Here is a 72089-nt window from a genome sequence, read left to right as displayed (position 1 = left end):
CCTCAATCATCTAGGGGAGAACTAGAAGCTGGCTATCATTCAGCAGGCTTATGCCCCGAGAGCTCAGAAGCAGCTCAGGAGCAATAGGGCAATCTTCCTTTAGGATATCAGACCCTGAGACTCTCTCCTTGCACAGGACAAGGATGTGAACTTTCCAGCAATCCCTGGGTACGGCCTATGGGAGGAAAATCCCCTGGCTCCTTGAATGTAAAGCTCAACTTAGGAATTCAACAAGGTTTTGGAATTGTCTGGATGGATGGCCAAAAACCAACAATTTAAATGAAAATGCGACCAAGTCCCCAAATGAGAGGTGTCACTTCATTTTCTTTGAGCCCAGAAATAAGGAGAGCTCCTTCTAAATACCCATGGCAGAGCCCATATATAAACACCGTCCGTTGGGGAACTTCAAGTGCATCGGGACTCCAAATGTTAACAGATTTCTTCCAAGAAAAAGAATTTAAATACGACCAATTTAACCTAGAGCGCGTTACTAGGATCAGGGTTAGAATTTAGCGATCCATCTGTTGTGTATAGCACCCAGTGCTAATTACAAGTACTCTCCTTAATGCCCATTCCCCACTTTCCCCATTCCTCACCCACCTTGCTTCCAGCAACCCTCACTTTGTTAGCTGGAGTTAGGATACTCTTACGGTTTGTCTTCCTCTCTGGTCTTGTCTTATTTGATTTTTCCTTCCATTTCCCTTAGGTTCATCGGTTTACTTTTTATTTTTTATTGTATTTTTTCATTTAGACAGCATATAGAACAGCCGAGAATTCTGTCGTAGTGCTCAACAATGATTCCTAAGTTGCCGATAATACTCAGTGATCATGCCAACACCTGCCCTTCTTACTACCCAACACCTGTGTCGGGCTGTTTAGCTTCCCTTTCAACAGGTGTGAGCCCTAGACCACAACTGCTGGTTCCTGTTCCAGTGAGATTTCGAAGAGATCACACGAGATTTGGAGGGAAATCTCACCCGACGTCCATAACATCTCCCGAGTTTTGGAGTGAATTCGCGCCCGATGTCCATGAGATCTCACGGGATTTGGGATGAGATCTCACCCGACATCCAGGAAATCTCAAGAGATTGCAAGTAAAATCTCGACCGCGGTCCATGAGATCTCACGAGATTTACAGTGAAAACTTTTGCAATATCCATGACATCTCACGAGATTTGGACTGAGCTCTCCAAGTTGTGATGAGATCTCACGAGATGTGCAGGAATATCTCGCCCGATGGCCATGAGATCTCATGAGAATTGGTGTGAAATCTCACCCGATATCATTGAGACCACACGAGATTTGGATTTGAATCTCGCCCAATGTCCAGGAGATCTCACGAGATTGGGACTGAAGTCTCCAAGGCTTGGATTGGATCTCACGAGACTTGGAATCAAATCTCGCCCGAACTCCAAGAGATCTCACGAGATTGAGAGTGAAATCTCGCCCAAGGTCCCTGCTATCTCACGAGATTAGGAGTGAAACCTTGCCCAAGGTCCCTGATATCTCTCGAGTTTTGTAGTGAAATCTCGCCCGATGTCATTGTGACCTCAGGACCTATGGAGTGCAATCTGGCCCAAGGTCCATTGTCTCACGAGTTTTGGAGACATATCTCACCCGATGTCCATGACAGCTCCCAAGATTTGGAGTAAAACCTCGCCTGATGTCCTTGAGATCTCACGAGATTTAGATTAAATCTCCATCCATAGCCATGAGATCTCAGGAGATTGGCACTGACGTCTCCAAGGTTTGAAGGAGCTCTCACAAGACTTGGAGTGAAATCTCGCCAAAGACCAAGAGACCTCATGAGGGTTGGAGTGCAATCTCGCCCATGGTCCCTGATATCTCCCGAGATTTGTCATGAACTCTCACCCAATGTCATTGAGACCTCACGAGATTTGGACCGAAATCTCGACCAAGGGCCTTGATATCTCACGAGATTTCTTGAAACCTCGCGCCATGTCATTAGAACCCCAGGAGATTTGGAGTGAGTCTCGCCCAATATCCATGAGATCTCGTGAGATTGGGACTGAAATCGCACCCGATGTCCATGGGATCTCACGAGATTTGGTGTCAAAACTCGCCGGATATCCATGAGATCTCACGATATTTCGATTGAATACTCACTCAATATCCATGAGATCTCATTCGATTGGCACTGACGTCTCCATGTTTTGGATGAGATCTCACGAGACCTGGAGTCAAAGCTCACCCACAGTCCAAGAGATCTCGCGACAGTTGGAGACAAATCTCACCCAAAGTCCATGATATCTCAGGAGATTTGAGGTGAAATCTCGCCCGATGTCCCTGTGACCTCAAGGAGATTTGGAGTGAAATCTCACCCGATGTCCATGAGATCCCAAGATATTTGGAGTGAAATCTCAGCCGATGTCCATGCGATTTCACGAGATTTGGAGTAAATTCTCGCCTGATGTCCATGAGGTCTCACGAGATAAAGATTGAAATCTCGCTCAATATCCACGAGATCTCACGAGATTTGTACTGATGTCTCCAAGGTCTGGAGGAGCTCTCGCGAGACTTGGAGGAAAATACCCCGAATTCCAAGAGAGCTCACCAGAGTTGGACTAAAATCTCAACCAAGGTTCCAGATATCTCAAGAGATTTCTGCGGAAATCTCGCCCGATGTCATTGGTACCTCACGAGATTTGGAGTGAAATATCGCGCAAGGTCCCTGATGTCTCACGAGATTTGTAGTGAAATCTTGCCCAAGACCCCTGATAGTTCAAGAGAAGTATAGTGAAATCTCGCCCCATGTCATTGTGACCTCAAGAGATTTGGCGTGAAATCTCACCCAATGCCCATGATCTCACGAGATTTGCAGAGAAATCTCACCCGATATCCGTGAGATCTCACGAGATTTGGAGTCAAATCTCTCCTGATGTCATGAGATCTCACGAGGTTGAGATTGAAATTTCGCTCCATATCCATGAGATCTCATGAGATTTGGACTGAATTCTCCAAGGTTTGGATGAGATCTCCGAGACGTGGAGTCAAGTCTCGCTCAACGTCCAAGAGTCTTGGTGAGAGTTGGAGGTAAATCTCGCCCAAACTCCCTGATATCTCACGAGATTTGTAGTGAAATCTCACGCGATGTCATTGAGACCTCGCGAGATTTGGATTGAAATCTCGCCCGAGGTCCCTGAATATTACGAGATATGTAGTGAAATCTCGCCCGAAGTCATCGGGAACTCAGGAGTTGGGAGTGAAATCTCGCCCAATGTCCACGAGATCTCACGAGATTTGGAGGGATATCTCGCCCGATATCCATGAGATCACACGAGATTCAGATGGAAAACTCGCTCGTATCCATGAGAATTCACGAGGTTGGCATTGACGTCTCCAAGGTTTGGAGGACATTTAACGGGATGGGAGTCAAATCTCGCCCACAGACCAGGAGACCTCACGAGAGTTGGGGTGAAATCTCGCCCAAGGTCCTTGATATCTCACGAGATTTGGAAGGAATCTCCCCCGATGTCATTGAGATCTCACGAGATTTGGATAGAAATCTCGCCCAAGGTTGCTGCTATCTCACGAGATCTGTAGTGAAATCTCGCCTGGACTCATTGGGACCTCAGGAGATTTGGAGTGAAGTCGAGCCCAACATCCATGAGCTCTCATGAGATTCGGAGTGAAATCTCAATCGATGTCCCTGCGATCTCAGGAGATTTGGTGTCACATCTCGCCCGATTTCCATGAGATCTCACGACATTTAGATTGAAACCTCGCCCCGCGTCCCTGATAACTCACGAGATTTGGAGTGAAATCTGCCCGAGCTCATTGAGACCTCAGGAGATTTGGAGTGGAATCTCACCCGATATTCGTGAGTACTCACAAGATTTGCAGTCATCTCGCCTGATGTCCCTCAGTGCTCACAAGATATAGATTGAATTCTCGCTCCCTATCCTGAGATCTCACGGGTTTTGGACTGAAGTCTCCAAGGATTGGATGAGATCTCACGAGACTTGGAGTAAACTATCCGCGAATTCCCAGAGATCTCACGAGAGGTGGAGTGAAATCTCGCCCTAGGGCCCTTTTATCTCACGAGAGTTTAGTGAACTGTCGCCCAATGTCATTGAGACGTCCCGATATTTGGATTGAAATCTCGCCTGAGGTCGCTGATATCTCACGAGATTTGTGGTGAAATCTCGCCCAACGTGATTGTGACCTCAGGCTATTCGGAGTGAAATCTCACCTGATGTCCATGAGATCTCACGAGATTTAGATGGAATCCTCACTCAATATCCATGAGATCTCACGAGAATGGCACTGACCTCTCCAAGTGTTGGACGAGTGCTCATGAGACCTGGAGTAAAATCTCGCCCAAAGTCCAAGAGATCTCACGAGATTTGGAGAGAAATCTCACCCAAAGTCCGTGACATCTCACGAGATTTGGAGGGAATTCTCGCCCGGTGTCCATGACATCTCACGAGATTTGGAGGAACATCTCGCCCAATGACCATGCGATATCTCAAAAGTTAGAGTGAAATCTCACCTATTTTCCATGAGATCTCCAGAGATTTGGACTGAGGTCTCCAAATGAGGAAGAGAGCACACGAGAGATGGAGTAAAATCTCAGCTGAATTCCAAGAGATCTCACGGGATTTGGAGTGAAATCTCGCCCAAGTTCCCTGATATCTCACGACATTTGTCGTGAAATCTCGCCCGATGTCATTGGGACCTCAGGATATTCGGAGTGAAATCTCACCCGAATGTCTCTGAGATCTCTCGAGATATGCAATAAAATCTCACCTGATGCCCATCAGTCTCACGATATTGAGATTGAAATCTCGCTCAATACCCAGGAGATCTCACGAGATTGACAGTGACGTCGCCAAGGTTTGGAGGAGATCTCACAAGACTGGGAGTAAAATCGCGCCCAAATTCCAGAGATCTCACGAGAGCGGGAGGGAAATCTCGCCCAAGGTCCCTAGATCTCATGAGATTTGTAGTGACATCTCGCCCAATCTCCTTGTGAGCTCAGGAGGTTTGCAGTGAAATCTCGCCTAAATTCCATGAGATCTCATGAGATTTGGAGTGAAATCTGAACCGAGGTCCATGAGATCTCAGGAGATTTGGTGGCAAATCTCGCCCGATGTCCATGAGATCTCGCGAGGTTTAGGTTGAAAGCTCGCCCACGGTCGTCCCTGATATCTCCCGAGATTTGGAGTGAAATCTGCCCGAGGTCATTGAGACCACACGACATTTGGAGTGAAATCAGGTCCAAGGTCCATGACATATCACGGGATTTGGAAAGAATTCTCACCCGATGTCCATAGGATCTCACGAGTGTTGGAATTATCTCGCCTGATATCCATGATTTCTCACGAGAGATAGAGTGAATTCTCCCTCACTATCCTGAGATCTCATGAGATTTGGACTGAAGTCTCCAAGGATCGGATGAGATCTCTCAACACCTGGAGGAATTGATCCCCGAATTCCAAAGGATCTCACGAGAGCTGGAGTGAAATCTCGCCCGATGTCCATGAGATCTCACGAGATTGAGATTGAAATCTCGCTCAATATGCATGAGATCTCATGAGATGGGCACTGACGTGTCCACGTTTTGGATGAGACCTCACCAGACTGGGAGTAAAAGCTCACCCAAACTCAAGAGATATGACCAGCGTTGCAGGGAAATCTCGCCCAAGGTCCCTGCTATCTCACGAGAATTGTAGTGAAATCTCGCCCGATCTCATTGTGACCTCAGGTGATGTGGAGTGAAATCTGGCCCCAGTTCCATGAGATCTCATGAGATTTGGAGTGAAATCTCAATCTTGTGAGATGATCCCAAGGCTCACGTGAGGTCGGGATAGGACAGAGATATCTTTCCTTTAGTTACACTGGGGTTGTGAGTTTAGTAGACACACTTCGTGGTTTGAAATCCTTTTTTTTTTTTTTTTTTCATGAAGCATTCTCGTTCCAGGAAGAGAGGATGCTTACAAATGTATGCGTGGAAGCCAAAGGAAGGTGCCAACTACTTAACTCTCAGATATCACACTGTGAGGGAATGCATATTTCAACTACCATCTTGTTTCATGAAGAGAGAAGCGCTTTCTTGGTCTTTTAATAAATTGTACTTTTACTCACCATACAGTACATCATTCGTTTTGGATCTGGGATCCCTGGTTCATTGTTTTCCTAGAACACCCAATGGTCCATTCGATACCTGCCGTCCTTATACCCACCACTGGGTTAACTCATCCATCCACCCGTCCCCTCTAAAACCCTCCATTTCTTGGAGTCCGTACCGTCTCATGGTTCGTCTCCCGCTCCGATTTGCCCCCCTTCATTTTTCCCTTCCTTCTCCTCACGCCCTCCATGCTATTCCTTATGTTCCACAAATCCGTGAAGCCCTATGATATTGGCTTTCTCTGCTCGGCCAATTTCATTGAGCATGCTCTCCCCCAGCCCCATCGATGTTGATGACAAAGTTGGGTATTCATCCTTTCTGATGGGTGAGTATTATTCCCTTGTAGAGATGGACCACATCATCTCTCTCCATTCATCTGTTGAAGGGAATGTCGGCTCTTTCCACGGGTTCGCTCGTGTGGACCTTGCTGCTATGAACATTGGGGTGCATGTGGCCCTTCTTTTCACCCCACCTGTGTCTTGGGGCAAATACCCAGGCGAGCAATTGCTGGGTCAAAAGCTAGCTCTGTTTTGAATTTTCTGAGGAAGCTCCACTCTGTTTCCCAAAACGGCTGTTCCAACGTGCATTTCCAATGCAGGGTTCGATCCCAGGACCTTGTGGTCATGAGCTGAGCCGGAGGCAGACGCTTAATCGACTGAGCCATGCAGGCGTCCCCTTTGCCCTTTGTTCGAACAAGATCTTGAGTCGCCATCAGAGGCCATCGTGCTGTCCCACACGCAGTCAGCACCCAGGGACGGGTGGCCAGTTCCAAGCGTGATCCCGTGCTAAGCAAGAGCTGACGTCCTAAGGGAAGTATGGCTCTCCTGTTCCTGAGCACTTGGACTTTGGCCAGCTAAGTGCCGTGATTCCTAGCCGGCTTCCCCACATCCGCTGGATGATTGAGATGTCTTCATTTTGAAGAACAGACCATCACCACAAGGGCATCGTGTTCCTGGACCTGGTCAGTGCAGACACAAAATTTTTCAAGGAATATGGCACCAAGAATCAGTTCCCAATACTTGGTCGTCAGGTGGCAGAACCAACAGGCTACCCCTGAATCACTGCTACCTCTAACCACTGATGGAAAAGGGCAAATAACAGCCAGCACCAGGAGCATCCCTTCCCTTTATGGAGGAGGAAGACAGGCCTCGAGCTAAAGCTTACCTGGGGTGGCACATGGCACTTTCCCTGAAGCCAAGTCCACAGCTGATTCTTATTCCCAAAAGTGCCAACCTGTTAGGAGAGTGAGCTAGTCACTTTGTGTCCCATTTGCGGTTGACATGGGACTCTGGCACTCTTTGTGCTGTTTCCCATGGCCGTGCCTGTTTGTTGAACAAAGGCTACGGGCACCTTCATGGGCCAAGGTGTTGTGACTCACCTTTAGAGCACCCAGGGATTGGTGGTGAGTTCCCACTCTGGACCTCTCCTAAGCTAAGACAACCAGAGTCTCCTCTTTGAAAGAAATGTTTGCCCTTCTGGCCCTGAGGACTTGGTACTTGGCCGGCTGAAGACGCACAGAGATGGGGGTCTAGCTTGCCATACTGGCTCCTGGGTGGTCGAGATGCCTTCATTCTCAAGAACAGATGGGATGTGGACGGCCTACTATGCTCTAGGGCCTGTTGAGGGCAGAAATAGCTTTCTTCAAGGAATAATGCTCCAAACACCCATTCCAAACATTGGATCCGCAGCTGGGAGTTGCAGCCTGCCACCTCTGAATCACGGCTGCCTCAAGACACTGATGGAAATGGCGGAAAACCTCCAATGTCAGAAACTTTCCTCTCCTTGGAGAAAGCTCAAGAGATTGGGTGTAGGCATGGCCAGAGGGTTTGGGAGGGAGCTTGCCTCCATTTCTGGGGCAAGGGGAGCTGAAGTTAGACACCTCACTCTCAGATAACTTTCATTCCCATTGGAAGAGTTGAACTTTGGTTTTCCTTGAAGCCATCCCATCCTCTTGCTGATTTGGTAGCTACGTTGTTTCACATGGAGGAATACTCTGGGTGGCATCTCACAACCCGTGTGTCCACCATACACACACGGTTGGTGCAGGTTCCCATTGAGATCCTGTGCTAGGGGAGAGCAATGTGTCTGAGAGCCGAAAGGAACGTTTCCCCTTCTGCCTCGGAGTGCTTGGTTCTTGTCCCGATCTTTGAAATGCTCTGTTTGGCAGCCAGCTGTTCTCCCTCCCCTGGCTGCCAGAGATGCCTTCGTTCGGAAGAGCAGACAGTTGACACATGCGCGGTGTGCTCCGGGACCTCCTCAGTGGAAAAAGAGCTCGTGCCAGGAATGCTCCTCCAATGGCTACTTCCAAACGCATCATCAGCTGGGAGAACCAGTCTGCTAACACTAAAGCGTTTCTGGTTTTGTTGTGTCCCCCCTCGCCGCCACAGACGGAAAGGCAGCAGGAGTGACATCCGATTCCAGGAGATTTCCCACTCTTTACCAAGGAAGAATGAAGGCCTCTTGTTTCTGTGGCTCCCAGGGGGAGGCCCTGGAGTTTTCCCATTGCCAAAGCCAACAGGCCTTTCTGATCCCAGAGACTAACAGGTTTTGCTAGGTATTTTCGTCTCAACATTGGTTTATTCTCAACTCTAGGAAAGTCCGCATTGCCTCTCTGTCCGTTTCCATTCTTTGAACGCTATTTCGAACTAGGTTGTCCAGAACGGAGGCATCTCACCGAGCTAGGGAGGCAGGTGCCTTTCCTACCTGTCTACACACTTACCCAAGGGAGCCACACCACAAGCTCAGGGATAAGAGGGCCAGGGAACTCCCCAGGAATCCTAGGCGCTGCTGTGAGGAAAAGCACCTTCCAGTTGGAATGTGTACCAGGAGCGACATCAACAATCTGCGAGACTACAGGAATGTATATAAGCAGGGCCATTTTAAGTGAGATAAAACTGTAATGAGACATCTAATTTTTTCCCCTCCCGCAAGAAATGAGTCTTCTGGCCATGCCTACGCACAGACATTCACTGCTTGCAGGCTTCCAATGCCTTAGGCCTCCTCAGGCCAACATAGTTCTGAACAGCATTCCCATGGGGCTCTGTGGCCAACACGTCCCCACAGTGACAAAAAATCTTCCAGATCCTCTAGCTGCATGAACAGGATATTGCTCTGAGACACTGGAGCACAAGGCCCACAAGGGGAACCTCGGCAGAAAAACAGCAAGAGGGTGGAAGTGGGTAAATCCTGGGCCAAATGTGTTGATTAGAGATGCGATGAGACACCATGTTTAGATTGAGGTGACTAGGCCCATCTCCTCGCCACCCAATTTTCATTCCCAGGAATGAGAAACCACTGCGGCCTTGGGGAAAGGGAAACCGTGGTCTAGGCCTGGGAGCCCTGTCACCAGGAACTCTGCGTTCTTCTCTTAAAATGAGAGGGACATTTGGCAGTAGTGTTGTGGTGGTGCTGGTGGTGGTTGTGGGTGTGTTTGTTTTGCCCTTCCCATGAATGGATAGAGGCTGCAGTCATTCAGCTATACTAATGGGACTCCCAGGTGATGCTCAAGGTTTCAGATGCAAGCATTGGTGCTATAGTCCTGGAAAGGGCACCTCCTGAACGTACCAGATGCTCCAGCATGCAGCATATGGGTGAACTTCTCTTCCTCAAAAGGAGGGCATCTCAAGGTCAAGGAGAGAAGAGCCACCTTTCCTTTCCTTTGGGCTATCACATAAGGAGAGGCTGACTGAGCACAGGACTGAAGTAGGAACTCACGACCAATCGTTGGGTCCTGGCTGCTTGGGTAGAATCCCCTCCTCGCCGTGCGTAAACCAGCTCTAAATTTTAAAAAGCATCGGCAAGGGCATGGAAATGATTCCAGTGAAGGCCGAAATTTGACAATACAATTGGGACTAGGATACATCTGGTTAGGAAGTGTGTCACTTCATTTCCTTTTACCCAAGAAAGGAGGCCCAGTCCCTCTAAAAACCTGGGGCCAAGCCTGCACAGAAACATTCCTCGCAGGGCACGTCCAAATGGCTTAAGCTCTGAGGTCCCCATAGTTCTGAAAGCCCGTTACAAGGGGCAACGTGCCCCAATCTCTCCCACAGTCACAAGGACTTAGCTGGACCTTCTTAAATAGAGGCTATTACTCTGAGACACTGGATCGGAATGACGCCCAGGGCAATCTTAGATTGAAAAAAGAGCTAGAGGGTGGAAAATGATGCATGGAAGGCCAACGTTCTTCATTAGCGATGAGAATGGGCTAATGTGAAGAAAGCACAGTCTGCTGGCAAGCAGTCTGCCGCAGGGAAAGCGTACACCTGTGGGCTTGGGCCAAGGTCAACGTTCCTGCCCTGCACTTGGGAGCCCTGTCATTAAGAGGCCGGCATTCCTCCTTCAGAAAGCGGAAAGTCTGCTCTTGGTTTTGTTTTCTGTTTTTAAAATGGACCTTACCGTGCATGGGGAGACACAGAAGCAAATGAGGGTGACGCTTTTGTCCTCTTGGCTGATGTTCAAGTGTTCCAAAGCAGGCCTTTGGTGTAGTATTCCTTGAAAGGGCTCTTACTGTGCTGCTTCCTGTCTAATCTTCAGCATAATGGCACCTCAATCATCTAGGGGAGAACTAGAAGCTGGCTATCATTCAGCAGGCTTATGCCCCGAGAGCTCAGAAGCAGCTCAGGAGCAATAGGGCAATCTTCCTTTAGGATATCAGACCCTGAGACTCTCTCCTTGCACAGGACAAGGATGTGAACTTTCCAGCAATCCCTGGGTACGGCCTATGGGAGGAAAATCCCCTGGCTCCTTGAATGTAAAGCTCAACTTAGGAATTCAACAAGGTTTTGGAATTGTCTGGATGGATGGCCAAAAACCAACAATTTAAATGAAAATGCGACCAAGTCCCCAAATGAGAGGTGTCACTTCATTTTCTTTGAGCCCAGAAATAAGGAGAGCTCCTTCTAAATACCCATGGCAGAGCCCATATATAAACACCGTCCGTTGGGGAACTTCAAGTGCATCGGGACTCCAAATGTTAACAGATTTCTTCCAAGAAAAAGAATTTAAATACGACCAATTTAACCTAGAGCGCGTTACTAGGATCAGGGTTAGAATTTAGCGATCCATCTGTTGTGTATAGCACCCAGTGCTAATTACAAGTACTCTCCTTAATGCCCATTCCCCACTTTCCCCATTCCTCACCCACCTTGCTTCCAGCAACCCTCACTTTGTTAGCTGGAGTTAGGATACTCTTACGGTTTGTCTTCCTCTCTGGTCTTGTCTTATTTGATTTTTCCTTCCATTTCCCTTAGGTTCATCGGTTTACTTTTTATTTTTTATTGTATTTTTTCATTTAGACAGCATATAGAACAGCCGAGAATTCTGTCGTAGTGCTCAACAATGATTCCTAAGTTGCCGATAATACTCAGTGATCATGCCAACACCTGCCCTTCTTACTACCCAACACCTGTGTCGGGCTGTTTAGCTTCCCTTTCAACAGGTGTGAGCCCTAGACCACAACTGCTGGTTCCTGTTCCAGTGAGATTTCGAAGAGATCACACGAGATTTGGAGGGAAATCTCACCCGACGTCCATAACATCTCCCGAGTTTTGGAGTGAATTCGCGCCCGATGTCCATGAGATCTCACGGGATTTGGGATGAGATCTCACCCGACATCCAGGAAATCTCAAGAGATTGCAAGTAAAATCTCGACCGCGGTCCATGAGATCTCACGAGATTTACAGTGAAAACTTTTGCAATATCCATGACATCTCACGAGATTTGGACTGAGCTCTCCAAGTTGTGATGAGATCTCACGAGATGTGCAGGAATATCTCGCCCGATGGCCATGAGATCTCATGAGAATTGGTGTGAAATCTCACCCGATATCATTGAGACCACACGAGATTTGGATTTGAATCTCGCCCAATGTCCAGGAGATCTCACGAGATTGGGACTGAAGTCTCCAAGGCTTGGATTGGATCTCACGAGACTTGGAATCAAATCTCGCCCGAACTCCAAGAGATCTCACGAGATTGAGAGTGAAATCTCGCCCAAGGTCCCTGCTATCTCACGAGATTAGGAGTGAAACCTTGCCCAAGGTCCCTGATATCTCTCGAGTTTTGTAGTGAAATCTCGCCCGATGTCATTGTGACCTCAGGACCTATGGAGTGCAATCTGGCCCAAGGTCCATTGTCTCACGAGTTTTGGAGACATATCTCACCCGATGTCCATGACAGCTCCCAAGATTTGGAGTAAAACCTCGCCTGATGTCCTTGAGATCTCACGAGATTTAGATTAAATCTCCATCCATAGCCATGAGATCTCAGGAGATTGGCACTGACGTCTCCAAGGTTTGAAGGAGCTCTCACAAGACTTGGAGTGAAATCTCGCCAAAGACCAAGAGACCTCATGAGGGTTGGAGTGCAATCTCGCCCATGGTCCCTGATATCTCCCGAGATTTGTCATGAACTCTCACCCAATGTCATTGAGACCTCACGAGATTTGGACCGAAATCTCGACCAAGGGCCTTGATATCTCACGAGATTTCTTGAAACCTCGCGCCATGTCATTAGAACCCCAGGAGATTTGGAGTGAGTCTCGCCCAATATCCATGAGATCTCGTGAGATTGGGACTGAAATCGCACCCGATGTCCATGGGATCTCACGAGATTTGGTGTCAAAACTCGCCGGATATCCATGAGATCTCACGATATTTCGATTGAATACTCACTCAATATCCATGAGATCTCATTCGATTGGCACTGACGTCTCCATGTTTTGGATGAGATCTCACGAGACCTGGAGTCAAAGCTCACCCACAGTCCAAGAGATCTCGCGACAGTTGGAGACAAATCTCACCCAAAGTCCATGATATCTCAGGAGATTTGAGGTGAAATCTCGCCCGATGTCCCTGTGACCTCAAGGAGATTTGGAGTGAAATCTCACCCGATGTCCATGAGATCCCAAGATATTTGGAGTGAAATCTCAGCCGATGTCCATGCGATTTCACGAGATTTGGAGTAAATTCTCGCCTGATGTCCATGAGGTCTCACGAGATAAAGATTGAAATCTCGCTCAATATCCACGAGATCTCACGAGATTTGTACTGATGTCTCCAAGGTCTGGAGGAGCTCTCGCGAGACTTGGAGGAAAATACCCCGAATTCCAAGAGAGCTCACCAGAGTTGGACTAAAATCTCAACCAAGGTTCCAGATATCTCAAGAGATTTCTGCGGAAATCTCGCCCGATGTCATTGGTACCTCACGAGATTTGGAGTGAAATATCGCGCAAGGTCCCTGATGTCTCACGAGATTTGTAGTGAAATCTTGCCCAAGACCCCTGATAGTTCAAGAGAAGTATAGTGAAATCTCGCCCCATGTCATTGTGACCTCAAGAGATTTGGCGTGAAATCTCACCCAATGCCCATGATCTCACGAGATTTGCAGAGAAATCTCACCCGATATCCGTGAGATCTCACGAGATTTGGAGTCAAATCTCTCCTGATGTCATGAGATCTCACGAGGTTGAGATTGAAATTTCGCTCCATATCCATGAGATCTCATGAGATTTGGACTGAATTCTCCAAGGTTTGGATGAGATCTCCGAGACGTGGAGTCAAGTCTCGCTCAACGTCCAAGAGTCTTGGTGAGAGTTGGAGGTAAATCTCGCCCAAACTCCCTGATATCTCACGAGATTTGTAGTGAAATCTCACGCGATGTCATTGAGACCTCGCGAGATTTGGATTGAAATCTCGCCCGAGGTCCCTGAATATTACGAGATATGTAGTGAAATCTCGCCCGAAGTCATCGGGAACTCAGGAGTTGGGAGTGAAATCTCGCCCAATGTCCACGAGATCTCACGAGATTTGGAGGGATATCTCGCCCGATATCCATGAGATCACACGAGATTCAGATGGAAAACTCGCTCGTATCCATGAGAATTCACGAGGTTGGCATTGACGTCTCCAAGGTTTGGAGGACATTTAACGGGATGGGAGTCAAATCTCGCCCACAGACCAGGAGACCTCACGAGAGTTGGGGTGAAATCTCGCCCAAGGTCCTTGATATCTCACGAGATTTGGAAGGAATCTCCCCCGATGTCATTGAGATCTCACGAGATTTGGATAGAAATCTCGCCCAAGGTTGCTGCTATCTCACGAGATCTGTAGTGAAATCTCGCCTGGACTCATTGGGACCTCAGGAGATTTGGAGTGAAGTCGAGCCCAACATCCATGAGCTCTCATGAGATTCGGAGTGAAATCTCAATCGATGTCCCTGCGATCTCAGGAGATTTGGTGTCACATCTCGGCCGATTTCCATGAGATCTCACGACATTTAGATTGAAACCTCGCCCCGCGTCCCTGATAACTCACGAGATTTGGAGTGAAATCTGCCCGAGCTCATTGAGACCTCAGGAGATTTGGAGTGGAATCTCACCCGATATTCGTGAGTACTCACAAGATTTGCAGTCATCTCGCCTGATGTCCCTCAGTGCTCACAAGATATAGATTGAATTCTCGCTCCCTATCCTGAGATCTCACGGGTTTTGGACTGAAGTCTCCAAGGATTGGATGAGATCTCACGAGACTTGGAGTAAACTATCCGCGAATTCCCAGAGATCTCACGAGAGGTGGAGTGAAATCTCGCCCTAGGGCCCTTTTATCTCACGAGAGTTTAGTGAACTGTCGCCCAATGTCATTGAGACGTCCCGATATTTGGATTGAAATCTCGCCTGAGGTCGCTGATATCTCACGAGATTTGTGGTGAAATCTCGCCCAACGTGATTGTGACCTCAGGCTATTCGGAGTGAAATCTCACCTGATGTCCATGAGATCTCACGAGATTTAGATGGAATCCTCACTCAATATCCATGAGATCTCACGAGAATGGCACTGACCTCTCCAAGTGTTGGACGAGTGCTCATGAGACCTGGAGTAAAATCTCGCCCAAAGTCCAAGAGATCTCACGAGATTTGGAGAGAAATCTCACCCAAAGTCCGTGACATCTCACGAGATTTGGAGGGAATTCTCGCCCGGTGTCCATGACATCTCACGAGATTTGGAGGAACATCTCGCCCAATGACCATGCGATATCTCAAAAGTTAGAGTGAAATCTCACCTATTTTCCATGAGATCTCCAGAGATTTGGACTGAGGTCTCCAAATGAGGAAGAGAGCACACGAGAGATGGAGTAAAATCTCAGCTGAATTCCAAGAGATCTCACGGGATTTGGAGTGAAATCTCGCCCAAGTTCCCTGATATCTCACGACATTTGTCGTGAAATCTCGCCCGATGTCATTGGGACCTCAGGATATTCGGAGTGAAATCTCACCCGAATGTCTCTGAGATCTCTCGAGATATGCAATAAAATCTCACCTGATGCCCATCAGTCTCACGATATTGAGATTGAAATCTCGCTCAATACCCAGGAGATCTCACGAGATTGACAGTGACGTCGCCAAGGTTTGGAGGAGATCTCACAAGACTGGGAGTAAAATCGCGCCCAAATTCCAGAGATCTCACGAGAGCGGGAGGGAAATCTCGCCCAAGGTCCCTAGATCTCATGAGATTTGTAGTGACATCTCGCCCAATCTCCTTGTGAGCTCAGGAGGTTTGCAGTGAAATCTCGCCTAAATTCCATGAGATCTCATGAGATTTGGAGTGAAATCTGAACCGAGGTCCATGAGATCTCAGGAGATTTGGTGGCAAATCTCGCCCGATGTCCATGAGATCTCGCGAGGTTTAGGTTGAAAGCTCGCCCACGGTCGTCCCTGATATCTCCCGAGATTTGGAGTGAAATCTGCCCGAGGTCATTGAGACCACACGACATTTGGAGTGAAATCAGGTCCAAGGTCCATGACATATCACGGGATTTGGAAAGAATTCTCACCCGATGTCCATAGGATCTCACGAGTGTTGGAATTATCTCGCCTGATATCCATGATTTCTCACGAGAGATAGAGTGAATTCTCCCTCACTATCCTGAGATCTCATGAGATTTGGACTGAAGTCTCCAAGGATCGGATGAGATCTCTCAACACCTGGAGGAATTGATCCCCGAATTCCAAAGGATCTCACGAGAGCTGGAGTGAAATCTCGCCCGATGTCCATGAGATCTCACGAGATTGAGATTGAAATCTCGCTCAATATGCATGAGATCTCATGAGATGGGCACTGACGTGTCCACGTTTTGGATGAGACCTCACCAGACTGGGAGTAAAAGCTCACCCAAACTCAAGAGATATGACCAGCGTTGCAGGGAAATCTCGCCCAAGGTCCCTGCTATCTCACGAGAATTGTAGTGAAATCTCGCCCGATCTCATTGTGACCTCAGGTGATGTGGAGTGAAATCTGGCCCCAGTTCCATGAGATCTCATGAGATTTGGAGTGAAATCTCAATCTTGTGAGATGATCCCAAGGCTCACGTGAGGTCGGGATAGGACAGAGATATCTTTCCTTTAGTTACACTGGGGTTGTGAGTTTAGTAGACACACTTCGTGGTTTGAAATCCTTTTTTTTTTTTTTTTTTCATGAAGCATTCTCGTTCCAGGAAGAGAGGATGCTTACAAATGTATGCGTGGAAGCCAAAGGAAGGTGCCAACTACTTAACTCTCAGATATCACACTGTGAGGGAATGCATATTTCAACTACCATCTTGTTTCATGAAGAGAGAAGCGCTTTCTTGGTCTTTTAATAAATTGTACTTTTACTCACCATACAGTACATCATTCGTTTTGGATCTGGGATCCCTGGTTCATTGTTTTCCTAGAACACCCAATGGTCCATTCGATACCTGCCGTCCTTATACCCACCACTGGGTTAACTCATCCATCCACCCGTCCCCTCTAAAACCCTCCATTTCTTGGAGTCCGTACCGTCTCATGGTTCGTCTCCCGCTCCGATTTGCCCCCCTTCATTTTTCCCTTCCTTCTCCTCACGCCCTCCATGCTATTCCTTATGTTCCACAAATCCGTGAAGCCCTATGATATTGGCTTTCTCTGCTCGGCCAATTTCATTGAGCATGCTCTCCCCCAGCCCCATCGATGTTGATGACAAAGTTGGGTATTCATCCTTTCTGATGGGTGAGTATTATTCCCTTGTAGAGATGGACCACATCATCTCTCTCCATTCATCTGTTGAAGGGAATGTCGGCTCTTTCCACGGGTTCGCTCGTGTGGACCTTGCTGCTATGAACATTGGGGTGCATGTGGCCCTTCTTTTCACCCCACCTGTGTCTTGGGGCAAATACCCAGGCGAGCAATTGCTGGGTCAAAAGCTAGCTCTGTTTTGAATTTTCTGAGGAAGCTCCACTCTGTTTCCCAAAACGGCTGTTCCAACGTGCATTTCCAATGCAGGGTTCGATCCCAGGACCTTGTGGTCATGAGCTGAGCCGGAGGCAGACGCTTAATCGACTGAGCCATGCAGGCGTCCCCTTTGCCCTTTGTTCGAACAAGATCTTGAGTCGCCATCAGAGGCCATCGTGCTGTCCCACACGCAGTCAGCACCCAGGGACGGGTGGCCAGTTCCAAGCGTGATCCCATGCTAAGCAAGAGCTGACGTCCTAAGGGAAGTATGGCTCTCCTGTTCCTGAGCACTTGGACTTTGGCCAGCTAAGTGCCGTGATTCCTAGCCGGCTTCCCCACATCCGCTGGATGATTGAGATGTCTTCATTTTGAAGAACAGACCATCACCACAAGGGCATCGTGTTCCTGGACCTGGTCAGTGCAGACACAAAATTTTTCAAGGAATATGGCACCAAGAATCAGTTCCCAATACTTGGTCGTCAGGTGGCAGAACCAACAGGCTACCCCTGAATCACTGCTACCTCTAACCACTGATGGAAAAGGGCAAATAACAGCCAGCACCAGGAGCATCCCTTCCCTTTATGGAGGAGGAAGACAGGCCTCGAGCTAAAGCTTACCTGGGGTGGCACATGGCACTTTCCCTGAAGCCAAGTCCACAGCTGATTCTTATTCCCAAAAGTGCCAACCTGTTAGGAGAGTGAGCTAGTCACTTTGTGTCCCATTTGCGGTTGACATGGGACTCTGGCACTCTTTGTGCTGTTTCCCATGGCCGTGCCTGTTTGTTGAACAAAGGCTACGGGCACCTTCATGGGCCAAGGTGTTGTGACTCACCTTTAGAGCACCCAGGGATTGGTGGTGAGTTCCCACTCTGGACCTCTCCTAAGCTAAGACAACCAGAGTCTCCTCTTTGAAAGAAATGTTTGCCCTTCTGGCCCTGAGGACTTGGTACTTGGCCGGCTGAAGACGCACAGAGATGGGGGTCTAGCTTGCCATACTGGCTCCTGGGTGGTGGAGATGCCTTCATTCTCAAGAACAGATGGGATGTGGACGGCCTACTATGCTCTAGGGCCTGTTGAGGGCAGAAATAGCTTTCTTCAAGGAATAATGCTCCAAACACCCATTCCAAACATTGGATCCGCAGCTGGGAGTTGCAGCCTGCCACCTCTGAATCACGGCTGCCTCAAGACACTGATGGAAATGGCGGAAAACCTCCAATGTCAGAAACTTTCCTCTCCTTGGAGAAAGCTCAAGAGATTGGGTGTAGGCATGGCCAGAGGGTTTGGGAGGGAGCTTGCCTCCATTTCTGGGGCAAGGGGAGCTGAAGTTAGACACCTCACTCTCAGATAACTTTCATTCCCATTGGAAGAGTTGAACTTTGGTTTTCCTTGAAGCCATCCCATCCTCTTGCTGATTTGGTAGCTACGTTGTTTCACATGGAGGAATACTCTGGGTGGCATCTCACAACCCGTGTGTCCACCATACACACACGGTTGGTGCAGGTTCCCATTGAGATCCTGTGCTAGGGGAGAGCAATGTGTCTGAGAGCCGAAAGGAACGTTTCCCCTTCTGCCTCGGAGTGCTTGGTTCTTGTCCCGATCTTTGAAATGCTCTGTTTGGCAGCCAGCTGTTCTCCCTCCCCTGGCTGCCAGAGATGCCTTCGTTCGGAAGAGCAGACAGTTGACACATGCGCGGTGTGCTCCGGGACCTCCTCAGTGGAAAAAGAGCTCGTGCCAGGAATGCTCCTCCAATGGCTACTTCCAAACGCATCATCAGCTGGGAGAACCAGTCTGCTAACACTAAAGCGTTTCTGGTTTTGTTGTGTCCCCCCTCGCCGCCACAGACGGAAAGGCAGCAGGAGTGACATCCGATTCCAGGAGATTTCCCACTCTTTACCAAGGAAGAATGAAGGCCTCTTGTTTCTGTGGCTCCCAGGGGGAGGCCCTGGAGTTTTCCCATTGCCAAAGCCAACAGGCCTTTCTGATCCCAGAGACTAACAGGTTTTGCTAGGTATTTTCGTCTCAACATTGGTTTATTCTCAACTCTAGGAAAGTCCGCATTGCCTCTCTGTCCGTTTCCATTCTTTGAACGCTATTTCGAACTAGGTTGTCCAGAACGGAGGCATCTCACCGAGCTAGGGAGGCAGGTGCCTTTCCTACCTGTCTACACACTTACCCAAGGGAGCCACACCACAAGCTCAGGGATAAGAGGGCCAGGGAACTCCCCAGGAATCCTAGGCGCTGCTGTGAGGAAAAGCACCTTCCAGTTGGAATGTGTACCAGGAGCGACATCAACAATCTGCGAGACTACAGGAATGTATATAAGCAGGGCCATTTTAAGTGAGATAAAACTGTAATGAGACATCTAATTTTTTCCCCTCCCGCAAGAAATGAGTCTTCTGGCCATGCCTACGCACAGACATTCACTGCTTGCAGGCTTCCAATGCCTTAGGCCTCCTCAGGCCAACATAGTTCTGAACAGCATTCCCATGGGGCTCTGTGGCCAACACGTCCCCACAGTGACAAAAAATCTTCCAGATCCTCTAGCTGCATGAACAGGATATTGCTCTGAGACACTGGAGCACAAGGCCCACAAGGGGAACCTCGGCAGAAAAACAGCAAGAGGGTGGAAGTGGGTAAATCCTGGGCCAAATGTGTTGATTAGAGATGCGATGAGACACCATGTTTAGATTGAGGTGACTAGGCCCATCTCCTCGCCACCCAATTTTCATTCCCAGGAATGAGAAACCACTGCGGCCTTGGGGAAAGGGAAACCGAGGTCTAGGCCTGGGAGCCCTGTCACCAGGAACTCTGCGTTCTTCTCTTAAAATGAGAGGGAAATTTGGCAGTAGTGTTGTGGTGGTGCTGGTGGTGGTTGTGGTTGTGTTTGTTTTGCCCTTCCCATGAATGGATAGAGGCTGCAGTCATTCAGCTATACTAATGGGACTCCCAGGTGATGCTCAAGGTTTCAGATGCAAGCATTGGTGCTATAGTCCTGGAAAGGGCACCTCCTGAACGTACCAGATGCTCCAGCATGCAGCATATGGGTGAACTTCTCTTCCTCAAAAGGAGGGCATCTCAAGGTCAAGGAGAGAAGAGCCACCTTTCCTTTCCTTTGGGCTATCACATAAGGAGAGGCTGACTGAGCACAGGACTGAAGTAGGAACTCACGACCAATCGTTGGGTCCTGGCTGCTTGGGTAGAATCCCCTCCTCGCCGTGCGTAAACCAGCTCTAAATTTTAAAAAGCATCGGCAAGGGCATGGAAATGATTCCAGTGAAGGCCGAAATTCGACAATACAATTGGGACTAGGATACATCTGGTTAGGAAGTGTGTCACTTCATTTCCTTTTACCCAAGAAAGGAGGCCCAGTCCCTCTAAAAACCTGGGGCCAAGCCTGCACAGAAACATTCCTCGCAGGGCACGTCCAAATGGCTTAAGCTCTGAGGTCCCCATAGTTCTGAAAGCCCGTTACAAGGGGCAACGTGCCCCAATCTCTCTCACAGTCACAAGGACTTAGCTGGACCTTCTTAAATAGAGGCTATTACTCTGAGACACTGGATCGGAATGACGCCCAGGGCAATCTTAGATTGAAAAAAGAGCTAGAGGGTGGAAAATGATGCATGGAAGGCCAACGTTCTTCATTAGCGATGAGAATGGGCTAATGTGAAGAAAGCACAGTCTGCTGGCAAGCAGTCTGCCGCAGGGAAAGCGTACACCTGTGGGCTTGGGCCAAGGTCAACGTTCCTGCCCTGCACTTGGGAGCCCTGTCATTAAGAGGCCGGCATTCCTCCTTCAGAAAGCGGAAAGTCTGCTCTTGGTTTTGTTTTCTGTTTTTAAAATGGACCTTACCGTGCATGGGGAGACACAGAAGCAAATGAGGGTGACGCTTTTGTCCTCTTGGCTGATGTTCAAGTGTTCCAAAGCAGGCCTTTGGTGTAGTATTCCTTGAAAGGGCTCTGACTGTGCTGCTTCCTGTCTAATCTTCAGCATAATGGCACCTCAATCATCTAGGGGAGAACTAGAAGCTGGCTATCATTCAGCAGGCTTATGCCCCGAGAGCTCAGAAGCAGCTCAGGAGCAATAGGGCAATCTTCCTTTAGGATATCAGACCCTGAGACTCTCTCCTTGCACAGGACAAGGATGTGAACTTTCCAGCAATCCCTGGGTACGGCCTATGGAAGGAAAATCCCCTGGGTCCTTGAATGTAAAGCTAAACTTAGGAATTCAACAAGGTTTTGGAATTGTCTGGATGGATGGCCAAATATCAACAATTTAAATGAAAATGCGACCAAGTCCCCAAATGAGAGGTGTCACTTCATTTTCTTTGAGCCCAGAAATAAGGAGAGCTCCTTCTAAATACCCATGGCAGAGCCCATATATAAACACCGTCCGTTGGGCAACTTCAAGTGCATCGGGACTCCAAATGTTAACAAAATTCTTCCAAGAAAAAGAATTTAAATACGACCAATTTAACCCAGAGCGCGTTACTAGGATCAGGGTTAGAATTTAGCGATCCATCTGTTGTGTATAGCACCCAGTGCTAATTACAAGTACTCTCCTTAATGCCCATTCCCCACTTTCCCCATTCCTCACCCACCTTGCTTCTAGCAACCCTCACCTTGTTAGCTAGACTTAGGATACTCTTACGGTTTGTCTTCCTCTCTGGTCTTGTCTTATTTGATTTTTCCTTCCATTTCCCTTAGGTTCATCGGTTTACTTTTTATTTTTTATTGTATTTTTTCATTTAGACAGCATATAGAACAGCCGAGAATTCTGTCGTAGTGCTCAACAATGATTCCTAAGTTGCCGATAATACTCAGTGATCATGCCAACACCTGCCCTTCTTACTACCCAACACCTGTGTCGGGCTGTTTAGCTTCCCTTTCAACAGGTGTGAGCCCTAGACCACAAAGGCTGGTTCGTGTTCCAGTGAGATTTCGAAGAGATCACACGAGATTTGGAGGGAAATCTCACCCGACGTCCATAACATCTCCCTAGTTTTGGAGTGAATTCGCACCCGATGTCCATGAGATCTCACGAGATTTGGAATGAGATCTCACCCGACATCCAGGAAATCTCAAGAGATTGCAAGTAAAATCTCGACCGCGGTCCATGAGATCTCACGAGATTTACAGTGAAAACTTTTGCAATATCCATGACATCTCACGAGATTTGGTCTGAGCTCTCCAAGTTGTGATGAGATCTCACGAGATGTGCAGGAATATCTCGCCCGATGGCCATGAGATCTCACGAGAATTGGTGTGAAATCTCACCCGATATCATTGAGACCACACGAGATTTGGATTTGAATCTCGCCCAATGTCCAGGAGATCTCACGAGATAGGGACTGAAGTCTCCAAGGCTTGGATTGGATCTCACGAGACTTGGAATCAAATCTCGCCCGAACTCCAAGAGATCTCACGAGATTGAGAGTGAAATCTCGCCCAAGGTCCCTGCTATCTCACGAGATTAGGAGTGAAACCTTGCCCAAGGTCCCTGATATCTCTCGAGTTTTGTAGTGAAATCTCGCCTGATGTCATTGTGACCTCAGGACCTATAGAGTGCAATCTGGCCCAAGGTCCATTATCTCACGAGTTTTGGAGACATATCTCACCCGATGTCCATGACAGCTCCCAAGATTTGGAGTAAAACCTCGCCTGATGTCCTTGAGATCTCACGAGATTTAGATTAAATCTCCATCCATAGCCATGAGATCTCAGGAGATTGGCACTGACGTCTCCAAGGTTTGAAGGAGCTCTCACAAGACTTGGAGTGAAATCTCGCCAAAGACCAAGAGACCTCATGAGGGTTGGAGTGCAATCTCGCCCATGGTCCCTGATATCTCACGAGATTTGTAATGAACTCTCACCCAATGTCATTGAGACCTCACGAGATTTGGACCGAAATCTCGACCAAGGGCCTTGATATCTCACGAGATTTCTTGAAACCTCGCGCGATGTCAATAGAACCACAGGAGATTTGGAGTGAGTCTCGCCCAATATCCATGAGATCTCGTGAGATTGGGACTGAAATCGCACCCGATGTCCATGAGATCTCACGAGATTTGCTGTCAAAACTCGCCGGATATCCATGAGATCTCACGATATTTCGATTGAATACTCACTCAATATCCATGAGATCTCATTCGATTGGCACTGACGTCTCCATGTTTTGGATGAGATCTCACGAGACCTGGAGTCAAACTCACCCACAGTCCAAGAGATCTCGCGACAGTTGGAGACAAATCTCACCCAAAGTCCATGATATCTCAGGAGATTTGAGGTGAAATCTCGCCCGATGTCCCTGTGACCTCAAGGAGATTTGGAGTGAAATCTCGCCCGATGTCCATGAGATCCCAAGATATTTGGAGTGAAATCTCAGCCGATGTCCATGCGATTTCACGAGATTTGGAGTAAATTCTCGCCTGATGTCCATGAGGTCTCAGGAGATAAAGATTGAAATCTCGCTCAATATCCACGAGATCTCACGAGATTTGTACTGATGTCTCCAAGGTCTGGAGGAGCTCTCGCGAGACTTGGAGGAAAATACCCCGAATTCCAAGAGAGCTCACCAGAGTTGGAGTAAAATCTCAACCAAGGTTCCCGATATCTCAAGAGATTTCTGCGGAAATCTCGCCCGATGTCATTGGTACCTCACGAGATTTGGAGTGAAATATCGCGCAAGGTCCCTGATGTCTCACGAGATTTGTAGTGAAATCTTGCCCAAGACCCCTGATAGTTCAAGAGAAGTATAGTGAAATCTCGCCCCATGTCATTGTGACCTCAAGAGATTTGGCGTGAAATCTCACCCAATGCCCATGATCTCACGAGATTTGCAGAGAAATCTCACCCGATATCCGTGAGATCTCACGAGATTTGGAGTCAAATCTCTCCTGATGTCATGAGATCTCACGAGGTTGAGATTGAAATTTCGCTCCATATCCATGAGATCTCATGAGATTTGGACTGAATTCTCCAAGGTTTGGATGAGATCTCCGAGACGTGCAGTCAAGTCTCGCTCAACGTCCAAGAGTCCTGGTGAGAGTTGGAGGTAAATCTCGCCCAAACTCCCTGATATCTCACGAGATTTGTAGTGAAATCTCACGCGATGTCATTGAGACCTCGCGAGATTTGGATTGAAATCTCGCCCGAGGTCCCTGAATATTACGAGATATGTAGTGAAATCTCGCCCGAAGTCATCGGGAACTCAGGAGTTGGGAGTGAAATCTCGCCCAATGTCCACGAGATCTCACGAGATTTGGAGGGATATCTCGCCCGATATCCATGAGATCACACGAGATTCAGATGGAAAACTCGCTCGTATCCATGAGAATTCACGAGGTTGGCATTGACGTCTCCAAGGTTTGGAGGACATTTAACGGGATGGGAGTCAAATCTCGCCCACAGACCAGGAGACCTCACGAGAGTTGGGGTGAAATCTCGCCCAAGGTCCTTGATATCTCACGAGATTTGGAAGGAATCTCCCCCGATGTCATTGAGATCTCACGAGATTTGGATAGAAATCTCGCCCAAGGTTGCTGCTATCTCACGAGATCTGTAGTGAAATCTCGCCTGGACTCATTGGGACCTCAGGAGATTTGGAGTGAAGTCGAGCCCAATATCCATGAGCTCTCATGAGACTCGGAGTGAAATCTCAATCGATGTCCCTGCGATCTCAGGAGATTTGGTGTCACATCTCGCCCGATTTCCATGAGATCTCACGACATTTAGATTGAAACCTCGCCCCGCGTCCCTGATAACTCACGAGATTTGGAGTGAAATCTGCCCGAGCTCATTGAGACCTCAGGAGATTTGGAGTGGAATCTCACCCGATATTCGTGAGTACTCACAAGATTTGCAGTCATCTCGCCTGATGTCCCTCAGTGCTCACAAGATATAGATTGAATTCTCGCTCCCTATCCTGAGATCTCACGGGTTTTGGACTGAAGTCTCCAAGGATTGGATGAGATCTCACGAGACTTGGAGTAAACTATCCGCGAATTCCCAGAGATCTCACGAGAGGTGGAGTGAAATCTCGCCCTAGGGCCCTTTTATCTCACGAGAGTTTAGTGAACTGTCGCCCAATGTCATTGAGACGTCCCGATATTTGGATTGAAATCTCGCCTGAGGTCGCTGATATCTCACGAGATTTGTGGTGAAATCTCGCCCAACGTGATTGTGACCTCAGGCTATTCGGAGTGAAATCTCACCTGATGTCCATGAGATCTCACGAGATTTAGATGGAATCCTCACTCAATATCCATGAGATCTCACGAGAATGGCACTGACCTCTCCAAGTGTTGGACGAGTGCTCATGAGACCTGGAGTAAAATCTCGCCCAAAGTCCAAGAGATCTCACGAGATTTGGAGAGAAATCTCACCCAAAGTCCGTGACATCTCACGAGATTTGGAGGGAATTCTCGCCCGGTGTCCATGACATCTCACGAGATTTGGAGGAACATCTCGCCCAATGACCATGCGATATCTCAAAAGTTAGAGTGAAATCTCACCTATTTTCCATGAGATCTCCAGAGATTTGGACTGAGGTCTCCAAATGAGGAAGAGAGCACACGAGAGATGGAGTAAAATCTCAGCTGAATTCCAAGAGATCTCACGGGATTTGGAGTGAAATCTCGCCCAAGTTCCCTGATATCTCACGACATTTGTCGTGAAATCTCGCCCGATGTCATTGGGACCTCAGGATATTCGGAGTGAAATCTCACCCGAATGTCTCTGAGATCTCTCGAGATATGCAATAAAATCTCACCTGATGCCCATCAGTCTCACGATATTGAGATTGAAATCTCGCTCAATACCCAGGAGATCTCACGAGATTGACAGTGACGTCGCCAAGGTTTGGAGGAGATCTCACAAGACTGGGAGTAAAATCGCGCCCAAATTCCAGAGATCTCACGAGAGCGGGAGGGAAATCTCGCCCAAGGTCCCTAGATCTCATGAGATTTGTAGTGACATCTCGCCCAATCTCCTTGTGAGCTCAGGAGGTTTGCAGTGAAATCTCGCCTAAATTCCATGAGATCTCATGAGATTTGGAGTGAAATCTGAACCGAGGTCCATGAGATCTCAGGAGATTTGGTGGCAAATCTCGCCCGATGTCCATGAGATCTCGCGAGGTTTAGGTTGAAAGCTCGCCCAAGGTCGTCCCTGATATCTCCCGAGATTTGGACTGAAATCTGCCCGAGGTCATTGAGACCACACGACATTTGGAGTGAAATCAGGTCCAAGGTCCATGACATATCACGGGATTTGGAAAGAATTCTCACCCGATGTCCATAGGATCTCACGAGTGTTGGAATTATCTCGCCTGATATCCATGATTTCTCACGAGAGATAGAGTGAATTCTCCCTCACTATCCTGAGATCTCATCAGATTTGGACTGAAGTCTCCAAGGATCGGATGAGATCTCTCAACACCTGGAGGAATTGATCCCCGAATTCCAAAGGATCTCACGAGAGCTGGAGTGAAATCTCGCCCGATGTCCATGAGATCTCACGAGATTGAGATTGAAATCTCGCTCAATATGCATGAGATCTCATGAGATGGGCACTGACGTGTCCACGTTTTGGATGAGACCTCACCAGACTGGGAGTAAAAGCTCACCCAAACTCAAGAGATATGACCAGCGTTGCAGGGAAATCTCGCCCAAGGTCCCTGCTATCTCACGAGAATTGTAGTGAAATCTCGCCCGATCTCATTGTGACCTCAGGTGATGTGGAGTGAAATCTGGCCCCAGTTCCATGAGATCTCATGAGATTTGGAGTGAAATCTCAATCTTGTGAGATGATCCCAAGGCTCACGTGAGGTCGGGATAGGACAGAGATATCTTTCCTTTAGTTACACTGGGGTTGTGAGTTTAGTAGACACACTTCGTGGTTTGAAATCCTTTTTTTTTTTTTTTTCATGAAGCATTCTCGTTCCAGGAAGAGAGGATGCTTACAAATGTATGCGTGGAAGCCAAAGGAAGGTGCCAACTACTTAACTCTCAGATATCACACTGTGAGGGAATGCATATTTCAACTACCATCTTGTTTCATGAAGAGAGAAGCGCTTTCTTGGTCTTTTAATAAATTGTACTTTTACTCACCATACAGTACATCATTCGTTTTGGATCTGGGATCCCTGGTTCATTGTTTTCCTAGAACACCCAATGGTCCATTCGATACCTGCCGTCCTTATACCCACCACTGGGTTAACTCATCCATCCACCCGTCCCCTCTAAAACCCTCCATTTCTTGGAGTCCGTACCGTCTCATGGTTCGTCTCCCGCTCCGATTTGCCCCCCTTCATTTTTCCCTTCCTTCTCCTCACGCCCTCCATGCTATTCCTTATGTTCCACAAATCCGTGAAGCCCTATGATATTGGCTTTCTCTGCTCGGCCAATTTCATTGAGCATGCTCTCCCCCAGCCCCATCGATGTTGATGACAAAGTTGGGTATTCATCCTTTCTGATGGGTGAGTATTATTCCCTTGTAGAGATGGACCACATCATCTCTCTCCATTCATCTGTTGAAGGGAATGTCGGCTCTTTCCACGGGTTCGCTCGTGTGGACTTTGCTGCTATGAACATTGGGGTGCATGTGGCCCTTCTTTTCACCCCACCTGTGTCTTGGGGCAAATACCCAGGCGAGCAATTGCTGGGTCAAAAGCTAGCTCTGTTTTGAATTTTCTGAGGAAGCTCCACTCTGTTTCCCAAAACGGCTGTTCCAACGTGCATTTCCAATGCAGGGTTCGATCCCAGGACCTTGTGGTCATGAGCTGAGCCGGAGGCAGACGCTTAATCGACTGAGCCATGCAGGCGTCCCCTTTGCCCTTTGTTCGAACAAGATCTTGAGTCGCCATCAGAGGCCATCGTGCTGTCCCACACGCAGTCAGCACCCAGGGACGGGTGGCCAGTTCCAAGCGTGATCCCGTGCTAAGCAAGAGCTGACGTCCTAAGGGAAGTATGGCTCTCCTGTTCCTGAGCACTTAGACTTTGGCCAGCTAAGTGCCGTGATTCCTAGCCGGCTTCCCCACATCCGCTGGATGATTGAGATGTCTTCATTTTGAAGAACAGACCATCACCACAAGGGCATCGTGTTCCTGGACCTGGTCAGTGCAGACACAAAATTTTTCAAGGAATATGGCACCAAGAATCAGTTCCCAATACTTGGTCGTCAGGTGGCAGAACCAACAGGCTACCCCTGAATCACTGCTACCTCTAACCACTGATGGAAAAGGGCAAATAACAGCCAGCACCAGGAGCATCCCTTCCCTTTATGGAGGAGGAAGACAGGCCTCGAGCTAAAGCTTACCTGGGGTGGCACATGGCACTTTCCCTGAAGCCAAGTCCACAGCTGATTCTTATTCCCAAAAGTGCCAACCTGTTAGGAGAGTGAGCTAGTCACTTTGTGTCCCATTTGCGGTTGACATGGGACTCTGGCACTCTTTGTGCTGTTTCCCATGGCCGTGCCTGTTTGTTGAACAAAGGCTACGGGCACCTTCATGGGCCAAGGTGTTGTGACTCACCTTTAGAGCACCCAGGGATTGGTGGTGAGTTCCCACTCTGGACCTCTCCTAAGCTAAGACAACCAGAGTCTCCTCTTTGAAAGAAATGTTTGCCCTTCTGGCCCTGAGGACTTGGTACTTGGCCGGCTGAAGACGCACAGAGATGGGGGTCTAGCTTGCCATACTGGCTCCTGGGTGGTCGAGATGCCTTCATTCTCAAGAACAGATGGGATGTGGACGGCCTACTATGCTCTAGGGCCTGTTGAGGGCAGAAATAGCTTTCTTCAAGGAATAATGCTCCAAACACCCATTCCAAACATTGGATCCGCAGCTGGGAGTTGCAGCCTGCCACCTCTGAATCACGGCTGCCTCAAGACACTGATGGAAATGGCGGAAAACCTCCAATGTCAGAAACTTTCCTCTCCTTGGAGAAAGCTCAAGAGATTGGGTGTAGGCATGGCCAGAGGGTTTGGGAGGGAGCTTGCCTCCATTTCTGGGGCAAGGGGAGCTGAAGTTAGACACCTCACTCTCAGATAACTTTCATTCCCATTGGAAGAGTTGAACTTTGGTTTTCCTTGAAGCCATCCCATCCTCTTGCTGATTTGGTAGCTACGTTGTTTCACATGGAGGAATACTCTGGGTGGCATCTCACAACCCGTGTGTCCACCATACACACACGGTTGGTGCAGGTTCCCATTGAGATCCTGTGCTAGGGGAGAGCAATGTGTCTGAGAGCCGAAAGGAACGTTTCCCCTTCTGCCTCGGAGTGCTTGGTTCTTGTCCCGATCTTTGAAATGCTCTGTTTGGCAGCCAGCTGTTCTCCCTCCCCTGGCTGCCAGAGATGCCTTCGTTCGGAAGAGCAGACAGTTGACACATGCGCGGTGTGCTCCGGGACCTCCTCAGTGGAAAAAGAGCTCGTGCCAGGAATGCTCCTCCAATGGCTACTTCCAAACGCATCATCAGCTGGGAGAACCAGTCTGCTAACACTAAAGCGTTTCTGGTTTTGTTGTGTCCCCCCTCGCCGCCACAGACGGAAAGGCAGCAGGAGTGACATCCGATTCCAGGAGATTTCCCACTCTTTACCAAGGAAGAATGAAGGCCTCTTGTTTCTGTGGCTCCCAGGGGGAGGCCCTGGAGTTTTCCCATTGCCAAAGCCAACAGGCCTTTCTGATCCCAGAGACTAACAGGTTTTGCTAGGTATTTTCGTCTCAACATTGGTTTATTCTCAACTCTAGGAAAGTCCGCATTGCCTCTCTGTCCGTTTCCATTCTTTGAACGCTATTTCGAACTAGGTTGTCCAGAACGGAGGCATCTCACCGAGCTAGGGAGGCAGGTGCCTTTCCTACCTGTCTACACACTTACCCAAGGGAGCCACACCACAAGCTCAGGGATAAGAGGGCCAGGGAACTCCCCAGGAATCCTAGGCGCTGCTGTGAGGAAAAGCACCTTCCAGTTGGAATGTGTACCAGGAGCGACATCAACAATCTGCGAGACTACAGGAATGTATATAAGCAGGGCCATTTTAAGTGAGATAAAACTGTAATGAGACATCTAATTTTTTCCCCTCCCGCAAGAAATGAGTCTTCTGGCCATGCCTACGCACAGACATTCACTGCTTGCAGGCTTCCAATGCCTTAGGCCTCCTCAGGCCAACATAGTTCTGAACAGCATTCCCATGGGGCTCTGTGGCCAACACGTCCCCACAGTGACAAAAAATCTTCCAGATCCTCTAGCTGCATGAACAGGATATTGCTCTGAGACACTGGAGCACAAGGCCCACAAGGGGAACCTCGGCAGAAAAACAGCAAGAGGGTGGAAGTGGGTAAATCCTGGGCCAAATGTGTTGATTAGAGATGCGATGAGACACCATGTTTAGATTGAGGTGACTAGGCCCATCTCCTCGCCACCCAATTTTCATTCCCAGGAATGAGAAACCACTGCGGCCTTGGGGAAAGGGAAACCGTGGTCTAGGCCTGGGAGCCCTGTCACCAGGAACTCTGCGTTCTTCTCTTAAAATGAGAGGGACATTTGGCAGTAGTGTTGTGGTGGTGCTGGTGGTGGTTGTGGGTGTGTTTGTTTTGCCCTTCCCATGAATGGATAGAGGCTGCAGTCATTCAGCTATACTAATGGGACTCCCAGGTGATGCTCAAGGTTTCAGATGCAAGCATTGGTGCTATAGTCCTGGAAAGGGCACCTCCTGAACGTACCAGATGCTCCAGCATGCAGCATATGGGTGAACTTCTCTTCCTCAAAAGGAGGGCATCTCAAGGTCAAGGAGAGAAGAGCCACCTTTCCTTTCCTTTGGGCTATCACATAAGGAGAGGCTGACTGAGCACAGGACTGAAGTAGGAACTCACGACCAATCGTTGGGTCCTGGCTGCTTGGGTAGAATCCCCTCCTCGCCGTGCGTAAACCAGCTCTAAATTTTAAAAAGCATCGGCAAGGGCATGGAAATGATTCCAGTGAAGGCCGAAATTTGACAATACAATTGGGACTAGGATACATCTGGTTAGGAAGTGTGTCACTTCATTTCCTTTTACCCAAGAAAGGAGGCCCAGTCCCTCTAAAAACCTGGGGCCAAGCCTGCACAGAAACATTCCTCGCAGGGCACGTCCAAATGGCTTAAGCTCTGAGGTCCCCATAGTTCTGAAAGCCCGTTACAAGGGGCAACGTGCCCCAATCTCTCCCACAGTCACAAGGACTTAGCTGGACCTTCTTAAATAGAGGCTATTACTCTGAGACACTGGATCGGAATGACGCCCAGGGCAATCTTAGATTGAAAAAAGAGCTAGAGGGTGGAAAATGATGCATGGAAGGCCAACGTTCTTCATTAGCGATGAGAATGGGCTAATGTGAAGAAAGCACAGTCTGCTGGCAAGCAGTCTGCCGCAGGGAAAGCGTACACCTGTGGGCTTGGGCCAAGGTCAACGTTCCTGCCCTGCACTTGGGAGCCCTGTCATTAAGAGGCCGGCATTCCTCCTTCAGAAAGCGGAAAGTCTGCTCTTGGTTTTGTTTTCTGTTTTTAAAATGGACCTTACCGTGCATGGGGAGACACAGAAGCAAATGAGGGTGACGCTTTTGTCCTCTTGGCTGATGTTCAAGTGTTCCAAAGCAGGCCTTTGGTGTAGTATTCCTTGAAAGGGCTCTTACTGTGCTGCTTCCTGTCTAATCTTCAGCATAATGGCACCTCAATCATCTAGGGGAGAACTAGAAGCTGGCTATCATTCAGCAGGCTTATGCCCCGAGAGCTCAGAAGCAGCTCAGGAGCAATAGGGCAATCTTCCTTTAGGATATCAGACCCTGAGACTCTCTCCTTGCACAGGACAAGGATGTGAACTTTCCAGCAATCCCTGGGTACGGCCTATGGGAGGAAAATCCCCTGGCTCCTTGAATGTAAAGCTCAACTTAGGAATTCAACAAGGTTTTGGAATTGTCTGGATGGATGGCCAAAAACCAACAATTTAAATGAAAATGCGACCAAGTCCCCAAATGAGAGGTGTCACTTCATTTTCTTTGAGCCCAGAAATAAGGAGAGCTCCTTCTAAATACCCATGGCAGAGCCCATATATAAACACCGTCCGTTGGGGAACTTCAAGTGCATCGGGACTCCAAATGTTAACAGATTTCTTCCAAGAAAAAGAATTTAAATACGACCAATTTAACCTAGAGCGCGTTACTAGGATCAGGGTTAGAATTTAGCGATCCATCTGTTGTGTATAGCACCCAGTGCTAATTACAAGTACTCTCCTTAATGCCCATTCCCCACTTTCCCCATTCCTCACCCACCTTGCTTCCAGCAACCCTCACTTTGTTAGCTGGAGTTAGGATACTCTTACGGTTTGTCTTCCTCTCTGGTCTTGTCTTATTTGATTTTTCCTTCCATTTCCCTTAGGTTCATCGGTTTACTTTTTATTTTTTATTGTATTTTTTCATTTAGACAGCATATAGAACAGCCGAGAATTCTGTCGTAGTGCTCAACAATGATTCCTAAGTTGCCGATAATACTCAGTGATCATGCCAACACCTGCCCTTCTTACTACCCAACACCTGTGTCGGGCTGTTTAGCTTCCCTTTCAACAGGTGTGAGCCCTAGACCACAACTGCTGGTTCCTGTTCCAGTGAGATTTCGAAGAGATCACACGAGATTTGGAGGGAAATCTCACCCGACGTCCATAACATCTCCCGAGTTTTGGAGTGAATTCGCGCCCGATGTCCATGAGATCTCACGGGATTTGGGATGAGATCTCACCCGACATCCAGGAAATCTCAAGAGATTGCAAGTAAAATCTCGACCGCGGTCCATGAGATCTCACGAGATTTACAGTGAAAACTTTTGCAATATCCATGACATCTCACGAGATTTGGACTGAGCTCTCCAAGTTGTGATGAGATCTCACGAGATGTGCAGGAATATCTCGCCCGATGGCCATGAGATCTCATGAGAATTGGTGTGAAATCTCACCCGATATCATTGAGACCACACGAGATTTGGATTTGAATCTCGCCCAATGTCCAGGAGATCTCACGAGATTGGGACTGAAGTCTCCAAGGCTTGGATTGGATCTCACGAGACTTGGAATCAAATCTCGCCCGAACTCCAAGAGATCTCACGAGATTGAGAGTGAAATCTCGCCCAAGGTCCCTGCTATCTCACGAGATTAGGAGTGAAACCTTGCCCAAGGTCCCTGATATCTCTCGAGTTTTGTAGTGAAATCTCGCCCGATGTCATTGTGACCTCAGGACCTATGGAGTGCAATCTGGCCCAAGGTCCATTGTCTCACGAGTTTTGGAGACATATCTCACCCGATGTCCATGACAGCTCCCAAGATTTGGAGTAAAACCTCGCCTGATGTCCTTGAGATCTCACGAGATTTAGATTAAATCTCCATCCATAGCCATGAGATCTCAGGAGATTGGCACTGACGTCTCCAAGGTTTGAAGGAGCTCTCACAAGACTTGGAGTGAAATCTCGCCAAAGACCAAGAGACCTCATGAGGGTTGGAGTGCAATCTCGCCCATGGTCCCTGATATCTCCCGAGATTTGTCATGAACTCTCACCCAATGTCATTGAGACCTCACGAGATTTGGACCGAAATCTCGACCAAGGGCCTTGATATCTCACGAGATTTCTTGAAACCTCGCGCCATGTCATTAGAACCCCAGGAGATTTGGAGTGAGTCTCGCCCAATATCCATGAGATCTCGTGAGATTGGGACTGAAATCGCACCCGATGTCCATGGGATCTCACGAGATTTGGTGTCAAAACTCGCCGGATATCCATGAGATCTCACGATATTTCGATTGAATACTCACTCAATATCCATGAGATCTCATTCGATTGGCACTGACGTCTCCATGTTTTGGATGAGATCTCACGAGACCTGGAGTCAAAGCTCACCCACAGTCCAAGAGATCTCGCGACAGTTGGAGACAAATCTCACCCAAAGTCCATGATATCTCAGGAGATTTGAGGTGAAATCTCGCCCGATGTCCCTGTGACCTCAAGGAGATTTGGAGTGAAATCTCACCCGATGTCCATGAGATCCCAAGATATTTGGAGTGAAATCTCAGCCGATGTCCATGCGATTTCACGAGATTTGGAGTAAATTCTCGCCTGATGTCCATGAGGTCTCACGAGATAAAGATTGAAATCTCGCTCAATATCCACGAGATCTCACGAGATTTGTACTGATGTCTCCAAGGTCTGGAGGAGCTCTCGCGAGACTTGGAGGAAAATACCCCGAATTCCAAGAGAGCTCACCAGAGTTGGACTAAAATCTCAACCAAGGTTCCAGATATCTCAAGAGATTTCTGCGGAAATCTCGCCCGATGTCATTGGTACCTCACGAGATTTGGAGTGAAATATCGCGCAAGGTCCCTGATGTCTCACGAGATTTGTAGTGAAATCTTGCCCAAGACCCCTGATAGTTCAAGAGAAGTATAGTGAAATCTCGCCCCATGTCATTGTGACCTCAAGAGATTTGGCGTGAAATCTCACCCAATGCCCATGATCTCACGAGATTTGCAGAGAAATCTCACCCGATATCCGTGAGATCTCACGAGATTTGGAGTCAAATCTCTCCTGATGTCATGAGATCTCACGAGGTTGAGATTGAAATTTCGCTCCATATCCATGAGATCTCATGAGATTTGGACTGAATTCTCCAAGGTTTGGATGAGATCTCCGAGACGTGGAGTCAAGTCTCGCTCAACGTCCAAGAGTCTTGGTGAGAGTTGGAGGTAAATCTCGCCCAAACTCCCTGATATCTCACGAGATTTGTAGTGAAATCTCACGCGATGTCATTGAGACCTCGCGAGATTTGGATTGAAATCTCGCCCGAGGTCCCTGAATATTACGAGATATGTAGTGAAATCTCGCCCGAAGTCATCGGGAACTCAGGAGTTGGGAGTGAAATCTCGCCCAATGTCCACGAGATCTCACGAGATTTGGAGGGATATCTCGCCCGATATCCATGAGATCACACGAGATTCAGATGGAAAACTCGCTCGTATCCATGAGAATTCACGAGGTTGGCATTGACGTCTCCAAGGTTTGGAGGACATTTAACGGGATGGGAGTCAAATCTCGCCCACAGACCAGGAGACCTCACGAGAGTTGGGGTGAAATCTCGCCCAAGGTCCTTGATATCTCACGAGATTTGGAAGGAATCTCCCCCGATGTCATTGAGATCTCACGAGATTTGGATAGAAATCTCGCCCAAGGTTGCTGCTATCTCACGAGATCTGTAGTGAAATCTCGCCTGGACTCATTGGGACCTCAGGAGATTTGGAGTGAAGTCGAGCCCAACATCCATGAGCTCTCATGAGATTCGGAGTGAAATCTCAATCGATGTCCCTGCGATCTCAGGAGATTTGGTGTCACATCTCGCCCGATTTCCATGAGATCTCACGACATTTAGATTGAAACCTCGCCCCGCGTCCCTGATAACTCACGAGATTTGGAGTGAAATCTGCCCGAGCTCATTGAGACCTCAGGAGATTTGGAGTGGAATCTCACCCGATATTCGTGAGTACTCACAAGATTTGCAGTCATCTCGCCTGATGTCCCTCAGTGCTCACAAGATATAGATTGAATTCTCGCTCCCTATCCTGAGATCTCACGGGTTTTGGACTGAAGTCTCCAAGGATTGGATGAGATCTCACGAGACTTGGAGTAAACTATCCGCGAATTCCCAGAGATCTCACGAGAGGTGGAGTGAAATCTCGCCCTAGGGCCCTTTTATCTCACGAGAGTTTAGTGAACTGTCGCCCAATGTCATTGAGACGTCCCGATATTTGGATTGAAATCTCGCCTGAGGTCGCTGATATCTCACGAGATTTGTGGTGAAATCTCGCCCAACGTGATTGTGACCTCAGGCTATTCGGAGTGAAATCTCACCTGATGTCCATGAGATCTCACGAGATTTAGATGGAATCCTCACTCAATATCCATGAGATCTCACGAGAATGGCACTGACCTCTCCAAGTGTTGGACGAGTGCTCATGAGACCTGGAGTAAAATCTCGCCCAAAGTCCAAGAGATCTCACGAGATTTGGAGAGAAATCTCACCCAAAGTCCGTGACATCTCACGAGATTTGGAGGGAATTCTCGCCCGGTGTCCATGACATCTCACGAGATTTGGAGGAACATCTCGCCCAATGACCATGCGATATCTCAAAAGTTAGAGTGAAATCTCACCTATTTTCCATGAGATCTCCAGAGATTTGGACTGAGGTCTCCAAATGAGGAAGAGAGCACACGAGAGATGGAGTAAAATCTCAGCTGAATTCCAAGAGATCTCACGGGATTTGGAGTGAAATCTCGCCCAAGTTCCCTGATATCTCACGACATTTGTCGTGAAATCTCGCCCGATGTCATTGGGACCTCAGGATATTCGGAGTGAAATCTCACCCGAATGTCTCTGAGATCTCTCGAGATATGCAATAAAATCTCACCTGATGCCCATCAGTCTCACGATATTGAGATTGAAATCTCGCTCAATACCCAGGAGATCTCACGAGATTGACAGTGACGTCGCCAAGGTTTGGAGGAGATCTCACAAGACTGGGAGTAAAATCGCGCCCAAATTCCAGAGATCTCACGAGAGCGGGAGGGAAATCTCGCCCAAGGTCCCTAGATCTCATGAGATTTGTAGTGACATCTCGCCCAATCTCCTTGTGAGCTCAGGAGGTTTGCAGTGAAATCTCGCCTAAATTCCATGAGATCTCATGAGATTTGGAGTGAAATCTGAACCGAGGTCCATGAGATCTCAGGAGATTTGGTGGCAAATCTCGCCCGATGTCCATGAGATCTCGCGAGGTTTAGGTTGAAAGCTCGCCCACGGTCGTCCCTGATATCTCCCGAGATTTGGAGTGAAATCTGCCCGAGGTCATTGAGACCACACGACATTTGGAGTGAAATCAGGTCCAAGGTCCATGACATATCACGGGATTTGGAAAGAATTCTCACCCGATGTCCATAGGATCTCACGAGTGTTGGAATTATCTCGCCTGATATCCATGATTTCTCACGAGAGATAGAGTGAATTCTCCCTCACTATCCTGAGATCTCATGAGATTTGGACTGAAGTCTCCAAGGATCGGATGAGATCTCTCAACACCTGGAGGAATTGATCCCCGAATTCCAAAGGATCTCACGAGAGCTGGAGTGAAATCTCGCCCGATGTCCATGAGATCTCACGAGATTGAGATTGAAATCTCGCTCAATATGCATGAGATCTCATGAGATGGGCACTGACGTGTCCACGTTTTGGATGAGACCTCACCAGACTGGGAGTAAAAGCTCACCCAAACTCAAGAGATATGACCAGCGTTGCAGGGAAATCTCGCCCAAGGTCCCTGCTATCTCACGAGAATTGTAGTGAAATCTCGCCCGATCTCATTGTGACCTCAGGTGATGTGGAGTGAAATCTGGCCCCAGTTCCATGAGATCTCATGAGATTTGGAGTGAAATCTCAATCTTGTGAGATGATCCCAAGGCTCACGTGAGGTCGGGATAGGACAGAGATATCTTTCCTTTAGTTACACTGGGGTTGTGAGTTTAGTAGACACACTTCGTGGTTTGAAATCCTTTTTTTTTTTTTTTTTTCATGAAGCATTCTCGTTCCAGGAAGAGAGGATGCTTACAAATGTATGCGTGGAAGCCAAAGGAAGGTGCCAACTACTTAACTCTCAGATATCACACTGTGAGGGAATGCATATTTCAACTACCATCTTGTTTCATGAAGAGAGAAGCGCTTTCTTGGTCTTTTAATAAATTGTACTTTTACTCACCATACAGTACATCATTCGTTTTGGATCTGGGATCCCTGGTTCATTGTTTTCCTAGAACACCCAATGGTCCATTCGATACCTGCCGTCCTTATACCCACCACTGGGTTAACTCATCCATCCACCCGTCCCCTCTAAAACCCTCCATTTCTTGGAGTCCGTACCGTCTCATGGTTCGTCTCCCGCTCCGATTTGCCCCCCTTCATTTTTCCCTTCCTTCTCCTCACGCCCTCCATGCTATTCCTTATGTTCCACAAATCCGTGAAGCCCTATGATATTGGCTTTCTCTGCTCGGCCAATTTCATTGAGCATGCTCTCCCCCAGCCCCATCGATGTTGATGACAAAGTTGGGTATTCATCCTTTCTGATGGGTGAGTATTATTCCCTTGTAGAGATGGACCACATCATCTCTCTCCATTCATCTGTTGAAGGGAATGTCGGCTCTTTCCACGGGTTCGCTCGTGTGGACCTTGCTGCTATGAACATTGGGGTGCATGTGGCCCTTCTTTTCACCCCACCTGTGTCTTGGGGCAAATACCCAGGCGAGCAATTGCTGGGTCAAAAGCTAGCTCTGTTTTGAATTTTCTGAGGAAGCTCCACTCTGTTTCCCAAAACGGCTGTTCCAACGTGCATTTCCAATGCAGGGTTCGATCCCAGGACCTTGTGGTCATGAGCTGAGCCGGAGGCAGACGCTTAATCGACTGAGCCATGCAGGCGTCCCCTTTGCCCTTTGTTCGAACAAGATCTTGAGTCGCCATCAGAGGCCATCGTGCTGTCCCACACGCAGTCAGCACCCAGGGACGGGTGGCCAGTTCCAAGCGTGATCCCATGCTAAGCAAGAGCTGACGTCCTAAGGGAAGTATGGCTCTCCTGTTCCTGAGCACTTGGACTTTGGCCAGCTAAGTGCCGTGATTCCTAGCCGGCTTCCCCACATCCGCTGGATGATTGAGATGTCTTCATTTTGAAGAACAGACCATCACCACAAGGGCATCGTGTTCCTGGACCTGGTCAGTGCAGACACAAAATTTTTCAAGGAATATGGCACCAAGAATCAGTTCCCAATACTTGGTCGTCAGGTGGCAGAACCAACAGGCTACCCCTGAATCACTGCTACCTCTAACCACTGATGGAAAAGGGCAAATAACAGCCAGCACCAGGAGCATCCCTTCCCTTTATGGAGGAGGAAGACAGGCCTCGAGCTAAAGCTTACCTGGGGTGGCACATGGCACTTTCCCTGAAGCCAAGTCCACAGCTGATTCTTATTCCCAAAAGTGCCAACCTGTTAGGAGAGTGAGCTAGTCACTTTGTGTCCCATTTGCGGTTGACATGGGACTCTGGCACTCTTTGTGCTGTTTCCCATGGCCGTGCCTGTTTGTTGAACAAAGGCTACGGGCACCTTCATGGGCCAAGGTGTTGTGACTCACCTTTAGAGCACCCAGGGATTGGTGGTGAGTTCCCACTCTGGACCTCTCCTAAGCTAAGACAACCAGAGTCTCCTCTTTGAAAGAAATGTTTGCCCTTCTGGCCCTGAGGACTTGGTACTTGGCCGGCTGAAGACGCACAGAGATGGGGGTCTAGCTTGCCATACTGGCTCCTGGGTGGTGGAGATGCCTTCATTCTCAAGAACAGATGGGATGTGGACGGCCTACTATGCTCTAGGGCCTGTTGAGGGCAGAAATAGCTTTCTTCAAGGAATAATGCTCCAAACACCCATTCCAAACATTGGATCCGCAGCTGGGAGTTGCAGCCTGCCACCTCTGAATCACGGCTGCCTCAAGACACTGATGGAAATGGCGGAAAACCTCCAATGTCAGAAACTTTCCTCTCCTTGGAGAAAGCTCAAGAGATTGGGTGTAGGCATGGCCAGAGGGTTTGGGAGGGAGCTTGCCTCCATTTCTGGGGCAAGGGGAGCTGAAGTTAGACACCTCACTCTCAGATAACTTTCATTCCCATTGGAAGAGTTGAACTTTGGTTTTCCTTGAAGCCATCCCATCCTCTTGCTGATTTGGTAGCTACGTTGTTTCACATGGAGGAATACTCTGGGTGGCATCTCACAACCCGTGTGTCCACCATACACACACGGTTGGTGCAGGTTCCCATTGAGATCCTGTGCTAGGGGAGAGCAATGTGTCTGAGAGCCGAAAGGAACGTTTCCCCTTCTGCCTCGGAGTGCTTGGTTCTTGTCCCGATCTTTGAAATGCTCTGTTTGGCAGCCAGCTGTTCTCCCTCCCCTGGCTGCCAGAGATGCCTTCGTTCGGAAGAGCAGACAGTTGACACATGCGCGGTGTGCTCCGGGACCTCCTCAGTGGAAAAAGAGCTCGTGCCAGGAATGCTCCTCCAATGGCTACTTCCAAACGCATCATCAGCTGGGAGAACCAGTCTGCTAACACTAAAGCGTTTCTGGTTTTGTTGTGTCCCCCCTCGCCGCCACAGACGGAAAGGCAGCAGGAGTGACATCCGATTCCAGGAGATTTCCCACTCTTTACCAAGGAAGAATGAAGGCCTCTTGTTTCTGTGGCTCCCAGGGGGAGGCCCTGGAGTTTTCCCATTGCCAAAGCCAACAGGCCTTTCTGATCCCAGAGACTAACAGGTTTTGCTAGGTATTTTCGTCTCAACATTGGTTTATTCTCAACTCTAGGAAAGTCCGCATTGCCTCTCTGTCCGTTTCCATTCTTTGAACGCTATTTCGAACTAGGTTGTCCAGAACGGAGGCATCTCACCGAGCTAGGGAGGCAGGTGCCTTTCCTACCTGTCTACACACTTACCCAAGGGAGCCACACCACAAGCTCAGGGATAAGAGGGCCAGGGAACTCCCCAGGAATCCTAGGCGCTGCTGTGAGGAAAAGCACCTTCCAGTTGGAATGTGTACCAGGAGCGACATCAACAATCTGCGAGACTACAGGAATGTATATAAGCAGGGCCATTTTAAGTGAGATAAAACTGTAATGAGACATCTAATTTTTTCCCCTCCCGCAAGAAATGAGTCTTCTGGCCATGCCTACGCACAGACATTCACTGCTTGCAGGCTTCCAATGCCTTAGGCCTCCTCAGGCCAACATAGTTCTGAACAGCATTCCCATGGGGCTCTGTGGCCAACACGTCCCCACAGTGACAAAAAATCTTCCAGATCCTCTAGCTGCATGAACAGGATATTGCTCTGAGACACTGGAGCACAAGGCCCACAAGGGGAACCTCGGCAGAAAAACAGCAAGAGGGTGGAAGTGGGTAAATCCTGGGCCAAATGTGTTGATTAGAGATGCGATGAGACACCATGTTTAGATTGAGGTGACTAGGCCCATCTCCTCGCCACCCAATTTTCATTCCCAGGAATGAGAAACCACTGCGGCCTTGGGGAAAGGGAAACCGAGGTCTAGGCCTGGGAGCCCTGTCACCAGGAACTCTGCGTTCTTCTCTTAAAATGAGAGGGAAATTTGGCAGTAGTGTTGTGGTGGTGCTGGTGGTGGTTGTGGTTGTGTTTGTTTTGCCCTTCCCATGAATGGATAGAGGCTGCAGTCATTCAGCTATACTAATGGGACTCCCAGGTGATGCTCAAGGTTTCAGATGCAAGCATTGGTGCTATAGTCCTGGAAAGGGCACCTCCTGAACGTACCAGATGCTCCAGCATGCAGCATATGGGTGAACTTCTCTTCCTCAAAAGGAGGGCATCTCAAGGTCAAGGAGAGAAGAGCCACCTTTCCTTTCCTTTGGGCTATCACATAAGGAGAGGCTGACTGAGCACAGGACTGAAGTAGGAACTCACGACCAATCGTTGGGTCCTGGCTGCTTGGGTAGAATCCCCTCCTCGCCGTGCGTAAACCAGCTCTAAATTTTAAAAAGCATCGGCAAGGGCATGGAAATGATTCCAGTGAAGGCCGAAATTCGACAATACAATTGGGACTAGGATACATCTGGTTAGGAAGTGTGTCACTTCATTTCCTTTTACCCAAGAAAGGAGGCCCAGTCCCTCTAAAAACCTGGGGCCAAGCCTGCACAGAAACATTCCTCGCAGGGCACGTCCAAATGGCTTAAGCTCTGAGGTCCCCATAGTTCTGAAAGCCCGTTACAAGGGGCAACGTGCCCCAATCTCTCTCACAGTCACAAGGACTTAGCTGGACCTTCTTAAATAGAGGCTATTACTCTGAGACACTGGATCGGAATGACGCCCAGGGCAATCTTAGATTGAAAAAAGAGCTAGAGGGTGGAAAATGATGCATGGAAGGCCAACGTTCTTCATTAGCGATGAGAATGGGCTAATGTGAAGAAAGCACAGTCTGCTGGCAAGCAGTCTGCCGCAGGGAAAGCGTACACCTGTGGGCTTGGGCCAAGGTCAACGTTCCTGCCCTGCACTTGGGAGCCCTGTCATTAAGAGGCCGGCATTCCTCCTTCAGAAAGCGGAAAGTCTGCTCTTGGTTTTGTTTTCTGTTTTTAAAATGGACCTTACCGTGCATGGGGAGACACAGAAGCAAATGAGGGTGACGCTTTTGTCCTCTTGGCTGATGTTCAAGTGTTCCAAAGCAGGCCTTTGGTGTAGTATTCCTTGAAAGGGCTCTGACTGTGCTGCTTCCTGTCTAATCTTCAGCATAATGGCACCTCAATCATCTAGGGGAGAACTAGAAGCTGGCTATCATTCAGCAGGCTTATGCCCCGAGAGCTCAGAAGCAGCTCAGGAGCAATAGGGCAATCTTCCTTTAGGATATCAGACCCTGAGACTCTCTCCTTGCACAGGACAAGGATGTGAACTTTCCAGCAATCCCTGGGTACGGCCTATGGAAGGAAAATCCCCTGGGTCCTTGAATGTAAAGCTAAACTTAGGAATTCAACAAGGTTTTGGAATTGTCTGGATGGATGGCCAAATATCAACAATTTAAATGAAAATGCGACCAAGTCCCCAAATGAGAGGTGTCACTTCATTTTCTTTGAGCCCAGAAATAAGGAGAGCTCCTTCTAAATACCCATGGCAGAGCCCATATATAAACACCGTCCGTTGGGCAACTTCAAGTGCATCGGGACTCCAAATGTTAACAAAATTCTTCCAAGAAAAAGAATTTAAATACGACCAATTTAACCCAGAGCGCGTTACTAGGATCAGGGTTAGAATTTAGCGATCCATCTGTTGTGTATAGCACCCAGTGCTAATTACAAGTACTCTCCTTAATGCCCATTCCCCACTTTCCCCATTCCTCACCCACCTTGCTTCTAGCAACCCTCACCTTGTTAGCTAGACTTAGGATACTCTTACGGTTTGTCTTCCTCTCTGGTCTTGTCTTATTTGATTTTTCCTTCCATTTCCCTTAGGTTCATCGGTTTACTTTTTATTTTTTATTGTATTTTTTCATTTAGACAGCATATAGAACAGCCGAGAATTCTGTCGTAGTGCTCAACAATGATTCCTAAGTTGCCGATAATACTCAGTGATCATGCCAACACCTGCCCTTCTTACTACCCAACACCTGTGTCGGGCTGTTTAGCTTCCCTTTCAACAGGTGTGAGCCCTAGACCACAAAGGCTGGTTCGTGTTCCAGTGAGATTTCGAAGAGATCACACGAGATTTGGAGGGAAATCTCACCCGACGTCCATAACATCTCCCTAGTTTTGGAGTGAATTCGCACCCGATGTCCATGAGATCTCACGAGATTTGGAATGAGATCTCACCCGACATCCAGGAAATCTCAAGAGATTGCAAGTAAAATCTCGACCGCGGTCCATGAGATCTCACGAGATTTACAGTGAAAACTTTTGCAATATCCATGACATCTCACGAGATTTGGTCTGAGCTCTCCAAGTTGTGATGAGATCTCACGAGATGTGCAGGAATATCTCGCCCGATGGCCATGAGATCTCACGAGAATTGGTGTGAAATCTCACCCGATATCATTGAGACCACACGAGATTTGGATTTGAATCTCGCCCAATGTCCAGGAGATCTCACGAGATAGGGACTGAAGTCTCCAAGGCTTGGATTGGATCTCACGAGACTTGGAATCAAATCTCGCCCGAACTCCAAGAGATCTCACGAGATTGAGAGTGAAATCTCGCCCAAGGTCCCTGCTATCTCACGAGATTAGGAGTGAAACCTTGCCCAAGGTCCCTGATATCTCTCGAGTTTTGTAGTGAAATCTCGCCTGATGTCATTGTGACCTCAGGACCTATAGAGTGCAATCTGGCCCAAGGTCCATTATCTCACGAGTTTTGGAGACATATCTCACCCGATGTCCATGACAGCTCCCAAGATTTGGAGTAAAACCTCGCCTGATGTCCTTGAGATCTCACGAGATTTAGATTAAATCTCCATCCATAGCCATGAGATCTCAGGAGATTGGCACTGACGTCTCCAAGGTTTGAAGGAGCTCTCACAAGACTTGGAGTGAAATCTCGCCAAAGACCAAGAGACCTCATGAGGGTTGGAGTGCAATCTCGCCCATGGTCCCTGATATCTCACGAGATTTGTAATGAACTCTCACCCAATGTCATTGAGACCTCACGAGATTTGGACCGAAATCTCGACCAAGGGCCTTGATATCTCACGAGATTTCTTGAAACCTCGCGCGATGTCAATAGAACCACAGGAGATTTGGAGTGAGTCTCGCCCAATATCCATGAGATCTCGTGAGATTGGGACTGAAATCGCACCCGATGTCCATGAGATCTCACGAGATTTGCTGTCAAAACTCGCCGGATATCCATGAGATCTCACGATATTTCGATTGAATACTCACTCAATATCCATGAGATCTCATTCGATTGGCACTGACGTCTCCATGTTTTGGATGAGATCTCACGAGACCTGGAGTCAAACTCACCCACAGTCCAAGAGATCTCGCGACAGTTGGAGACAAATCTCACCCAAAGTCCATGATATCTCAGGAGATTTGAGGTGAAATCTCGCCCGATGTCCCTGTGACCTCAAGGAGATTTGGAGTGAAATCTCGCCCGATGTCCATGAGATCCCAAGATATTTGGAGTGAAATCTCAGCCGATGTCCATGCGATTTCACGAGATTTGGAGTAAATTCTCGCCTGATGTCCATGAGGTCTCACGAGATAAAGATTGAAATCTCGCTCAATATCCACGAGATCTCACGAGATTTGTACTGATGTCTCCAAGGTCTGGAGGAGCTCTCGCGAGACTTGGAGGAAAATACCCCGAATTCCAAGAGAGCTCACCAGAGTTGGAGTAAAATCTCAACCAAGGTTCCCGATATCTCAAGAGATTTCTGCGGAAATCTCGCCCGATGTCATTGGTACCTCACGAGATTTGGAGTGAAATATCGCGCAAGGTCCCTGATGTCTCACGAGATTTGTAGTGAAATCTTGCCCAAGACCCCTGATAGTTCAAGAGAAGTATAGTGAAATCTCGCCCCATGTCATTGTGACCTCAAGAGATTTGGCGTGAAATCTCACCCAATGCCCATGATCTCACGAGATTTGCAGAGAAATCTCACCCGATATCCGTGAGATCTCACGAGATTTGGAGTCAAATCTCTCCTGATGTCATGAGATCTCACGAGGTTGAGATTGAAATTTCGCTCCATATCCATGAGATCTCATGAGATTTGGACTGAATTCTCCAAGGTTTGGATGAGATCTCCGAGACGTGCAGTCAAGTCTCGCTCAACGTCCAAGAGTCCTGGTGAGAGTTGGAGGTAAATCTCGCCCAAACTCCCTGATATCTCACGAGATTTGTAGTGAAATCTCACGCGATGTCATTGAGACCTCGCGAGATTTGGATTGAAATCTCGCCCGAGGTCCCTGAATATTACGAGATATGTAGTGAAATCTCGCCCGAAGTCATCGGGAACTCAGGAGTTGGGAGTGAAATCTCGCCCAATGTCCACGAGATCTCACGAGATTTGGAGGGATATCTCGCCCGATATCCATGAGATCACACGAGATTCAGATGGAAAACTCGCTCGTATCCATGAGAATTCACGAGGTTGGCATTGACGTCTCCAAGGTTTGGAGGACATTTAACGGGATGGGAGTCAAATCTCGCCCACAGACCAGGAGACCTCACGAGAGTTGGGGTGAAATCTCGCCCAAGGTCCTTGATATCTCACGAGATTTGGAAGGAATCTCCCCCGATGTCATTGAGATCTCACGAGATTTGGATAGAAATCTCGCCCAAGGTTGCTGCTATCTCACGAGATCTGTAGTGAAATCTCGCCTGGACTCATTGGGACCTCAGGAGATTTGGAGTGAAGTCGAGCCCAATATCCATGAGCTCTCATGAGACTCGGAGTGAAATCTCAATCGATGTCCCTGCGATCTCAGGAGATTTGGTGTCACATCTCGCCCGATTTCCATGAGATCTCACGACATTTAGATTGAAACCTCGCCCCGCGTCCCTGATAACTCACGAGATTTGGAGTGAAATCTGCCCGAGCTCATTGAGACCTCAGGAGATTTGGAGTGGAATCTCACCCGATATTCGTGAGTACTCACAAGATTTGCAGTCATCTCGCCTGATGTCCCTCAGTGCTCACAAGATATAGATTGAATTCTCGCTCCCTATCCTGAGATCTCACGGGTTTTGGACTGAAGTCTCCAAGGATTGGATGAGATCTCACGAGACTTGGAGTAAACTATCCGCGAATTCCCAGAGATCTCACGAGAGGTGGAGTGAAATCTCGCCCTAGGGCCCTTTTATCTCACGAGAGTTTAGTGAACTGTCGCCCAATGTCATTGAGACGTCCCGATATTTGGATTGAAATCTCGCCTGAGGTCGCTGATATCTCACGAGATTTGTGGTGAAATCTCGCCCAACGTGATTGTGACCTCAGGCTATTCGGAGTGAAATCTCACCTGATGTCCATGAGATCTCACGAGATTTAGATGGAATCCTCACTCAATATCCATGAGATCTCACGAGAATGGCACTGACCTCTCCAAGTGTTGGACGAGTGCTCATGAGACCTGGAGTAAAATCTCGCCCAAAGTCCAAGAGATCTCACGAGATTTGGAGAGAAATCTCACCCAAAGTCCGTGACATCTCACGAGATTTGGAGGGAATTCTCGCCCGGTGTCCATGACATCTCACGAGATTTGGAGGAACATCTCGCCCAATGACCATGCGATATCTCAAAAGTTAGAGTGAAATCTCACCTATTTTCCATGAGATCTCCAGAGATTTGGACTGAGGTCTCCAAATGAGGAAGAGAGCACACGAGAGATGGAGTAAAATCTCAGCTGAATTCCAAGAGATCTCACGGGATTTGGAGTGAAATCTCGCCCAAGTTCCCTGATATCTCACGACATTTGTCGTGAAATCTCGCCCGATGTCATTGGGACCTCAGGATATTCGGAGTGAAATCTCACCCGAATGTCTCTGAGATCTCTCGAGATATGCAATAAAATCTCACCTGATGCCCATCAGTCTCACGATATTGAGATTGAAATCTCGCTCAATACCCAGGAGATCTCACGAGATTGACAGTGACGTCGCCAAGGTTTGGAGGAGATCTCACAAGACTGGGAGTAAAATCGCGCCCAAATTCCAGAGATCTCACGAGAGCGGGAGGGAAATCTCGCCCAAGGTCCCTAGATCTCATGAGATTTGTAGTGACATCTCGCCCAATCTCCTTGTGAGCTCAGGAGGTTTGCAGTGAAATCTCGCCTAAATTCCATGAGATCTCATGAGATTTGGAGTGAAATCTGAACCGAGGTCCATGAGATCTCAGGAGATTTGGTGGCAAATCTCGCCCGATGTCCATGAGATCTCGCGAGGTTTAGGTTGAAAGCTCGCCCAAGGTCGTCCCTGATATCTCCCGAGATTTGGACTGAAATCTGCCCGAGGTCATTGAGACCACACGACATTTGGAGTGAAATCAGGTCCAAGGTCCATGACATATCACGGGATTTGGAAAGAATTCTCACCCGATGTCCATAGGATCTCACGAGTGTTGGAATTATCTCGCCTGATATCCATGATTTCTCACGAGAGATAGAGTGAATTCTCCCTCACTATCCTGAGATCTCATCAGATTTGGACTGAAGTCTCCAAGGATCGGATGAGATCTCTCAACACCTGGAGGAATTGATCCCCGAATTCCAAAGGATCTCACGAGAGCTGGAGTGAAATCTCGCCCGATGTCCATGAGATCTCACGAGATTGAGATTGAAATCTCGCTCAATATGCATGAGATCTCATGAGATGGGCACTGACGTGTCCACGTTTTGGATGAGACCTCACCAGACTGGGAGTAAAAGCTCACCCAAACTCAAGAGATATGACCAGCGTTGCAGGGAAATCTCGCCCAAGGTCCCTGCTATCTCACGAGAATTGTAGTGAAATCTCGCCCGATCTCATTGTGACCTCAGGTGATGTGGAGTGAAATCTGGCCCCAGTTCCATGAGATCTCATGAGATTTGGAGTGAAATCTCAATCTTGTGAGATGATCCCAAGGCTCACGTGAGGTCGGGATAGGACAGAGATATCTTTCCTTTAGTTACACTGGGGTTGTGAGTTTAGTAGACACACTTCGTGGTTTGAAATCCTTTTTTTTTTTTTTTTCATGAAGCATTCTCGTTCCAGGAAGAGAGGATGCTTACAAATGTATGCGTGGAAGCCAAAGGAAGGTGCCAACTACTTAACTCTCAGATATCACACTGTGAGGGAATGCATATTTCAACTACCATCTTGTTTCATGAAGAGAGAAGCGCTTTCTTGGTCTTTTAATAAATTGTACTTTTACTCACCATACAGTACATCATTCGTTTTGGATCTGGGATCCCTGGTTCATTGTTTTCCTAGAACACCCAATGGTCCATTCGATACCTGCCGTCCTTATACCCACCACTGGGTTAACTCATCCATCCACCCGTCCCCTCTAAAACCCTCCATTTCTTGGAGTCCGTACCGTCTCATGGTTCGTCTCCCGCTCCGATTTGCCCCCCTTCATTTTTCCCTTCCTTCTCCTCACGCCCTCCATGCTATTCCTTATGTTCCACAAATCCGTGAAGCCCTATGATATTGGCTTTCTCTGCTCGGCCAATTTCATTGAGCATGCTCTCCCCCAGCCCCATCGATGTTGATGACAAAGTTGGGTATTCATCCTTTCTGATGGGTGAGTATTATTCCCTTGTAGAGATGGACCACATCATCTCTCTCCATTCATCTGTTGAAGGGAATGTCGGCTCTTTCCACGGGTTCGCTCGTGTGGACTTTGCTGCTATGAACATTGGGGTGCATGTGGCCCTTCTTTTCACCCCACCTGTGTCTTGGGGCAAATACCCAGGCGAGCAATTGCTGGGTCAAAAGCTAGCTCTGTTTTGAATTTTCTGAGGAAGCTCCACTCTGTTTCCCAAAACGGCTGTTCCAACGTGCATTTCCAATGCAGGGTTCGATCCCAGGACCTTGTGGTCATGAGCTGAGCCGGAGGCAGACGCTTAATCGACTGAGCCATGCAGGCGTCCCCTTTGCCCTTTGTTCGAACAAGATCTTGAGTCGCCATCAGAGGCCATCGTGCTGTCCCACACGCAGTCAGCACCCAGGGACGGGTGGCCAGTTCCAAGCGTGATCCCGTGCTAAGCAAGAGCTGACGTCCTAAGGGAAGTATGGCTCTCCTGTTCCTGAGCACTTAGACTTTGGCCAGCTAAGTGCCGTGATTCCTAGCCGGCTTCCCCACATCCGCTGGATGATTGAGATGTCTTCATTTTGAAGAACAGACCATCACCACAAGGGCATCGTGTTCCTGGACCTGGTCAGTGCAGACACAAAATTTTTCAAGGAATATGGCACCAAGAATCAGTTCCCAATACTTGGTCGTCAGGTGGCAGAACCAACAGGCTACCCCTGAATCACTGCTACCTCTAACCACTGATGGAAAAGGGCAAATAACAGCCAGCACCAGGAGCATCCCTTCCCTTTATGGAGGAGGAAGACAGGCCTCGAGCTAAAGCTTACCTGGGGTGGCACATGGCACTTTCCCTGAAGCCAAGTCCACAGCTGATTCTTATTCCCAAAAGTGCCAACCTGTTAGGAGAGTGAGCTAGTCACTTTGTGTCCCATTTGCGGTTGACATGGGACTCTGGCACTCTTTGTGCTGTTTCCCATGGCCGTGCCTGTTTGTTGAACAAAGGCTACGGGCACCTTCATGGGCCAAGGTGTTGTGACTCACCTTTAGAGCACCCAGGGATTGGTGGTGAGTTCCCACTCTGGACCTCTCCTAAGCTAAGACAACCAGAGTCTCCTCTTTGAAAGAAATGTTTGCCCTTCTGGCCCTGAGGACTTGGTACTTGGCCGGCTGAAGACGCACAGAGATGGGGGTCTAGCTTGCCATACTGGCTCCTGGGTGGTCGAGATGCCTTCATTCTCAAGAACAGATGGGATGTGGACGGCCTACTATGCTCTAGGGCCTGTTGAGGGCAGAAATAGCTTTCTTCAAGGAATAATGCTCCAAACACCCATTCCAAACATTGGATCCGCAGCTGGGAGTTGCAGCCTGCCACCTCTGAATCACGGCTGCCTCAAGACACTGATGGAAATGGCGGAAAACCTCCAATGTCAGAAACTTTCCTCTCCTTGGAGAAAGCTCAAGAGATTGGGTGTAGGCATGGCCAGAGGGTTTGGGAGGGAGCTTGCCTCCATTTCTGGGGCAAGGGGAGCTGAAGTTAGACACCTCACTCTCAGATAACTTTCATTCCCATTGGAAGAGTTGAACTTTGGTTTTCCTTGAAGCCATCCCATCCTCTTGCTGATTTGGTAGCTACGTTGTTTCACATGGAGGAATACTCTGGGTGGCATCTCACAACCCGTGTGTCCACCATACACACACGGTTGGTGCAGGTTCCCATTGAGATCCTGTGCTAGGGGAGAGCAATGTGTCTGAGAGCCGAAAGGAACGTTTCCCCTTCTGCCTCGGAGTGCTTGGTTCTTGTCCCGATCTTTGAAATGCTCTGTTTGGCAGCCAGCTGTTCTCCCTCCCCTGGCTGCCAGAGATGCCTTCGTTCGGAAGAGCAGACAGTTGACACATGCGCGGTGTGCTCCGGGACCTCCTCAGTGGAAAAAGAGCTCGTGCCAGGAATGCTCCTCCAATGGCTACTTCCAAACGCATCATCAGCTGGGAGAACCAGTCTGCTAACACTAAAGCGTTTCTGGTTTTGTTGTGTCCCCCCTCCCCGCCACAGACGGAAAGGCAGCAGGAGTGACATCCGATTCCAGGAGATTTCCCACTCTTTACCAAGGAAGAATGAAGGCCTCTTGTTTCTGTGGCTCCCAAGGGGAGGCCCTGGAGTTTTCCCATTGCCAAAGCCAACAGGCCTTTCTGATCCCAGAGACTAACAGGTTTTGCTAGGTATTTTCGTCTCAACATTGGTTTATTCTCAACTCTAGGAAAGTCCGCATTGCCTCTCTGTCCGTTTCCATTCTTTGAACGCTATTTCGAACTAGGTTGTCCAGAACGGAGGCATCTCACCGAGCTAGGGAGGCAGGTGCCTTTCCTACCTGTCTACACACTTACCCAAGGGAGCCACACCACAAGCTCAGGGATAAGAGGGCCAGGGAACTCCCCAGGAATCCTAGGCGCTGCTGTGAGGAAAAGCACCTTCCAGTTGGAATGTGTACCAGGAGCGACATCAACAATCTGCGAGACTACAGGAATGTATATAAGCAGGGCCATTTTAAGTGAGATAAAACTGTAATGAGACATCTAATTTTTTCCCCTCCCGCAAGAAATGAGTCTTCTGGCCATGCCTACGCACAGACATTCACTGCTTGCAGGCTTCCAATGCCTTAGGCCTCCTCAGGCCAACATAGTTCTGAACAGCATTCCCATGGGGCTCTGTGGCCAACACGTCCCCACAGTGACAAAAAATCTTCCAGATCCTCTAGCTGCATGAACAGGATATTGCTCTGAGACACTGGAGCACAAGGCCCACAAGGGGAACCTCGGCAGAAAAACAGCAAGAGGGTGGAAGTGGGTAAATCCTGGGCCAAATGTGTTGATTAGAGATGCGATGAGACACCATGTTTAGATTGAGGTGACTAGGCCCATCTCCTCGCCACCCAATTTTCATTCCCAGGAATGAGAAACCACTGCGGCCTTGGGGAAAGGGAAACCGTGGTCTAGGCCTGGGAGCCCTGTCACCAGGAACTCTGCGTTCTTCTCTTAAAATGAGAGGGACATTTGGCAGTAGTGTTGTGGTGGTGCTGGTGGTGGTTGTGGGTGTGTTTGTTTTGCCCTTCCCATGAATGGATAGAGGCTGCAGTCATTCAGCTATACTAATGGGACTCCCAGGTGATGCTCAAGGTTTCAGATGCAAGCATTGGTGCTATAGTCCTGGAAAGGGCACCTCCTGAACGTACCAGATGCTCCAGCATGCAGCATATGGGTGAACTTCTCTTCCTCAAAAGGAGGGCATCTCAAGGTCAAGGAGAGAAGAGCCACCTTTCCTTTCCTTTGGGCTATCACATAAGGAGAGGCTGACTGAGCACAGGACTGAAGTAGGAACTCACGACCAATCGTTGGGTCCTGGCTGCTTGGGTAGAATCCCCTCCTCGCCGTGCGTAAACCAGCTCTAAATTTTAAAAAGCATCGGCAAGGGCATGGAAATGATTCCAGTGAAGGCCGAAATTCGACAATACAATTGGGACTAGGATACATCTGGTTAGGAAGTGTGTCACTTCATTTCCTTTTACCCAAGAAAGGAGGCCCAGTCCCTCTAAAAACCTGGGGCCAAGCCTGCACAGAAACATTCCTCGCAGGGCACGTCCAAATGGCTTAAGCTCTGAGGTCCCCATAGTTCTGAAAGCCCGTTACAAGGGGCAACGTGCCCCAATCTCTCCCACAGTCACAAGGACTTAGCTGGACCTTCTTAAATAGAGGCTATTACTCTGAGACACTGGATCGGAATGACGCCCAGGGCAATCTTAGATTGAAAAAAGAGCTAGAGGGTGGAAAATGATGCATGGAAGACCAACGTTCTTCATTAGCGATGAGAATGGGCTAATGTGAAGAAAGCACAGTCTGCTGGCAAGCAGTCTGCCGCAGGGAAAGCGTACACCTGTGGGCTTGGGCCAAGGTCAACGTTCCTGCCCTGCACTTGGGAGCCCTGTCATTAAGAGGCCGGCATTCCTCCTTCAGAAAGCGGAAAGTCTGCTCTTGGTTTTGTTTTCTGTTTTTAAAATGGACCTTACCGTGCATGGGGAGACACAGAAGCAAATGAGGGTGATGCTTTTGTTCTCTTGGCTGATGTTCAAGTGTTCCAAAGCAGGCCTTTGGTGTAGTATTCCTTGAAAGGGCTCTTACTGTGCTGCTTCCTGCCTAATCTTCAGCATAATGGCACCTCAATCATCTAGGGGAGAACTAGAAGCTGGCTATCATTCAGCAGGCTTATGCCCCGAGAGCTCAGAAGCAGCTCAGGAGCAATAGGGCAATCTTCCTTTAGGATATCAGACCCTGAGACTCTCTCCTTGCACAGGACAAGGATGTGAACTTTCCAGCAATCCCTGGGTACGGCCTATGGGAGGAAAATCCCCTGGGTCCTTGAATGTAAAGCTAAACTTAGGAATTCAACAAGGTTTTGGAATTGTCTGGATGGATGGCCAAATATCAACAATTTAAATGAAAATGCGACCAAGTCCCCAAATGAGAGGTGTCACTTCATTTTCTTTGAGCCCAGAAATAAGGAGAGCTCCTTCTAAATACCCATGGCAGAGCCCATATATAAACACCGTCCGTTGGGCAACTTCAAGTGCATCGGGACTCCAAATGTTAACAAAATTCTTCCAAGAAAAAGAATTTAAATACGACCAATTTAACCCAGAGCGCGTTACTAAGATCAGGGTTAGAATTTAGCGATCCATCTGTTGTGTATAGCACCCAGTGCTAATTACAAGTACTCTCCTTAATGCCCATTCCCCACTTTCCCCATTCCTCACCCACCTTGCTTCTAGCAACCCTCACCTTGTTAGCTAGACTTAGGATACTCTTACGGTTTGTCTTCCTCTCTGGTCTTGTCTTATTTGATTTTTCCTTCCATTTCCCTTAGGTTCATCGGTTTACTTTTTATTTTTTATTGTATTTTTTCATTTAGACAGCATATAGAACAGCCGAGAATTCTGTCGTAGTGCTCAACAATGATTCCTAAGTTGCCGATAATACTCAGTGATCATGCCAACACCTGCCCTTCTTACTACCCAACACCTGTGTCGGGCTGTTTAGCTTCCCTTTCAACAGGTGTGAGCCCTAGACCACAAAGGCTGGTTCGTGTTCCAGTGAGATTTCGAAGAGATCACACGAGATTTGGAGGGAAATCTCACCCGAAGTCCATAACATCTCCCGAGTTTTGGAGTGAATTCGCACCCGATGTCCATGAGATCTCACGAGATTTGGAATGAGATCTCACCCGACATCCAGGAAATCTCAAGAGATTGCAAGTAAAATCTCGACCGCGGTCCATGAGATCTCACGAGATTTACAGTGAAAACTTTTGCAATATCCATGACATCTCACGAGATTTGGTCTGAGCTCTCCAAGTTGTGATGAGATCTCACGAGATGTGCAGGAATATCTCGCCCGATGGCCATGAGATCTCACGAGAATTGGTGTGAAATCTCACCCGATATCATTGAGACCACACGAGATTTGGATTTGAATCTCGCCCAATGTCCAGGAGATCTCACGAGATTGGGACTGAAGTCTCCAAGGCTTGGATTGGATCTCACGAGACTTGGAATCAAATCTCGCCCGAACTCCAAGAGATCTCACGAGATTGAGAGTGAAATCTCGCCCAAGGTCCCTGCTATCTCACGAGATTAGGAGTGAAACCTTGCCCAAGGTCCCTGATATCTCTCGAGTTTTGTAGTGAAATCTCGCCTGATGTCATTGTGACCTCAGGACCTATAGAGTGCAATCTGGCCCAAGGTCCATTATCTCACGAGTTTTGGAGACATATCTCACCCGATGTCCATGACAGCTCCCAAGATTTGGAGTAAAACCTCGCCTGATGTCCTTGAGATCTCACGAGATTTAGATTAAATCTCCATCCATAGCCATGAGATCTCAGGAGATTGGCACTGACGTCTCCAAGGTTTGAAGGAGCTCTCACAAGACTTGGAGTGAAATCTCGCCAAAGACCAAGAGACCTCATGAGGGTTGGAGTGCAATCTCGCCCATGGTCCCTGATATCTCACGAGATTTGTAATGAACTCTCACCTAATGTCATTGAGATCTCACGAGATTTGGACCGAAATCTCGACCAAGGGCCTTGATATCTAACGAGATTTCTTGAAACCTCGCGCGATGTCAATAGAACCACAGGAGATTTGGAGTGAGTCTCGCCCAATATCCATGAGATCTCGTGAGATTGGGACTGAAATCGCACCCGATGTCCATGAGATCTCACGAGATTTGCTGTCAAAACTCGCCGGATATCCATGAGATCTCACGATATTTCGATTGAATACTCACTCAATATCCATGAGATCTCATTCGATTGGCACTGACGTCTCCATGTTTTGGATGAGATCTCACGAGACCTGGAGTCAAAGCTCACCCACAGTCCAAGAGATCTCGCGACAGTTGGAGACAAATCTCACCCAAAGTCCATGATATCTCAGGAGATTTGAGGTGAAATCTCGCCCGATGTCCCTGTGACCTCAAGGAGATTTGGAGTGAAATCTCGCCCGATGTCCATGAGATCCCAAGATATTTGGAGTGAAATCTCAGCCGATGTCCATGCGATTTCACGAGATTTGGAGTAAATTCTCGCCTGATGTCCATGAGGTCTCACGAGATAAAGATTGAAATCTCGCTCAATATCCACGAGATCTCACGAGATTTGTACTGATGTCTCCAAGGTCTGGAGCAGCTCTCGCGAGACTTGGAGGAAAATACCCCGAATTCCAAGAGAGCTCACCAGAGTTGGAGTAAAATCTCAACCAAGTTTCCCGATATCTCAAGAGATTTCTGCGGAAATCTCGCCCGATATCATTGGTACCTCACGAGATTTGGAGTGAAATATCGCGCAAGGTCCCTGATGTCTCACGAGATTTGTAGTGAAATCTTGCCCAAGACCCCTGATAGTTCAAGAGAAGTATAGTGAAATCTCGCCCCATGTCATTGTGACCTCAAGAGATTTGGCGTGAAATCTCACCCAATGCCCATGATCTCACGAGATTTGCAGAGAAATCTCACCCGATATCCGTGAGATCTCACGAGATTTGGAGTCAAATCTCTCCTGATGTCATGAGATCTCACGAGGTTGAGATTGAAATTTCGCTCCATATCCATGAGATCTCATGAGATTTGGACTGAATTCTCCAAGGTTTGGATGAGATCTGCGAGACGTGGAGTCAAGTCTCGCTCAACGTCCAAGAGTCCTGGTGAGAGTTGGAGGTAAATCTCGCCCAAACTCCCTGATATCTCACGAGATTTGTAGTGAAATCTCACGCGATGTCATTGAGACCTCGCGAGATTTGGATTGAAATCTCGCCCGAGGTCCCTGAATATTACGAGATATGTAGTGAAATCTCGCCCGAAGTCATCGGGAACTCAGGAGTTGGGAGTGAAATCTCGCCCAATGTCCACGAGATCTCACGAGATTTGGAGGGATATCTCGCCCGATATCCATGAGATCACACGAGATTCAGATGGAAAACTCGCTCGTATCCATGAGAATTCACGAGGTTGGCATTGACGTCTCCAAGGTTTGGAGGACATTTAACGGGATGGGAGTCAAATCTCGCCCACAGACCAGGAGACCTCACGAGAGTTGGGGTGAAATCTCGCCCAAGGTCCTTGATATCTCACGAGATTTGGAAGGAATCTCCCCCGATGTCATTGAGATCTCACGAGATTTGGATAGAAATCTCGCCCAAGGTTGCTGCTATCTCACGAGATCTGTAGTGAAATCTCGCCTGGACTCATTGGGACCTCAGGAGATTTGGAGTGAAGTCGAGCCCAACATCCATGAGCTCTCATGAGATTCGGAGTGAAATCTCAATCGATGTCCCTGCGATCTCAGGAGATTTGGTGTCACATCTCGCCCGATTTCCATGAGATCTCACGACATTTAGATTGAAACCTCGCCCCGCATCCCTGATAACTCACGAGATTTGGAGTGAAATCTGCCCGAGCTCATTGAGACCTCAGGAGATTTGGAGTGGAATCTCACCCGATATTCGTGAGTACTCACAAGATTTGCAGTCATCTCGCCTGATGTCCCTCAGTGCTCACAAGATATAGATTGAATTCTCGCTCCCTATCCTGAGATCTCACGGGTTTTGGACTGAAGTCTCCAAGGATTGGATGAGATCTCACGAGACTTGGAGTAAACTATCCGCGAATTCCCAGAGATCTCACGAGAGGTGGAGTGAAATCTCGCCCTAGGGCCCTTTTATCTCACGAGAGTTTAGTGAACTGTCGCCCAATGTCATTGAGACGTCCCGATATTTGGATTGAAATCTCGCCTGAGGTCGCTGATATCTCACGAGATTTGTGGTGAAATCTCGCCCAACGTGATTGTGACCTCAGGCTATTCGGAGTGAAATCTCACCTGATGTCCATGAGATCTCACGAGATTTAGATGGAATCCTCACTCAATATCCATGAGATCTCACGAGAATGGCACTGACCTCTCCAAGTGTTGGACGAGTGCTCATGAGACGTGGAGTAAAATCTCGCCCAAAGTCCAAGAGATCTCACGAGATTTGGAGAGAAATCTCACCCAAAGTCCGTGACATCTCACGAGATTTGGAGGGAATTCTCGCCCGGTGTCCATGACATCTCACGAGATTTGGAGGAACATCTCGCCCAATGACCATGCGATATCTCAAAAGTTAGAGTGAAATCTCACCTATTTTCCATGAGATCTCCAGAGATTTGGACTGAGGTCTCCAAAGGAGGAAGAGAGCACACGAGAGATGGAGTAAAATCTCAGCTGAATTCCAAGAGATCTCACGGGATTTGGAGTGAAATCTCGCCCAAGTTCCCTGATATCTCACGACATTTGTCGTGAAATCTCGCCCGATGTCATTGGGACCTCAGGATATTCGGAGTGAAATCTCACCCGAATGTCTCTGAGATCTCTCGAGATATGCAGTAAAATCTCACCTGATGCCCATCAGTCTCACGATATTGAGATTGAAATCTCGCTCAATACCGAGGAGATCTCACGAGATTGACAGTGACGTCGCCAAGGTTTGGAGGAGATCTCACAAGACTGGGAGTAAAATCGCGCCCAAATTCCAGAGATCTCACGAGAGCGGGAGGGAAATCTCGCCCAAGGTCCCTAGATCTCATGAGATTTGTAGTGACATCTCGCCCAATCTCCTTGTGAGCTCAGGAGGTTTGCAGTGAAATCTCGCCTAAATTCCATGAGATCTCATGAGATTTGGAGTGAAATCTGAACCGAGGTCCATGAGATCTCAGGAGATTTGGTGGCAAATCTCGCCCGATGTCCATGAGATCTCGCGAGGTTTAGGTTGAAAGCTCGCCCACGGTCGTCCCTGATATCTCCCGAGATTTGGAGTGAAATCTGCCCGAGGTCATTGAGACCACACGACATTTGGAGTGAAATCAGGTCCAAGGTCCATGACATATCACGGGATTTGGAAAGAATTCTCACCCGATGTCCATAGGATCTCACGAGTGTTGGAATTATCTCGCCTGATATCCATGATTTCTCACGAGAGATAGAGTGAATTCTCCCTCACTATCCTGAGATCTCATGAGATTTGGACTGAAGTCTCCAAGGATCGGATGAGATCTCTCAACACCTGGAGGAATTGATCCCCGAATTCCAAAGGATCTCACGAGAGCTGGAGTGAAATCTCGCCCGATGTCCATGAGATCTCACGAGATTGAGATTGAAATCTCGCTCAATATGCATGAGATCTCATGAGATGGGCACTGACGTGTCCACGTTTTGGATGAGACCTCACCAGACTGGGAGTAAAAGCTCACCCAAACTCAAGAGATATGACCAGCGTTGCAGGGAAATCTCGCCCAAGGTCCCTGCTATCTCACGAGAATTGTAGTGAAATCTCGCCCGATCTCATTGTGACCTCAGGTGATGTGGAGTGAAATCTGGCCCCAGTTCCATGAGATCTCATGAGATTTGGAGTGAAATCTCAATCTTGTGAGATGATCCCAAGGCTCACGTGAGGTCGGGATAGGACAGAGATATCTTTCCTTTAGTTACACTGGGGTTGTGAGTTTAGTAGACACACTTCGTGGTTTGAAATCCTTTTTTTTTTTTTTTTCATGAAGCATTCTCGTTCCAGGAAGAGAGGATGCTTACAAATGTATGCGTGGAAGCCAAAGGAAGGTGCCAACTACTTAACTCTCAGATATCACACTGTGAGGGAATGCATATTTCAACTACCATCTTGTTTCATGAAGAGAGAAGCGCTTTCTTGGTCTTTTAATAAATTGTACTTTTACTCACCATACAGTACATCATTCGTTTTGGATCTGGGATCCCTGGTTCATTGTTTTCCTAGAACACCCAATGGTCCATTCGATACCTGCCGTCCTTATACCCACCACTGGGTTAACTCATCCATCCACCCGTCCCCTCTAAAACCCTCCATTTCTTGGAGTCCGTACCGTCTCATGGTTCGTCTCCCGCTCCGATTTGCCCCCCTTCATTTTTCCCTTCCTTCTCCTCACGCCCTCCATGCTATTCCTTATGTTCCACAAATCCGTGAAGCCCTATGATATTGGCTTTCTCTGCTCGGCCAATTTCATTGAGCATGCTCTCCCCCAGCCCCATCGATGTTGATGACAAAGTTGGGTATTCATCCTTTCTGATGGGTGAGTATTATTCCCTTGTAGAGATGGACCACATCATCTCTCTCCATTCATCTGTTGAAGGGAATGTCGGCTCTTTCCACGGGTTCGCTCGTGTGGACCTTGCTGCTATGAACATTGGGGTGCATGTGGCCCTTCTTTTCACCCCACCTGTGTCTTGGGGCAAATACCCAGGCGAGCAATTGCTGGGTCAAAGGCTAGCTCTGTTTTGAATTTTCTGAGGAAGCTCCACTCTGTTTCCCAAAACGGCTGTTCCAACGTGCATTTCCAATGCAGGGTTCGATCCCAGGACCTTGTGGTCATGAGCTGAGCCGGAGGCAGACGCTTAATCGACTGAGCCATGCAGGCGTCCCCTTTGCCCTTTGTTCGAACAAGATCTTGAGTCGCCATCAGAGGCCATCGTGCTGTCCCACACGCAGTCAGCACCCAGGGACGGGTGGCCAGTTCCAAGCGTGATCCCGTGCTAAGCAAGAGCTGACGTCCTAAGGGAAGTATGGCTCTCCTGTTCCTGAGCACTTGGACTTTGGCCAGCTAAGTGCCGTGATTCCTAGCCGGCTTCCCCACATCCGCTGGATGATTGAGATGTCTTCATTTTGAAGAACAGACCATCACCACAAGGGCATCGTGTTCCTGGACCTGGTCAGTGCAGACACAAAATTTTTCAAGGAATATGGCACCAAGAATCAGTTCCCAATACTTGGTCGTCAGGTGGCAGAACCAACAGGCTACCCCTGAATCACTGCTACCTCTAACCACTGATGGAAAAGGGCAAATAACAGCCAGCACCAGGAGCATCCCTTCCCTTTATGGAGGAGGAAGACAGGCCTCGAGCTAAAGCTTACCTGGGGTGGCACATGGCACTTTCCCTGAAGCCAAGTCCACAGCTGATTCTTATTCCCAAAAGTGCCAACCTGTTAGGAGAGTGAGCTAGTCACTTTGTGTCCCATTTGCGGTTGACATGGGACTCTGGCACTCTTTGTGCTGTTTCCCATGGCCGTGCCTGTTTGTTGAACAAAGGCTACGGGCACCTTCATGGGCCAAGGTGTTGTGACTCACCTTTAGAGCACCCAGGGATTGGTGGTGAGTTCCCACTCTGGACCTCTCCTAAGCTAAGACAACCAGAGTCTCCTCTTTGAAAGAAATGTTTGCCCTTCTGGCCCTGAGGACTTGGTACTTGGCCGGCTGAAGACGCACAGAGATGGGGGTCTAGCTTGCCATACTGGCTCCTGGGTGGTGGAGATGCCTTCATTCTCAAGAACAGATGGGATGTGGACGGCCTACTATGCTCTAGGGCCTGTTGAGGGCAGAAATAGCTTTCTTCAAGGAATAATGCTCCAAACACCCATTCCAAACATTGGATCCGCAGCTGGGAGTTGCAGCCTGCCACCTCTGAATCACGGCTGCCTCAAGACACTGATGGAAATGGCGGAAAACCTCCAATGTCAGAAACTTTCCTCTCCTTGGAGAAAGCTCAAGAGATTGGGTGTAGGCATGGCCAGAGGGTTTGGGAGGGAGCTTGCCTCCATTTCTGGGGCAAGGGGAGCTGAAGTTAGACACCTCACTCTCAGATAACTTTCATTCCCATTGGAAGAGTTGAACTTTGGTTTTCCTTGAAGCCATCCCATCCTCTTGCTGATTTGGTAGCTACGTTGTTTCACATGGAGGAATACTCTGGGTGGCATCTCACAACCCGTGTGTCCACCATACACACACGGTTGGTGCAGGTTCCCATTGAGATCCTGTGCTAGGGGAGAGCAATGTGTCTGAGAGCCGAAAGGAACGTTTCCCCTTCTGCCTCGGAGTGCTTGGTTCTTGTCCCGATCTTTGAAATGCTCTGTTTGGCAGCCAGCTGTTCTCCCTCCCCTGGCTGCCAGAGATGCCTTCGTTCGGAAGAGCAGACAGTTGACACATGCGCGGTGTGCTCCGGGACCTCCTCAGTGGAAAAAGAGCTCGTGCCAGGAATGCTCCTCCAATGGCTACTTCCAAACGCATCATCAGCTGGGAGAACCAGTCTGCTAACACTAAAGCGTTTCTGGTTTTGTTGTGTCCCCCCTCCCCGCCACAGACGGAAAGGCAGCAGGAGTGACATCCGATTCCAGGAGATTTCCCACTCTTTACCAAGGAAGAATGAAGGCCTCTTGTTTCTGTGGCTCCCAGGGGGAGGCCCTGGAGTTTTCCCATTGCCAAAGCCAACAGGCCTTTCTGATCCCAGAGACTAACAGGTTTTGCTAGGTATTTTCGTCTCAACATTGGTTTATTCTCAACTCTAGGAAAGTCCGCATTGCCTCTCTGTCCGTTTCCATTCTTTGAACGCTATTTCGAACTAGGTTGTCCAGAACGGAGGCATCTCACCGAGCTAGGGAGGCAGGTGCCTTTCCTACCTGTCTACACACTTACCCAAGGGAGCCACACCACAAGCTCAGGGATAAGAGGGCCAGGGAACTCCCCAGGAATCCTAGGCGCTGCTGTGAGGAAAAGCACCTTCCAGTTGGAATGTGTACCAGGAGCGACATCAACAATCTGCGAGACTACAGGAATGTATATAAGCAGGGCCATTTTAAGTGAGATAAAACTGTAATGAGACATCTAATTTTTTCCCCTCCCGCAAGAAATGAGTCTTCTGGCCATGCCTACGCACAGACATTCACTGCTTGCAGGCTTCCAATGCCTTAGGCCTCCTCAGGCCAACATAGTTCTGAACAGCATTCCCATGGGGCTCTGTGGCCAACACGTCCCCACAGTGACAAAAAATCTTCCAGATCCTCTAGCTGCATGAACAGGATATTGCTCTGAGACACTGGAGCACAAGGCCCACAAGGGGAACCTCGGCAGAAAAACAGCAAGAGGGTGGAAGTGGGTAAATCCTGGGCCAAATGTGTTGATTAGAGATGCGATGAGACACCATGTTTAGATTGAGGTGACTAGGCCCATCTCCTCGCCACCCAATTTTCATTCCCAGGAATGAGAAACCACTGCGGCCTTGGGGAAAGGGAAACCGTGGTCTAGGCCTGGGAGCCCTGTCACCAGGAACTCTGCGTTCTTCTCTTAAAATGAGAGGGACATTTGGCAGTAGTGTTGTGGTGGTGCTGGTGGTGGTTGTGGGTGTGTTTGTTTTGCCCTTCCCATGAATGGATAGAGGCTGCAGTCATTCAGCTATACTAATGGGACTCCCAGGTGATGCTCAAGGTTTCAGATGCAAGCATTGGTGCTATAGTCCTGGAAAGGGCACCTCCTGAACGTACCAGATGCTCCAGCATGCAGCATATGGGTGAACTTCTCTTCCTCAAAAGGAGGGCATCTCAAGGTCAAGGAGAGAAGAGCCACCTTTCCTTTCCTTTGGGCTATCACATAAGGAGAGGCTGACTGAGCACAGGACTGAAGTAGGAACTCACGACCAATCGTTGGGTCCTGGCTGCTTGGGTAGAATCCCCTCCTCGCCGTGCGTAAACCAGCTCTAAATTTTAAAAAGCATCGGCAAGGGCATGGAAATGATTCCAGTGAAGGCCGAAATTTGACAATACAATTGGGACTAGGATACATCTGGTTAGGAAGTGTGTCACTTCATTTCCTTTTACCCAAGAAAGGAGGCCCAGTCCCTCTAAAAACCTGGGGCCAAGCCTGCACAGAAACATTCCTCGCAGGGCACGTCCAAATGGCTTAAGCTCTGAGGTCCCCATAGTTCTGAAAGCCCGTTACAAGGGGCAACGTGCCCCAATCTCTCCCACAGTCACAAGGACTTAGCTGGACCTTCTTAAATAGAGGCTATTACTCTGAGACACTGGATCGGAATGACGCCCAGGGCAATCTTAGATTGAAAAAAGAGCTAGAGGGTGGAAAATGATGCATGGAAGGCCAACGTTCTTCATTAGCGATGAGAATGGGCTAATGTGAAGAAAGCACAGTCTGCTGGCAAGCAGTCTGCCGCAGGGAAAGCGTACACCTGTGGGCTTGGGCCAAGGTCAACGTTCCTGCCCTGCACTTGGGAGCCCTGTCATTAAGAGGCCGGCATTCCTCCTTCAGAAAGCGGAAAGTCTGCTCTTGGTTTTGTTTTCTGTTTTTAAAATGGACCTTACCGTGCATGGGGAGACACAGAAGCAAATGAGGGTGACGCTTTTGTCCTCTTGGCTGATGTTCAAGTGTTCCAAAGCAGGCCTTTGGTGTAGTATTCCTTGAAAGGGCTCTGACTGTGCTGCTTCCTGTCTAATCTTCAGCATAATGGCACCTCAATCATCTAGGGGAGAACTAGAAGCTGGCTATCATTCAGCAGGCTTATGCCCCGAGAGCTCAGAAGCAGCTCAGGAGCAATAGGGCAATCTTCCTTTAGGATATCAGACCCTGAGACTCTCTCCTTGCACAGGACAAGGATGTGAACTTTCCAGCAATCCCTGGGTACGGCCTATGGGAGGAAAATCCCCTGGCTCCTTGAATGTAAAGCTCAACTTAGGAATTCAACAAGGTTTTGGAATTGTCTGGATGGATGGCCAAAAATCAACAATTTAAATGAAAATGCGACCAAGTCCCCAAATGAGAGGTGTCACTTCATTTTCTTTGAGCCCAGAAATAAGGAGAGCTCCTTCTAAATACCCATGGCAGAGCCCATATATAAACACCGTCCGTTGGGCAACTTCAAGTGCATCGGGACTCCAAATGTTAACAGATTTCTTCCAAGAAAAAGAATTTAAATACGACCAATTTAACCTAGAGCGCGTTACTAGGATCAGGGTTAGAATTTAGCGATCCATCTGTTGTGTATAGCACCCAGTGCTAATTACAAGTACTCTCCTTAATGCCCATTCCCCACTTTCCCCATTCCTCACCCACCTTGCTTCCAGCAACCCTCACTTTGTTAGCTGGAGTTAGGATACTCTTACGGTTTGTCTTCCTCTCTGGTCTTGTCTTATTTGATTTTTCCTTCCATTTCCCTTAGGTTCATCGGTTTACTTTTTATTTTTTATTGTATTTTTTCATTTAGACAGCATATAGAACAGCCGAGAATTCTGTCGTAGTGCTCAACAATGATTCCTAAGTTGCCGATAATACTCAGTGATCATGCCAACACCTGCCCTTCTTACTACCCAACACCTGTGTCGGGCTGTTTAGCTTCCCTTTCAACAGGTGTGAGCCCTAGACCACAACTGCTGGTTCCTGTTCCAGTGAGATTTCGAAGAGATCACACGAGATTTGGAGGGAAATCTCACCCGACGTCCATAACATCTCCCGAGTTTTGGAGTGAATTCGCGCCCGATGTCCATGAGATCTCACGGGATTTGGAATGAGATCTCACCCGACATCCAGGAAATCTCAAGAGATTGCAAGTAAAATCTCGACCGCGGTCCATGAGATCTCACGAGATTTACAGTGAAAACTTTTGCAATATCCATGACATCTCACGAGATTTGGACTGAGCTCTCCAAGTTGTGATGAGATCTCACGAGATGTGCAGGAATATCTCGCCCGATGGCCATGAGATCTCACGAGAATTGGTGTGAAATCTCACCCGATATCATTGAGACCACACGAGATTTGGATTTGAATCTCGCCCAATGTCCAGGAGATCTCACGAGATTGGGACTGAAGTCTCCAAGGCTTGGATTGGATCTCACGAGACTTGGAATCAAATCTCGCCCGAACTCCAAGAGATCTCACGAGATTGAGAGTGAAATCTCGCCCAAGGTCCCTGCTATCTCACGAGATTAGGAGTGAAACCTTGCCCAAGGTCCCTGATATCTCTCGAGTTTTGTAGTGAAATCTCGCCTGATGTCATTGTGACCTCAGGACCTATAGAGTGCAATCTGGCCCAAGGTCCATTATCTCACGAGTTTTGGAGACATATCTCACCCGATGTCCATGACAGCTCCCAAGATTTGGAGTAAAACCTCGCCTGATGTCCTTGAGATCTCACGAGATTTAGATTAAATCTCCATCCATAGCCATGAGATCTCAGGAGATTGGCACTGACGTCTCCAAGGTTTGAAGGAGCTCTCACAAGACTTGGAGTGAAATCTCGCCAAAGACCAAGAGACCTCATGAGGGTTGGAGTGCAATCTCGCCCATGGTCCCTGATATCTCACGAGATTTGTAATGAACTCTCACCTAATGTCATTGAGACCTCACGAGATTTGGACCGAAATCTCGACCAAGGGCCTTGATATCTAACGAGATTTCTTGAAACCTCGCGCGATGTCAATAGAACCACAGGAGATTTGGAGTGAGTCTCGCCCAATATCCATGAGATCTCGTGAGATTGGGACTGAAATCGCACCCGATGTCCATGAGATCTCACGAGATTTGCTGTCAAAACTCGCCGGATATCCATGAGATCTCACGATATTTCGATTGAATACTCACTCAATATCCATGAGATCTCATTCGATTGGCACTGACGTCTCCATGTTTTGGATGAGATCTCACGAGACCTGGAGTCAAAGCTCACCCACAGTCCAAGAGATCTCGCGACAGTTGGAGACAAATCTCACCCAAAGTCCATGATATCTCAGGAGATTTGAGGTGAAATCTCGCCCGATGTCCCTGTGACCTCAAGGAGATTTGGAGTGAAATCTCGCCCGATGTCCATGAGATCCCAAGATATTTGGAGTGAAATCTCAGCCGATGTCCATGCGATTTCACGAGATTTGGAGTAAATTCTCGCCTGATGTCCATGAGGTCTCACGAGATAAAGATTGAAATCTCGCTCAATATCCACGAGATCTCACGAGATTTGTACTGATGTCTCCAAGGTCTGGAGCAGCTCTCGCGAGACTTGGAGGAAAATACCCCGAATTCCAAGAGAGCTCACCAGAGTTGGAGTAAAATCTCAACCAAGGTTCCCGATATCTCAAGAGATTTCTGCGGAAATCTCGCCCGATGTCATTGGTACCTCACGAGATTTGGAGTGAAATATCGCGCAAGGTCCCTGATGTCTCACGAGATTTGTAGTGAAATCTTGCCCAAGACCCCTGATAGTTCAAGAGAAGTATAGTGAAATCTCGCCCCATGTCATTGTGACCTCAAGAGATTTGGCGTGAAATCTCACCCAATGCCCATGATCTCACGAGATTTGCAGAGAAATCTCACCCGATATCCGTGAGATCTCACGAGATTTGGAGTCAAATCTCTCCTGATGTCATGAGATCTCACGAGGTTGAGATTGAAATTTCGCTCCATATCCATGAGATCTCATGAGATTTGGACTGAATTCTCCAAGGTTTGGATGAGATCTCCGAGACGTGGAGTCAAGTCTCGCTCAACGTCCAAGAGTCCTGGTGAGAGTTGGAGGTAAATCTCGCCCAAACTCCCTGATATCTCACGAGATTTGTAGTGAAATCTCACGCGATGTCATTGAGACCTCGCGAGATTTGGATTGAAATCTCGCCCGAGGTCCCTGAATATTACGAGATATGTAGTGAAATCTCGCCCGAAGTCATCGGGAACTCAGGAGTTGGGAGTGAAATCTCGCCCAATGTCCACGAGATCTCACGAGATTTGGAGGGATATCTCGCCCGATATCCATGAGATCACACGAGATTCAGATGGAAAACTCGCTTGTATCCATGAGAATTCACGAGGTTGGCATTGACGTCTCCAAGGTTTGGAGGACATTTAACGGGATGGGAGTCAAATCTCGCCCACAGACCAGGAGACCTCACGAGAGTTGGGGTGAAATCTCGCCCAAGGTCCTTGATATCTCACGAGATTTGGAAGGAATCTCCCCCGATGTCATTGAGATCTCACGAGATTTGGATAGAAATCTCGCCCAAGGTTGCTGCTATCTCACGAGATCTGTAGTGAAATCTCGCCTGGACTCATTGGGACCTCAGGAGATTTGGAGTGAAGTCGAGCCCAACATCCATGAGCTCTCATGAGATTCGGAGTGAAATCTCAATCGATGTCCCTGCGATCTCAGGAGATTTGGTGTCACATCTCGCCCGATTTCCATGAGATCTCACGACATTTAGATTGAAACCTCGCCCCGCGTCCCTGATAACTCACGAGATTTGGAGTGAAATCTGCCCGAGCTCATTGAGACCTCAGGAGATTTGGAGTGGAATCTCACCCGATATTCGTGAGTACTCACAAGATTTGCAGTCATCTCGCCTGATGTCCCTCAGTGCTCACAAGATATAGATTGAATTCTCGCTCCCTATCCTGAGATCTCACGGGTTTTGGACTGAAGTCTCCAAGGATTGGATGAGATCTCACGAGACTTGGAGTAAACTATCCGCGAATTCCCAGAGATCTCACGAGAGGTGGAGTGAAATCTCGCCCTAGGGCCCTTTTATCTCACGAGAGTTTAGTGAACTGTCGCCCAATGTCATTGAGACGTCCCGATATTTGGATTGAAATCTCGCCTGAGGTCGCTGATATCTCACGAGATTTGTGGTGAAATCTCGCCCAACGTGATTGTGACCTCAGGCTATTCGGAGTGAAATCTCACCTGATGTCCATGAGATCTCACGAGATTTAGATGGAATCCTCACTCAATATCCATGAGATCTCACGAGAATGGCACTGACCTCTCCAAGTGTTGGACGAGTGCTCATGAGACGTGGAGTAAAATCTCGCCCAAAGTCCAAGAGATCTCACGAGATTTGGAGAGAAATCTCACCCAAAGTCCGTGACATCTCACGAGATTTGGAGGGAATTCTCGCCCGGTGTCCATGACATCTCACGAGATTTGGAGGAACATCTCGCCCAATGACCATGCGATATCTCAAAAGTTAGAGTGAAATCTCACCTATTTTCCATGAGATCTCCAGAGATTTGGACTGAGGTCTCCAAAGGAGGAAGAGAGCACACGAGAGATGGAGTAAAATCTCAGCTGAATTCCAAGAGATCTCACGGGATTTGGAGTGAAATCTCGCCCAAGTTCCCTGATATCTCACGACATTTGTCGTGAAATCTCGCCCGATGTCATTGGGACCTCAGGATATTCGGAGTGAAATCTCACCCGAATGTCTCTGAGATCTCTCGAGATATGCAGTAAAATCTCACCTGATGCCCATCAGTCTCACGATATTGAGATTGAAATCTCGCTCAATACCGAGGAGATCTCACGAGATTGACAGTGACGTCGCCAAGGTTTGGAGGAGATCTCACAAGACTGGGAGTAAAATCGCGCCCAAATTCCAGAGATCTCACGAGAGCGGGAGGGAAATCTCGCCCAAGGTCCCTAGATCTCATGAGATTTGTAGTGACATCTCGCCCAATCTCCTTGTGAGCTCAGGAGGTTTGCAGTGAAATCTCGCCTAAATTCCATGAGATCTCATGAGATTTGGAGTGAAATCTGAACCGAGGTCCATGAGATCTCAGGAGATTTGGTGGCAAATCTCGCCCGATGTCCATGAGATCTCGCGAGGTTTAGGTTGAAAGCTCGCCCACGGTCGTCCCTGATATCTCCCGAGATTTGGAGTGAAATCTGCCCGAGGTCATTGAGACCACACGACATTTGGAGTGAAATCAGGTCCAAGGTCCATGACATATCACGGGATTTGGAAAGAATTCTCACCCGATGTCCATAGGATCTCACGAGTGTTGGAATTATCTCGCCTGATATCCATGATTTCTCACGAGAGATAGAGTGAATTCTCCCTCACTATCCTGAGATCTCATGAGATTTGGACTGAAGTCTCCAAGGATCGCATGAGATCTCTCAACACCTGGAGGAATTGATCCCCGAATTCCAAAGGATCTCACGAGAGCTGGAGTGAAATCTCGCCCGATGTCCATGAGATCTCACGAGATTGAGATTGAAATCTCGCTCAATATGCATGAGATCTCATGAGATGGGCACTGACGTGTCCACGTTTTGGATGAGACCTCACCAGACTGGGAGTAAAAGCTCACCCAAACTCAAGAGATATGACCAGCGTTGCAGGGAAATCTCGCCCAAGGTCCCTGCTATCTCACGAGAATTGTAGTGAAATCTCGCCCGATCTCATTGTGACCTCAGGTGATGTGGAGTGAAATCTGGCCCCAGTTCCATGAGATCTCATGAGATTTGGAGTGAAATCTCAATCTTGTGAGATGATCCCAAGGCTCACGTGAGGTCGGGATAGGACAGAGATATCTTTCCTTTAGTTACACTGGGGTTGTGAGTTTAGTAGACACACTTCGTGGTTTGAAATCCTTTTTTTTTTTTTTTTCATGAAGCATTCTCGTTCCAGGAAGAGAGGATGCTTACAAATGTATGCGTGGAAGCCAAAGGAAGGTGCCAACTACTTAACTCTCAGATATCACACTGTGAGGGAATGCATATTTCAACTACCATCTTGTTTCATGAAGAGAGAAGCGCTTTCTTGGTCTTTTAATAAATTGTACTTTTACTCACCATACAGTACATCATTCGTTTTGGATCTGGGATCCCTGGTTCATTGTTTTCCTAGAACACCCAATGGTCCATTCGATACCTGCCGTCCTTATACCCACCACTGGGTTAACTCATCCATCCACCCGTCCCCTCTAAAACCCTCCATTTCTTGGAGTCCGTACCGTCTCATGGTTCGTCTCCCGCTCCGATTTGCCCCCCTTCATTTTTCCCTTCCTTCTCCTCACGCCCTCCATGCTATTCCTTATGTTCCACAAATCCGTGAAGCCCTATGATATTGGCTTTCTCTGCTCGGCCAATTTCATTGAGCATGCTCTCCCCCAGCCCCATCGATGTTGATGCCAAAGTTGGGTATTCATCCTTTCTGATGGGTGAGTATTATTCCCTTGTAGAGATGGACCACATCATCTCTCTCCATTCATCTGTTGAAGGGAATGTCGGCTCTTTCCACGGGTTCGCTCGTGTGGACCTTGCTGCTATGAACATTGGGGTGCATGTGGCCCTTCTTTTCACCCCACCTGTGTCTTGGGGCAAATACCCAGGCGAGCAATTGCTGGGTCAAAAGCTAGCTCTGTTTTGAATTTTCTGAGGAAGCTCCACTCTGTTTCCCAAAACGGCTGTTCCAACGTGCATTTCCAATGCAGGGTTCGATCCCAGGACCTTGTGGTCATGAGCTGAGCCGGAGGCAGACGCTTAATCGACTGAGCCATGCAGGCGTCCCCTTTGCCCTTTGTTCGAACAAGATCTTGAGTCGCCATCAGAGGCCATCGTGCTGTCCCACACGCAGTCAGCACCCAGGGACGGGTGGCCAGTTCCAAGCGTGATCCCGTGCTAAGCAAGAGCTGACGTCCTAAGGGAAGTATGGCTCTCCTGTTCCTGAGCACTTGGACTTTGGCCAGCTAAGTGCCGTGATTCCTAGCCGGCTTCCCCACATCCGCTGGATGATTGAGATGTCTTCATTTTGAAGAACAGACCATCACCACAAGGGCATCGTGTTCCTGGACCTGGTCAGTGCAGACACAAAATTTTTCAAGGAATATGGCACCAAGAATCAGTTCCCAATACTTGGTCGTCAGGTGGCAGAACCAACAGGCTACCCCTGAATCACTGCTACCTCTAACCACTGATGGAAAAGGGCAAATAACAGCCAGCACCAGGAGCATCCCTTCCCTTTATGGAGGAGGAAGACAGGCCTCGAGCTAAAGCTTACCTGGGGTGGCACATGGCACTTTCCCTGAAGCCAAGTCCACAGCTGATTCTTATTCCCAAAAGTGCCAACCTGTTAGGAGAGTGAGCTAGTCACTTTGTGTCCCATTTGCGGTTGACATGGGACTCTGGCACTCTTTGTGCTGTTTCCCATGGCCTTGCCTGTTTGTTGAACAAAGGCTACGGGCACCTTCATGGGCCAAGGTGTTGTGACTCACCTTTAGAGCACCCAGGGATTGGTGGTGAGTTCCCACTCTGGACCTCTCCTAAGCTAAGACAACCAGAGTCTCCTCTTTGAAAGAAATGTTTGCCCTTCTGGCCCTGAGGACTTGGTACTTGGCCGGCTGAAGACGCACAGAGATGGGGGTCTAGCTTGCCATACTGGCTCCTGGGTGGTGGAGATGCCTTCATTCTCAAGAACAGATGGGATGTGGACGGCCTACTATGCTCTAGGGCCTGTTGAGGGCAGAAATAGCTTTCTTCAAGGAATAATGCTCCAAACACCCATTCCAAACATTGGATCCGCAGCTGGGAGTTGCAGCCTGCCACCTCTGAATCACGGCTGCCTCAAGACACTGATGGAAATGGCGGAAAACCTCCAATGTCAGAAACTTTCCTCTCCTT

Source organism: Eumetopias jubatus, unplaced genomic scaffold (genome assembly GCF_037043125.1).
Source record: "Eumetopias jubatus isolate StellerSeaLion01/CBP00866 unplaced genomic scaffold, mEumJub1_p1.0 scaffold_14, whole genome shotgun sequence".
In the NCBI taxonomy this organism is placed as follows: Eukaryota; Metazoa; Chordata; class Mammalia; order Carnivora; family Otariidae; genus Eumetopias; species Eumetopias jubatus.
The sequence above is the reverse complement of the archived record's forward strand: the minus strand, read 5'-3'. Positions refer to the sequence as shown.